This window comes from Eretmochelys imbricata, chromosome 1 (assembly GCF_965152235.1).
Source record: "Eretmochelys imbricata isolate rEreImb1 chromosome 1, rEreImb1.hap1, whole genome shotgun sequence".
In the NCBI taxonomy this organism is placed as follows: domain Eukaryota; kingdom Metazoa; phylum Chordata; order Testudines; family Cheloniidae; genus Eretmochelys; species Eretmochelys imbricata.
In genome coordinates this window covers 269398038-269469924 of record NC_135572.1, presented here as the reverse complement: position 1 = coordinate 269469924, position 71887 = coordinate 269398038, and the positions used below count along the sequence as shown (strand labels likewise).

At 47.1% G+C, this 71887-nt stretch overlaps 1 protein-coding gene across 1 annotated transcript; it reads left to right on the top strand.

The window, feature by feature from the left end:
* The first annotated feature begins 38538 nt into the window (after positions 1-38538).
* Positions 38539-63246, top strand: LOC144259389 (cytochrome P450 2D14-like). Its single transcript, XM_077807603.1, has 9 exons — positions 38539-38751; positions 47753-47924; positions 49409-49561; positions 50333-50493; positions 50619-50792; positions 53261-53402; positions 57835-58022; positions 59301-59442; positions 63068-63246. The coding sequence occupies exons 1-9, from the start codon at positions 38539-38541 to the stop codon at positions 63244-63246; spliced, it is 1524 nt and encodes a 507-aa protein (XP_077663729.1).
* The last annotated feature ends 8641 nt before the right edge of the window (positions 63247-71887 follow it).

Sequence of the window (71887 nt, the reverse complement as noted above, 5' to 3'; positions counted from 1 at the left end):
CCTTCACCAAATTTATGGCACTGAGTACTGTAACCCTTCAGCCAGTTGTGTTGGTAGCAGCAAGGGCCAGTGCCTTCTTTCTAGATGATTTGCTACAATTTGGTACCATTTGCTTAATTTTGGTTCAAGTCCCTGTTGGATCATATTAAAGAAGTTCTGTATTAAAATCACAAATGAGTTTGATTCCCCATAGTTTAAATTCCAGGGTATTACTAATTAAGAGGTCTCTTGGTTTTTGGTACTGTTTCTCTCCCTCTCTGTGTGAAACTTGCAAGCTGCTAATTGTGTTAGTACATTCTAAGACAGAGTCTGTTCTCAAAGCAATTCTTTGTAACAACAACTACTCACACAGAGAGAGACTCAAAGCAATACTCTGTAATAACAGAAATAGCACCCAGAAACTCCCCGCCCTTTTGTTGTATTCATCTTGCTTTGTTAACAATTGTGATTAAAATAGAGATAGAGGATGTATGTGGATGGATGCTTGATGTGGATAATAACTGAATGATCAGGGAGGTGCCAGTCTAAGAATCCAGTGCCCATCAGCTGAAGAAGGCGTCCAGTGGAAATAACCAGAGGACCCCCGGAGGGCAGACTGGAATCCACCCAACAGCCTCAAGGATGGGAGAACCGAAGAACAAGATAACATCTGGCAGCATGGAGCTGTCAGGAATGTGCCATCTGCTGATTGATTCAGCAACAGCATGATGAAGCAATTCCCATAGACTGGCATAGGAATAAATTCCTATAAAAATGTGCTCTAGAAAGTGAGAACTTTGGGGTCTGAGTCTGCAAACCAACTTCCAGGAGCATCAGATGTGCATCTGACAAGGCCCTGCTCCCTCCTCATGTCCAGGCCACTTGGCCAGTGGCTTGGCATGAGCAACTCTAAGGCTGGTAACTATGATAACAACCTTGCAGAACCTGTGTGTATGAATGTGTGTGAATAAATATGAAATTGAATGGAATGTTATAGCTATAACTAACTGCTTACTATGATTCTTTCTGTATTCACAATAAATGTGGCATTTTGCCTTTTCCCCTTTAATAAGATCCTGCTGGTTTTTATTTTATTGGTATAACACTATATAAAGTGTTCCTATATTTCCAGGAAGAGTCCATGAGGAAATTGATAAGGTGATTGGCAGGGACAGGTCACCCGAGATAGAGGACCAAGTGAACTTGCCTTACACCAATGCTGTGAGCTATGAAACTCAGTATTATTGTGATGTTGTTTTTGCTGGAGTGCCTAGCATGACGTACCGGGACACTGAAGTTCAAGGCTTTTTCATCCCTAAGGTACAGCAATTGTGACCCCTGGAATATTAATGCAGCCCAGATGCAGATTGCTAAGGGATATTGTTAGGATACTTACTTAGTAGCGTGCTAGTCTAAAGGACTTGAACCTCACAGTGAGCTGTTTTTCTACCTGTAGATCCAACAGTATAAATTCAACTGAATCTCATTATACAGAATTAATTTGCTTGAAAATTTAGGGAGATCTGGAGTGGGAGGAAATTTTGTCCTGCTAATATCATTGAAGGAAGTGGAAATCTCATTTACATACACAAATGTTAAATTGATAGGCCTTTTCCAATGGAAAGTTGTGCCATTATCTGATTAATAGGGCAAAAGAGAACTGCCTGGCTTTTCTTTCACTATAGATGATAGTAAAAGGAAGCATAAGGTAAAGTTGACAATGGTTTATATTCTCCTGAAATAACCTGTTTGTTTTTGTTTTGGGGACGTTAATGGGAATGTTTAGGGCACCACCATCGTCGCGGTTTGTGCTTTTGCCTTCCCCTGTAGGCTTGGCTGGCTGCAAGGATGAAACGATTTGGAAGAAGCCCCACCAGTTCTACCCGGAGCACTTCCTGGATGCAGATGGGCAGTTTGTGAAGTGGGAGGCCTTCCTGTCTTTCTCTGCAGGTAAATCCAAGGGCAGAGCAGTTGGGTGAGGCTGTCGCTGTGGAAAGGAGTTACAGATGTCTTTATCTTTAAAATGAATAAAGGGCATCAGTTCTCATGCTGCAGGGCACAAGCCAAATATTAACTGCTCATTACGGGGCTTCTTGGAACTTCCTCAGAATTCTCTGGTACTGGTCACAGTCAGGGAGAGGATGCTGGACTAGATGGAGCACAGGTCTGTTCCAGTGAGGCAGTACGTGCATTCCTGTCTTTCTGGAATTAGGTGTTTGCAGTCGTCAGTGATATATGGCAGAGTGGCAAAGTGGGGCAGATCCTTTGATTCAGTTCATTGTTCATGGAGTGGGAGTGCTGCTCCCAGTGACTTAGAATCATAAAAATGCAGGGCTGGAATGGACCTCAAGAAACCAAGTACCCTGACAGGTGTTTGTCCAACTTGTTTTTAAACACTTCCAATGATGGGGACCTGGGGCGCAGGAGTGGGGGTGGGGGCAATGGCCCTGTTTCCCTCCCATTTTTTACCAGACGTAAGGGCAAGCAATGGGGGAGGGGGTGGAGAGGAACAAGAGGGGGCAGGGCCTCAGGGGAATGGGTGGTGCGAGGGCAGGAGCTTGGGGAGAAGGGGCAGCGCAGGGGTGGGGCTCCATGGGGAAGGGGCAGCGTGGGCATGGAGAACCGGTTTTATTTGACCTAAAACAAAATGTTTTGTTTTAATTGTGTGGTTTTTGTTTTTTTTTACTTTTTTTATTAATAAGGTAGAAGTAAAATTCTAAATGAAATTTTGAATTGAAAAAATAAAAACATTTTGACTTTTTCTGATTTTTTTCCTCTTTTCTTTTTCAGCTGAAACAATTTGGCAAATTTGACACAAATTTGCTAGATGTTGCAATTGACCCAATTATGAATTTTTTTGTCAAAAAAAACACCTTCATCCAAAAAATTGAATCCAGCTCTACTGCTATAGTGAAACCAGTATAGTTATACTGGTAAAAACCTCCATGTGGCTACTGTTTAACAGTGATGTTGTAGTTGGTTTTGACAGTATCTGCTGTAATGGAGAAAATATGGAATATCTGTCAGGTAAGAGCAGTTTTTCAGAAGTTCATTGATTCCAAGGCTAGATGGGACCATTGTGATCATCTAATCTGATCTCCTGTATAACACGGGCCATGGAACTTCCCTGCTTGGTAACCTAGTGAGGAGGGCTTTAAACTAGGTTCGCTGGGGGATGGTGACCTAAGCCCAGAGGTAAGTGGGGAAGTGGGATACTGGGAGGAAACACTTAGAGGAGGGTGCAACAGGGGAGGCCTCCTGATTCATACTGAGACAGTAGGGCAGGGGTGGGCAAACTATGGCCCGCAGGCCACATCCAGCCAGCTGTTTTAATTCTGCCCTTGAGCACCCGCTGGGGAGCAGGGTCTGGGGCTTGCCCCTCTCTGGCGCTCCAGCAGGGGAGCAGGATCGGGGCCCACTCCACATGGCTCCCGGAAGCAGCAGCATGGCCCTCTCCGGCTCCTACGCATAGAGGCAGCCAGGGTGCTCTGCTCTGCATGCTGCCCCTGCCCCAAGCGCCGCCCCCACAGCTCCCATTGGCTGGGAACTACAGTCAATGGGAGCTGCTGGGGCAGTGCCTGCAGACGGGGCAGCATGCAGAGCCTCTATATAGGAGCTGGAGAAGGGACATGCCACTACTTCCAGGAGCTTGAGGTAAGCGCCTTCCGGATCCTGCATCCCTGAGCCTCTCCCCTCATTCCAAACCCTGCCCCATCCCTGATCCTCCTTCCTCCCTCCAAACCCAGTATGATTGCTCAGAGCTCCAGTATGAAACTGGAGAAAAGCCTGTTGAGAGTCTTTGAGTTAAGTTTAGAGGCGCGAGAACAATGGTGATGTCGTGGTGGGCGTCTGCTATAGACCACCAGACCAGGAGGAGGAGGTAGACGCGGCTTTCTTTGGACAACTAACAGAAGTTTCCAGATCACAGGCCCTGGTTCTCATGGGGGACTTCAATCACCCTGACATCTGCTGGGAGAGCAATACAGCAGTGCACAGACAATCCAGGAAGTTGTTGGAGAGTGTTGGGGCCAACTTCCTAGTGCAAGTGCAGGAGAGACCAACTAGGGGCCATGCTCCTCTTGACCTGCTGCTCAGAAACAGGGAAGAATTGGTTGGAGTAAAAGTGGGTGGCAACCTGGGTAGCAGTGACCATGAGATGGTCGAGTTCAGGATCCTAGCAAAAGGAAGAAAGGAGAGAAGCAGAATATGGACTCTGGACTTCAGAAAAGCAGAATTTGACTCCCTCAGGGAACTGGGAGGCTAATATGAGGGGGAAAGGAGTCCAGGAGAGCTGGCTGTATTTTAAAGAAGCCTTATTGAGGGCGCAGGAACAAACCTTCCCGATGTGCAGAAAGAATAGCAAATATGGTAGGTGACCACAGTGGCTTAACAGAGAAATCTTCAGTGAGTTTAAACACAAAAAGGAAGCTTACAGGAAGTGGAAACTTGGACAGGTGACTAGGCAGGAGTATAAAAATATTGCTCGAGCATGCAGGGGCGTAATCAGGAAGGCCAAAGCACGGTTGGAGTTGCAGCTAGCAAGGGATGTGAACGGTAACAAGAAGGGTTTCTACAGGTATGTTAGCAACAAGAAGAAGGTTAGGGAACATGCAGGACCCTTACTGAATGGCGGAGGCAATGTAGTGACAGATGATGTGGAAAAAGCTGAAGTACTCAATGCTTTTTTTGCCTCGGTCTTCACAGACAAGGTCAGCTCCCAGACTGCTGCACTGGGCAGCACAGTATGGGGAGGAGGTGAAAAGCCCTCAGTGGTGAAAGAACAGGTTAAGGACTATTTAGAAAGCTGGACATGCACAAATCCGTGGGTCTGGATCTAATGCCTCCGAGGGTGCTGAGGGAGTTGGCTGATGTGATTGCAGAGCCATTGGCCATTATCTTTGAAAACTTGTGGCGATCAGGGGAGGTCCCAGATGAGTGGAAAAGGGCAAATATGGTGGCCATCTTTAAAAAAGGGAAGAAGAAGAAGAATCCAGGGAACTACAGACAGGTCAGCCTCACCTCAGTCCCTGGAAAAATCATGGAGAAGCCCCTCAAGGAATCCATTTTGAAGAACTTGGAGGAGAGGAAGGTGATCAGAAACAGTCAACATGGATTCACCAAGGGGAAGTCATGACTGACCAACCTGATTGCCTTCTATGATGAGATAACTGGCTCTGTGGATATGCGGAAAGTGGTGGACGTGATATATCTTGACTTTAGCAAAGCTTGATAAGGTCTCCCACAGTATTCTTCCCAGCAAGTTAAAAAAGTATAGATTGGATGAATGGACTATAAAGTGGATAGAAAGCTGGCTAGATTGTCAGGCTCAACGGGTAGTGATCAATGGCTCCATGTCCAATGTTGGCAGCCGGTATCAAGTGGAGTGCCCCAGGCGTCGGTCCTGGTGGTAGTTTTGTTCAACATCTTCATTAATAGTCTGGCTGATGGGATGGATTGCAAGTTTGTACATGCCACTAAGATGCGGGGGAGAGGTAGATACGCTGTAGGGTAGGGATAGGGTTCAGAGTGACCTTGACCAGTTGGAGGATTGGGCCAAAAGAAATCTGATTAGGTTCAACAAGTACTAGTGCAGAGTCCTGCACTTAGGATGGAAGAATCCCAGACACTGCTACAGGGCTGGGGACCGACTGGCTAAGCAGCAGTTCTGCAGAAAAGGACCTGGGGATTACAGTGGATGAGAAGCTGGATATGAGTCAACAGTGTGCCCTTGTTGACAAGAAGGCTAATGGCATATTGGGCTCCATTAGTAGGAGTATTGACAGCAGATCGAGGGAAGTGATTATTCCCCTCTATTCAGCACTGGTGAGGCCACATCTGGAGTATTGCATCCAGTTTTGGAGCCCCCACTACAGAAAGGATGTGGACAAATTGGGGATAGTCCAGCAGAGGGCAATGAAAATGATTAGGGGCCTGGGGCACATGGTTTATCAGGAGAGGCTGAGGGAACTGGGATTATTTAGTTTGCAGAAGAGAAGAGTGAGGGGGGATTTGATAGCAGTCTTCAACTACCTGAAGGGGGTTCCAAAGAGGATGGAGCTTGGCTGTTCTCAGTGGTGGCAGATGACAGAACAAGGAGCAAAGGTTTCAAGTTGCAGTGGGGGAGGTCTAGGTTGGATATTAGGAAAAACTATTTCACCAGGAGGGTGGTGAAACACTGGAATGGGTTACCTAGGGAGGTGGAATCTCCATCCTTAGAGGTTTTTAAGGCCCAGCTTGACAAAGCCCTGGCTGGGATGATTTAGTTGGGGTTGGTCCTGCTTTGAGCAGGGGATTGGACTAGATGATCTCCTGAGGTCTCTTCCAACCCTAATCTTCTATGATTCTATGAAATAATTTGTCCATGATGGTCCCCAAAAAAGATATATTTCCAGCAAAAATCCCTAGTGCCTATCACAATCATGCTTTGCTATTTGCACATCCAAGGGACTGCTCTGTGGTGTGCCAGGAACAGGACTGATGCCGCGTACAGGAAATAATGTTTGTTTGGGGACAGAGTTTGCCACCATGACTCTCACTGCGTAACACTTTACTCTGTGCATATTTTCATTGCTATTAATGGTACTGCTGGTTGAGTACTGGGCTACTCAGTGTGGGTGCTCCTGGCAAAAACTGACTCTCACCTATTTAAGAGCTTATGAAGGGGACTCTAGTCTGAGAAATGCACAAAGCCTGAGGGCTCTGGAGAGTCTGGGCAGGGCGCTGAGGAGGTCTTATTGTTATGCACAGCTGGTTGGAACTGAACATGGAATAAAGCAGAGCTCCGGCAAGCTCCTTACACACCCCCACGGGCTGCCTCCCTAAGGCATATCGTAACCCAGTTCTTCTGAATGTCACACCGCAATGCCTGCACTCCGTATGCGAGGAGTCATCTGAGAAGGTGCTCTGGCACTTTCCCAGCAGAATGGCTCCCACACCCTCTCTGTGATGCCACAGCAAGTTCTAGCTGAAGGCGGGGGATGTATATCTGTCCCAGTTCATGCCCTTGACTGCCGTGCCACTTAGACGAATTGCTCCATAACCCATCTCACCACATCCTGCTGGGCAAAGATGAGAGCTAGAGTTAATCAATATTTGAGAGAACAAACGATGACTTTTCCAGTGTGGGTTGCAACATGCACCCTCCCTGTTTTCTCTGGCACCCATTCCTAGGCAGCTGCCCAGAACACTGAATTGCTTGCAGCAGTGGCTAGGATGCTGGCAAGAGCACAAACAGATGAACTAATAGTAGTGTTTTGGTTTTGAAAAACCCCTCCTGCCATTGTTTCATTTGTAGTTATACAGCAGGGAAAGATCTGATCAGGAACACAATAGCTGTGAGGAAAGGCATGTTTACATGAACGATGGAGGCAGGATGAGTGCGTGTGCCCAAGGGGGAAGGCTCAGCGGGAGAAGGACAGAGTGTCCCCCACCCCATAGGTAACGTGGGATGGGAAGAGTGTGGTGGCCCTGGACTGGGCGCAGAGTGGGAGAGGAGACGTGGGGCGGTCACGTGTCCTCCCCTTTCAATTGTACCCCCTCCCCAAAATGACCAGTAGGGCGGAAACATGCAGGAGTAATTCCAATATGGAAACCAGGCAAACTATGCCACAAAAGTGCATATAGACCAATTGCCATTACTTCCTCTCTGGGTAAAATTATGGAGAGAGGGTGAATTAACGACTGGTTGTCAATTTGGAAAACAGTGGCATTACAGATGAGGTGCAGAGTGGTTTTAGGAGAGGAAGATGCAGCATTGATCATATTGCTAACTTAGGCTTTGTTTACACTGGACTTTCGTCGGTAAAACTTTTGTCATTCAGGGGTGTGAAAAAAACCAACACACCCCTTAATGACAAAAGTTTTACAAATGAGAAGCGCTGGTGTGAACAGCACTTTGTCAGTGGGAGAGCTTGCCCGCTGACCAAGCTACCGCCACTCATTGGGAGTTGTTACCAGATTTGCCTGTTACTTTGGGGTATGCTCATTTATTTGGGTTACTCTTCTGCAGGGAGGGAGGTGTTCTGTAATTCTATCAATGTACTGCTTGTGTCACTTGTGTTCTCATACGGAGCTCTACTTCTCCCTGCTACAAGTTCCCTTGCAATGGAGCTATCCTGCAGGACTTACATTCCCCAGGGCTGGGTTCTTCCAGCCCCAGAATCAAATGAGCACACACACACACACAAACACACACACACGCTAACAGAGCACGTCTGAGAGGACTGAGTTCATCACTACTCCCAAGCTGACCCCTTATATGTTCCTGGACACCCTCATATGTCCCAGGTTCAGCATGTCCCTATTCCCACTTCCACGTTACAGTTGTTCTGGTAGTAACCCACTTGACGAGCAAACCCCACAAGATTTTTGGGCGCTGCAGGGATCTTTAGCTTAGGGACAAGGAATGTTGCTGCAGAGCAAAAGGGGAAGCCAAAAAACACCCATGAGGAGGGGGGAGAGAGAGAGAAGCAACCAGCTGAACCATGGAAGTTATTTATTGCCAGGTAATAACCATACAAGGGTAGCCAAACAAACGAAACAGTTATAATATTAAATCTAACGTAAATTTGATTATAAAAGTCAGGTTTAGAAAACTATAACTGATAGTTATACTGATAGTTATAAAACTATACTGATAGCTATAAAACTATAACTGGGTTAGCAGCAAAATCAGAACTTAAATTAGAATTAATACAAACCCAGGCACTACAAATTAAGTGCAGTGCATTTATTACAACATCTATATGCATTCTGCAGATTGCTTCTAGTGAAATGCCAGTTACACTACGAATGAAACTACTGGACCCAACTTTCTGGGACAACGTTAATGGAAACTGCAATGATGAAAGTACCAAATAAATGTATGAGGATTGTTGCCAAATTGATAAGCAAACTGTAGCACATGATGTTAGAACTCCACATGCCATTCAAGTTAAAGTGTGGATGCAGGAGTTGAGGGACAAGGAATAGCTGAACGAAGTCAAAACTTGTAGTCGTGGAAAAATTAGTTAGGGATGGGAAGTTGCATGTCCAATGTGGATTTAGATTTATTTTAAAGACTTACGGGTAAAAAAGACAATAGGTATTAAAAATGAAGGGTACCAATATATAGAAGAAAAGTAGTCAGTTTTGTCAAATATATACAGATGGGTCCAAAAAAGAAAAAACAGGAAAAGTAGGGACAGCATATTGTATATCACAATTGGGAATTAGTTACATCTAAAAGAATATCTGACTATGTAGATGTCATGACAGCCAAACTAGTAGCAATAATGCGAGCATGGAATTGGATCTGGGATGTACTCCCAGCAGCTGCAGTAATTTTTTCAGATTCAATCTCAGGCCTTCTGGCAATAAAAAGGAGTGTCTTGGTACGCAGAAGTGATTTAATCAATGAAATGATATTTCTAATAACAGAGCTAGTGTGGATGGGCGTACATGTAGCATTAGCTTGGATCCCAGAGCATATCAGGATGACAGGGAATGACATGGCGGACAAAGCAGCTAAAACTGCTGTAAGAAATGGAAGGCTTGACATAGAAATTCCCTTGAGTAGCAGAAATTCAAAAGCCCAGCACAGAAAAATGTAAAAGATGAATGGCAAAAATGTGGATGAATGAAAAGAGAGGAAGAAGAATTTTGGAATTGTGCCCTAGAATTGAGGACTACGACATACTTCAGGGCCTGGATAGGACTAATGAAGTGCTTTTGTTTACAGTATTAACCGGCCATAGTGGCTTAAAGAAAAATCTTTTCCAAATAAATAGACACAAAGATGGCCTATGCATACACTGTAAGGTAGAAGAAACAATTGATCACAGTTTATGGGTATGTAAGGGCTTTAGTAAAGAAAGGGAAAAGATTTTTGAGCAATTCAAACGTTTTACGGTAAAAAAAATACTTTATTTGATTTAGTAAAAACATTGGGAAAGTGGAGTATTATTAAAAAGGGGCTATTACATTACCTGAAAGATACAGGGCAGAGTGGGAGGTTAGAAACCTCTAAGAAATGAAGGATTATAGTTGGTGGCTGCTATAAACTATTCAGTCAAGCCTGGTTCACCATAAAAAAGAGAAGAAGAAAAAGAAAGAAAGGGGGTTTCAGAGAGAGAGAGAGTTTGCAGTTGCTCTCTGGGTACAGAGAGGTGGGTCGGAGGAAACCCAGGGGGAACTAAAAGCCCTGGGATCCTGTCCCTAACTGAAGGGGTTTACCCAGAGGAGTTGTGGGGAAGAAAGCCTGTGGAAGGCAGAGCAGGAAGAAGCCCAGTGAAAGAGCAGTAAGGGCTAAGACTGTGTAGACCTTGGCTGCTGAGGACATGGTCCCTGGGCTGGAACCTGGACTAGAAGGTGGGCCTGGTTTCCCCCACCAGCTACTAGGAAAGTGGGTCTGGACCTGGACTTGGACCAGAAGACTGACTGACGCGGCGCATGGACAGTTTGTCCAGTAGGACCCTGACACCCCAGAAGGGGAGGACTAAATGGTGACCTGCCTGAAGGGCCAAGTCATGGACAGGGAGCACCCCGAGTCCTAAAGAGAGTTCACTGTGCGAGCAGCCAATGGGAAGGGCTCCCAGACCAGAAGAGAACTAATCCCCAGATCCAGTCACAAGGAGCCGCCCTTGCAATCAGTATCCCCCATTACAATGCCCCAGTCTTTAACCCTTTGGAAAACAGTACAGCACCCCTGTTTTTGTAAAAATGGGGGGAGGGCAGATATGTTACTTCAACTTCTAACATATTCCAGCTTCTTCAGAAGGCATCTACTATACATGCTGTGCTACTGAATAAACTAACTATTTAGAGACTAACCAATTTATTTGAGCATAAGCTTTCGTGAGCTACAGCTCACTTCATCAGATGCATACTGTGGAAAATACAGAAGATGTTTGTTTTTATACACACAAATCATGAAAAAATGGGTGTTTATCACTACAAAAGTGGTGGGGGGAGAGAAAACCTTTTGTAGTGATAAACACCCATTTCTTCATGATTTGTGTGTATAAAATCAAACATCTTCTGTATTTTCCACAGTATGCATCCGATGAAGTGAGCTGTAGCTCACGAAAGCTTATCCTCAAATAAATTGGTTAGTCTCTAAGGTGGCACAAGTACTCCTTTTCTTTTTGCAAATACAGACTAACACGGCTGTTGCTCTGAAACCTAACTATTTAGAGTTATTGAGGATACACTTAGAATAAAAGAAACTTGGAAACATATTCCACGTACACTAAAATGACTGAGAGGCATTGCTCAGGTCAATCTAGTTAGTCTATTTGGGAGTCTTCCAGACTGTTTGGCCAGAGATGAGTCTCTTTCACGCTCGGAGATCTCACCAGAAGCATTGCTTTCTGCGGACATGGGTCAGTTAGGTATCATTTGACTAAAAGCTTGGGAAATGTTATCTTGGGTCTGAAATAGTTGGTTACTCTTGTTCTGGGTGATTTTGGAGTAATCAGTCTCACTGAAAAGCAGGTTTATTTTCTACTCCCTGATAAGTGGACTTGGATCTTTGACTTCAGGTATTAAAAAGACCCAACAACTTTTGGTGATTTGGAACCATTGACAGCTATCAAGTTGTGCAAGAGCTAGCCTGTGTAACTGTGGGATCTCATTTTTTTGTTACTCAAGGCCTCCCTGAGCTGCAACTATTTATCACAAGCACTTGTATCTTGCTTCATATTACAAAGAAGGTCTCTTAGGGGTGGGGACCACGTCTGTCTCTATAGAACGCCCAACACAATGGGAATCTGAGCTTTGATTGGGGCCTTTTCATGCTACCACAATTAAATGTAACAACTATTTTTATTATTATTACACACTCACTTGTTTTGTACATGGCTGCTGTCACTGAGTCAGGTATGGCAAGCTTTCTGTTTGGCTCAGCCTCCAATCGTATCTTGTTGTTTTTCAGTTGTCCTGTAATCTAATTTCATTGTGTTGGAGTGATGTGCATTGATACAAGTCTGGCAATGGTATACTGAGCAGCTACACTACCAAATATATAATAGCTGATCAGATTTGTGAAAGAATGATGACTTTTATGACAAAAGCATGAATTTAGCCAGAATCTTAGGGCAGGACCCAATAAAGATTTTCAGGTCTGGGGCCATTGCCATCTCATGCAGTGCTGGCTGTGGCAGCCATTTTAAATTCAGAATGCATTTTTTGATCTACTGCTGTTTTTCTGATGCTGACTGTTTATGGTATTAAATCATCCCAGTGGGCTTTTATTTTTGTACTTCTATATTCCCATTATTTTAGGTGATCTAACAACTAAAGCAATGAGTTGTGATGACTTGAGATTGTACAAAAATATTAAGAATTAACATGCTCTAGTAAATTCTTCCTGGTGACACACTATGAAGTATTAATTGCACAGAAAAATAACACAGTAACACAATAAATTTACAGATTTCTATTCAGGAACAGAAAGTTACATTTCACATGCATAACAGGATATTGCTGTGTCTCAAGAAGACTGAATGGGCAACTTACATAAATATGCAGCCAAAAATTAATTCCGAAAAATGTCTTTCACAGTTTTCAACAATGCACTGTGAACCATTTTTTTCAAGGAGAACTGTACTTTGGTCTTGGAGATCTCCCTTGCAGGAGGTTTGCTGAATAAGGGGAGTTTATTTTGCTTGATAGGCTCTGTTAATAGCTTGGCTTTATCTTGCAATCTCTGCCCCAAACATGCTGTAACAAGGAGACAATCACAGAAGGGTTTGCAATGTCTTTGGTGTCTGGTTTAACAAAGTCTACACTCTTTTTGGAGAAGGGGTTGCCCACGTCTCCTATGACCTCAACCAGCACCCTGACATGTCATGCAAAGGAAGCCTGGACACTTTTCACCTGCTCATGGTGTTTTGTGTTAGACCCTTTCTTTGCTGCGGCTCCAAACTCCTTTCAACGTGGCCAACTCTGGTCCTGCTGTCATCCAGTGCTGAAGAGTCTGTGGACTTTGTGATAGACCAAGTGCCGCCATCCCCTTTCAGTTTGGCATTATTTTGCTCATGAGCTTGTTCAAGGATGATTGCAGAGAAAGCGTGCTATGTCTGGCGAACTGTGAAGTTCCCCTTTAGGAATTCTTTAGCTATGTCTGGATGTACTGTGTGAAGGCTTACCATAACTGGGAGGTAAGCAGGCACCTAACAAGTGAAATTAGTATCATCTAATGCAAAGAACCGGGGTCACAGCTTCCCAAGGCATTCCGTGTAGAGGGGGAAGTTTGCCTGGCAGATTGACGGCAGATTGACAGCACATTGGTCTATAAAAGAAGCTTCAGATGAAGTGTGCTATGCCAGATCTGGGACACTGGGTTTTCTAGTTTTTGCTTATCACACAATGTATCATACCCCATTCTGACATACCAGGGTACAATCCAGACTAATGAGCCACTGTGTCACCCCTGCCCTGCAAGCTTTGGGGTCTTACAATGCCTTGCTGAAGTAGCTCCCACTTAGGCCATTCACAAACAGCCTACCAGCATGCAAGCCCCACCCTGATTGTGCAACTGCAGCCTGCCAGCCACACTTGGGTTATGCTCTGGCTCTCACCAGCCTTGGTTATACTGCAGGGTGACCCCAACACCCCCCCCCCCGTCCCTGATTTCCCCCCAGAAATGTGTCTCCTGTACTGCCCAGCCCTCTCCTGGACAGTACTAAATATTTTAAATCCATTATTCCTTAGAGGGACTAATATGCTAGCTTATGATCTTAAATAGTTATTCAGACTCTTGAATTTAAACGCACTGGATTAGATAAAACAATAAAATGAGTTTATTAACGACAAAGACATTTTAAGTGAATATCAGTAACGTGGCATAAAAAGTCAGAAATGGCTACAAGAAAAATAAGGATATGACTTTACTAATACCTAACTTAACAAACTATATCAGATTCAAGCCAAATTTCTCACCATACACTTTCGATAGTCTTATTCACCAAATTCTGTAGGTCAAGACCCCTCCCACAGAGTCCAATGAATGCTTCCTTTATCTTTTCAGGTGTAGTGAATGTGATGGGTGGGGTGGGGTGCATTTGGGTGTTTGTCTCTTCTTTTTACAGTCTCCGTCTGCAAGTGCCCAGCTGGACATGTTTTTCAAGGGAGGGACTAAGACTTTATGTGGAAAGATGTTCCCTGCTGGCTTTTTCTCAACTTTTTGAGCTTTCTTTGTTTCCCTTCCTGCTTGAAGACTCTGTTTGAGGCTTAAATGCAAATTAAGCAGAGCATACATTAATTTGTTTAGGACAGACCTTAGTTTGCCAACCTTAGTTTGGGAAGGGCTGTGAAGTTTGGCAATATGTGTTAATAATATCATATGGGAAAATATTATAATTTACATACATTGTTGCCAGACAGTGTCTGGCAACAGTGTCTCTGATGTAAGAGACTATCCAGTGTGCACCAGCAGTGAGGCTCCCCCACTAAAAGCTAAAATCACTGAGAGCTGTGTTAAGTGGTGGGCCCTGAAGACATCTTGGTGAGCGGCTGGTGGAGAGGGCCAGAGCAGAGTCCTGCAGGGAGGGGTGGCGAGTGACTACCTGAGCAGCAGAGTGAGTAAAGTGCCTCCTTACCCACCCACCCCCACGGTGGGAGGTGAACTCTGAAGAAGCACCTCTGAACTCTGGGTCTCAATGCTACTTCAATCCATGACCCTTTTCCTGGGACTTGCGGGGATCACTCCCTTCCTTTTAAAAGGTTGAAATCCTCATGAATGGTTGTTTGACTTCAAAACCACAGAACAGAATGAATCGTCTTCATTTTCTTTTGAAGTAAAATGTTCCTCAGTTCCACTAGTCATTTTTTCTTATGCATTATCTCACAGCAATCAGTACAGATCTGTTAACAACTTGTTTCCAGATTCCGTTATGGTTAAAGTTTTTCTGGAATTTTATTGATGATAATGCCTGACATATTCAGTCAGCAATGGACTTGTGTTAGTGTTTCTGGGGCATCAGGAGGTATAGTCAGTGGCGATGGTCGTTCCAGATCTCTGAACTGTAAGGATATGTATGGAGCTATAGGCCACATGGTTCAATTTTGATCAGCTGTTTTGCTTTCAGATTTGCAGCGGAAGGGATGATTGTCCCCTCTCAGGAGTTTTTCATTGGCAGGAGGCTAAGGGAGAAGAAACCACAGAGAGTTCTCCTCTCAGAGTTCTTACTAATTGTCCAGATCAGTGGGCGGGGGTTCCTCCCCAGCCTCAAAACAGACTGGGGCTCCAGCTCCACACCAGGCAAATCCTCAGGATCTGCAGGAGGTTAGCTCCAACCACACAGACTCTGTGCCGCTGCATCAGCTCTGTGTCCCCTTGTACCCCTCCACTACATGACAGCATTGTTCCATTGGAGCCATTGTATCAGGGCTTTGGTACCTAGTGACTACCCCTGTAACCACCTGTCCTTAAAGGGGCATCCCCACAGCAGGATATGTATGCATGCCTGAGTGTAAAACAGCTTGGGGGTCTTACTAAGGTCCAGTTGTTAAGGTCAAGTTTTAAGGAGTACGAAGCTCCATTAAGATTGCTTCCTAACATTCACAGTTGGTGTAATATGCTGTTTTTATTTAATAGAGATATCTAGAAAATAAAAATACATGTTGCATCTGTTTCTTGTGCTTTGGTGACTGCAACAGTTGGAGATATCGCTGGGGCAGATCCCTCGTCTTTCTTGATGTGTCTTGCTCATCTAGTTTTTTGTAATTTCTTCTCCACTATTTTTCTCACACAAAAGAAACGTCTTCAGTGTTCTGACACTGCAAGTATAATTGTGGCATCCATATGTAGGCGAGCCTTGTGTACTCCCTTATTTCACTCAAGGTGTGTGTCATACTCTGCTACTAGATTGTTAATGCTGTCCTGGTGCTTCAGTCAACCACTGTGTTTCCCACAGTTTTTAATTAGGCCCAAGGTGTTGGTAGTGATTATCCATGCAGCATGCCATCTGACATTTTGGTATTAAATAAGCCCACAGATTTCCTCATCTTCTTTTGAAGTATTCTACGAATCTGCGTTAGTTTCTATTCAATGAAACTTTTTGAAACTCTGTCTTCTGTTGGGCTGTGTCTTGTCTGAAGCCTTGGAGTCTGAATGTGATTACCAGGGATCCTAGTTTTCCATGACAAAACCTCCTCAAAATTCTCCGATTAAAAACACATAAAAATCTGCACTTTTTTGCATTTAAAATGAAACACTGAACTTTAGTTTCTGTAGCCACAATATAGCTCAGTATCAGTTGAACACAATGTTTTATTTATTATATTTACAATTTTTTAAGCTGAGAGCCTGAGCTCTACCCATTCTACTGATTATCCACATTTTTGATGATCTGATCTGGCCCCAGTCCCAGTCCACAGATCTTCGGGGTTCCAGTGTATATGTTTTTAGTTTTTCACAAAAAGTAAGAACTAAAGATTCTCGGTAAAAACACAAATTCTGCTTTTTTCCATGGCAAATGCATTTCTAGGATCTCTGGTGATTACATATATGTCACTTGCCTTCTTGCTTTAACACACTGATGCAGAGATTTCTGCCCAGGAATGTGTCAGGTTTCCCTTTTTGCAGGACAACAATCTTCTTCACAAAGGAGTGGTTTGCCACATTTGTATTAAGTGTTGTGGTCTGTCTTCTGCCAGGTGGATGATTTATCTTTTCTGGCTTATGTGTCTTTATTGCCCATCAATAGTTTGGACAGGCACCTGCCACTCCTGTGTATCTAAAGTAATTACAGAGTCCCAATCTCTGCATCATCTTGGCACTGAACACAGTAAGAGGACATGAGATTTAGAGAAAAGCGGACTCCACTCCTGCCTTCCTGGGGTTCAGGAGCTGGGGCTCTTTAAATGTATTTCTCATCACAGCTCTCCTACTTGCTCGATCTTTCACACAGAAGGTGGGTTTCACACTAGGCTCTGAAGGTGCCCAGACTACAGCAGTCTGATTCTCCACCAGGATGTTCCACCGCCTAGAGCCTAGCTCTGAAAAGGCCCCACCTCCGTGTTCCAGCATTCTCACTCTGGGAGGATCTAGTTTCACTGAGTGAATTGACAAAGCCTCCCCTGAAGTAATCTGATCCACTGGGCACCAGAGGACTTCTGGACCAGGGGGTTCATTTTAATTTTTAAATTGCTGCCTCCTTCCACAATGAGAGAGAGAGAGAGCGTGCGTCTTTCGATAGCTTAGTTAACACAGTACTGAGCCCTTTCACCGCCCCAGCGGGAAAACTCTAAACAGCCATCTTCTACAGAGCTCACAAATGTGAATGTAAGAGGCAAGGCTCAGGAACAGCTCCAGACACCGAACAGCAAAGTTCCCCTGGAAGACAACATTGGAGAGATCTTGCTTCAGGCAGTCACACTCCTTCTCGGGGCTGCTCCGTGCGTATGGCCTGGCCTGAGCAATCTACGCCCCCAGTATAGCAGCCCCGTTCCTCATGGTGATGGCCCATAATAGGTTTATGTTGAAGTCTTTTTTTTTTTAACATAAGTAACCCCCCCACAAAAACTTTAAGCTAGAGTTAAGTGCAGGTGAGAACAACCCTCACCATTACACACACTGCAAACGTTCACACATAAAGGAATCACAAGCTACGTTTTAATAAACAATTCAGACGCTAAGCGTAGTAACCCACAGTTCACAGGCTTGTACTAATAAAGAAAAAAATTCTCATTAGCCAGCACCCAAATAACCTGAACTTTGTCATTGTAGTTCTGTTAAACTCATGTCTTGTAACTCCCTTTCTTTTAGTAGCGCACATGTAATAAGGTGGCCTGTCCCTTTAAGGGCCAGGAGGCTGTGGGTCAGCCAGCCCTTTCCAATTAGCCCTGCCCTGCTACATCTGCACTGGAAGTGGGATTTAAAGAGAGCTCTTATGGGAGCCCATGGGACTGCAAGTAGTGCTGGGCGTGCCAGCAGGACAGAAGCCTGAGAAGCTTCAGCTGTCAACCACATTGGGAGTGACCTATCTCCAGGCGTGAAAGTAAGTTAAAGGACTTACCAGTACGCCAGAGTCCTGAGCAGGGGGCGGGGCCTCAACTGGAAGAGGTGTGGCCTTTAAATACCCGGGCCCTTTAAATCAAGATTTAAAGACCCGGGGGCTCCGGCCGCAGCTACTTTAGTGGAGCGCCGGGCCCTTTAAATTGCCGATGGAGTCCGGGGGCTCCCAGCTGCTGCCGCTACCCCGGTACTCAGGTGGAAATTTAAAGGGCCTGAGGCTCCGCTGCGGTAGCAGCGGCCAGGAGCCCCTGGCCCTTTAAATCACCGCCGGAGCTCTGCCGCCGCTACCCCAGGACTCTGGCCTCTGCAGGGAGCCCCAGGCCCTTTAAATCGCCAGCCTGGGGAAACCGGTCTGGTCCGGCACGGTATGCCAGACCAGACCAGCTTAGTTTCATCTCTGCCTATCTCTGCCTCCTGTCACTGGTCTCTGAGTCTAGCAAACTATTTCTGCAGAGTCTCCTCTCACCCTGTGGGGTTGGCCTTCAAATGGTTCTGTCCCTCCGTTCTGTGATGGCCTTTGTGTCTCTGCTGGCTCTCTCTGGGTGTTGTTTGCTGGCTCGTTTCCTGTTCCTTTGCATCACTTGTCCCTCTGGCGTAGCCAACTCACATGATGTGGGTGCTACTAAGGGTGACCAGACAGCAAGTATGAAAAATTGGGATGGGGGTGAGGGGTAATAGGAGCCTATATAAGAAAAAGCCCCAAATATTGGGACTGTCCCTATACAATTGGGACATCTGGTCACGCTAGTGCTACTTCACCCCTCATAACTCAGTCCTATAGTCCACTCATTCGGATGTCTCTCTAATGCAGGGGTCAGCAACCTTTGGCATGTGGCCCATCAGGGTAATCCACTGGTGGCCAAGAGACATTTTGTTTATATTGACCAGCCACAGGCACGGCCCCCTGCAGCTCCCAGTGGCCGTGGTTCGCCATTCCCGGTCTATGGGAGCTGGGGGAAGCGGTGCGGGCATCAGGTATGTTTCTGCAGGATAGGAGGTGTCCAGATGCTTTTGAATGGATAATTGTGAAATGGATTTCAAAGCTTGTTTCATTGTCTGCATAAATCTTTCAGCTAATCCACTGGTGGATGGATGATACGGTGCTGCAGTGATGGGGTGTATCCCATCTGCCTTCATAAAATTTTGAAACTCCTGAGAGATGAACTGCAGTCTGTTGTTGCTCACAAGTTGTTCTGGCAGACCGAAACGACTCTCTGCAGTAGTGGATTGCATTATAGAGACTTCTGGCCATTTAGAATGGGCATCTACTACCACCAAGAACATGCTTCCTTCAAGGGGGCCAGCGAAGTCAACGTGACTACATTGCTACGAGTTTTCAGGCCAGTCCCATGGTGTAGGGGTGCCCACTGGGGTGCATTCCTCACACCCTGACATGATATACAAGTTCTTGCCTTCTCTTCAATAGCACTGTCCAATCCAGGCCACCAAAAATAGCTTTGTGCAATTTCCTTCATGTGCACTATTCCACAGTGACCGGAATGTAGCTGTTCTAACATCTGTGATCTCAGTGGTGGTGGGATAATGACACGTCTCCCCAACAACAAACAACCAGATTGGATTGATAACTCCATCCTCCTGGACATGTAGGTAGCAAGGTCAGGTGAGACCAGAGAGGTTTGTCGAGATGTTCCATGCATCACCAGGTCCATAACTTGGGACAATACTGGGTCAACTAGAGTTGCCTTCTTTACCTGAGTAGTGGTGATGGTTTACCTGTTCAAAGTAAAAGATTTCCTTCTGGGCAATATCTTGATTTTTGACTGGCAAAGGTAGCCTTGAGAGACCATCCGCATTGCTGTGCAGAGTGGATTTCTGATATTTGATTTCATATGTGTGCGCGGAAAGCAACAATGCCCAACGTTGCATACGACTAGCAGCTAATGGCGGAATGCCTGTGTGGGGTCCAAAAATTGAAGTCAGGGGTTGGTGGTCTGTGAGAGGAGTAAACTTCCGTCTGAACAGGTACTGATGAAACTTCCGAATTCCAAAAACGATTCCCAATGCCTCACGTTTGATTTGGGCATAGTTAGTTTTTGCTTTGCTTAGAGTGTGTGAAGCAAAAGCAATAGGTCTCTCTTCTCCCAAAGGCATAATGTGTGACACAACTGCTCCCACTCCATAAGGGGATGCATTGCAGGCCAACTGTAGGGGTAAGGATGGATCAAAGTGCGTCAGAACTTCAGAATTTAGCAGTGCATCCTTAGCTTTGTTAAATGCAACATCACAGGCTTCAGTCCACTTCCAGGCCATGTTCTGCTCAAGGAGTTCGTGAAGTGGTTTTAGCTGTGTGGTTAATTGTGAGATGAACTTTCCATAATAGTTCAATAGTCCTAGAAATGAGTGAAGCTGGTTAACATTTTGAGGACGGGGAGCCTCCACAATAGCCTTAACTTTTGCAGGGGCCTTACGAAGACCTGTAGCATATTCAACAGAGGACTGGAAGAATTCACACTTGTCTTTGTGGACTTGTAGGCCATACTCTTCCAGTCTTTGTAGGGTAGCTTCTAAATTCTTTAGGTGATCCTCCTCATTCCTTCCAGTGACCAGGATGTCATCCAGATAGCACTGGACTCCTGGCAAGCCACACAAGATCTGGTCCATAGCCCTCTGGAACAGAGCAGGAGCAAACGTTATTCCAAAGGGTAGGCGACAGTATCGATAAAGCCCCTTATGCATCACAATAGTCAACAGCTCTTGGGACTTTTCATCGACATGCATCTGTAAATACGCTTGACTCGGCTCAATCTTACTGAACTTTTGTCCCCCAGCCAGGCCCGCAAAGGGGTCATCGATGCGGGGAAGCGGGTATTGCTCTGCACACAACACTGGGTTGACAGTGACTTTAAAATCACTGCAAATCTGAAGGGAGCCATCTTTCTTCACTGTTGGAATAATTGGAGTTGCCCATGGGCTATGGGTAACTGGTATTAGGAATCCATTTGTGACCAGTTGCTCCAGGTCCGCTTCAACCTTCGGCCTGATGGCATATGGCACAGTTCTGGCTTTCAGATATTTTGGTTGACTGTCAGGTTTAATGTTCAATGTTACAGTGATTCCCTTCATACTTCCCAGATCCTCTCCAAAAACAGCAGCATGTTTCCTTAGTATAGCAGGCAGACTGGTTTCTTCTTTAGTCATTCAGTGCACTTCTGCCCACTTCAACGGGATCTTCCTAAGCCAAGACCTACCCATTAAGGCTGGGTAATTACCTCTCACCCCAAACAGTGGCAATTTAGCAGTCTATCCATTGAGCTCCACCTTAACATCAATAGTGCCCAACATGGGCACAGCTTCTCCTGTATATGTTTTCAGAACTGTTTTTGTTGCTTTAAGCGGAAGATGCTGTAGCTTTTCTTTAAACACAGTCTCGGGGACCAACAAGATGCCTGCACCAGTATCCATGCGTATAGGTTTGCTGTCCAACAATGGGGTTACCCAGTATTCATGTAAGCCCACTGCCAAAGACAAAACGTGGAGTGGCTCTTCTTCTTCTGATGAGGCGTCTCCTTGGTCATCCTGGGTCTGCTCTAGGATATGCAGATTTCTCTTTTTGGTCGGCCAGACCACAAGCCTCTTTCTTTTGTTTACAGGCACACTCAGTGTGTCCCTTTTTGCCACAGTGTCGACACATCAAGGCCTTACACCAGCATTCTGATGCATGGTGACCTGGCTTACCGCAGCGGTAACATTCCTGACTCCCCACACTTTTGTGGGGAGGTTCTTGTGACACCTTATGCACCCTAGGGGATGCACCGATGGATTGCGCCTCCTTTGTTGCCAGTTCCATAGAGACCGCAATGTCAACAGCCTTCTGTAAGGTAAGCTGAGCCTCTGCCAATAGGTGCTTCCATATAGCTTCACTGTGCAGGCCACACACTAACCTGTCACGTAGGGCATCATTTAGTATCTCCTTAAATTCACAGTGTTTTGCAAGCTTTCGCAAAGTTGCTACAAATTGTACAACCGTTTTGTCTTCTTTCTGGTCTCTTTTGTGGAATCTATATCTTTCAGCAATTACCAATGGTTTTGGAGAAAAATGGGACCCCAGGATTTCCACACTGTAAGATTTAGTCTCTGGCTAAGCAGGGTGTAGTAAGCTGCGTAGCAGGAAGTAGGTGTTAACTCATACAACACTTAAGAATATTGGCACCTTCTTCTCTTCTGTAATGTCATTTGCGATAACAAAAAGCTCAAAACGCTCAGTATATACATGCCATTGCACTATAGTCTCCTCAAAAGGTTCCAGTGGCCCTGTAAGTGTAGCCATGATTTTAGTTTCAGTTTGCACAGTCAATGCAAACAAGCCAGTTCTCACCCCCTTCCAGCAGCAAAAAAGTATCGGTTATTTTTGTACCTTAACTTCTACTTCCTTCTGTTGCGGGGCAGCACAGAAATCCCATCCTTGTCACCACGTTGTTATATCCTTGGGGGCAAGAGTTTTAGGAAGAAATCACTGGAGACACAGTGAGCTGTAAACCCTGAAAGTAGCCATCTATTGCCACACACTGAACTAACCAAAAACCAGCCAAAACTGGCTGGGCTATCCCCTAATAATCTAACTCCATAACTCTAACACAATCTTGTGTTGCCATAGCAACACAAGATTCTATTACCACAACAACCAAATACACAAGTGCCATGGAAATGAGAGGCTCCATGTCCCACTCTGAATCCTGAGTCACCCAACGCTCCTAGGTGCTGGGGGTGCTGCCGCACTCCCTGGCTTGAAGTAGTTTCCTTTACATCCAGGGTTTACAGTTTGGTTCAATGGCTCTAGTCTCAGCTCTCCCACTATACAAATTGTTCCAGTGCCCCTGCCAACCTTCTATGTAGAGCTGAATGAAATTATTTTGACAAATAGTAAATTTTTCAGGGCACTGAAACTATTTACAAATTCAGCTCAAATGTGGCAAAGAGTTTGGGCAATCCCCCCCCCCCCCAAAAAAACAAAAAAAAAAACAAAAAAAAAACCCAAGTGTCAAAATGGTTCATTTTGGGGGGAAAATTGACATGAACCATTTTGAAGATTTTGTTTCAAAGTAACATTCAAAACAAAATGTCATGTCGATAAGACATTTCATTTCAAAAGGGCTGTACCTTGGGCATGAAGAAGCACTGAATGTTGGTGTGCTAGCAGATCCCATGAGGTACTCTAACAGGACTGGTATCACTATATTATAAAATTTCGTGGACCACAGCACTGGTGGAACGGAGGTTTGCCTGCATCACGGGGTGACCTGTCCTTGCCAATCACCTTATCGATTTCCTCATGGACTCTTCCTGGAAATACTGGGACACTTTACCTGGAAAGGAATATAACCAAGTAGATGTAGCAAAGAACTTGGAGCCCAGAATTAAAAGGGGGCTCTCCTGTGTGTCTGCTCCGCAGTCATCTAAAGGCTCATTAGATAAACTCATAGTAAAAGAAATAAGCTCCTATGAAGAGAGCACATCTGCCTGCCTGGACTGGACCCTGGGTACCTCTCACCCTGCAGTCAGTGTATTGTCAATAAGTCACAGGTGCAACCCCTATTGGTGTGAGGGTGCGTGAGATAATAGTTCTGTTCCCATAAAGCACCCTTTCCCCTTCAGGAATCCCTCCCTTGTTCAAACCTCATCTTACAGCAGCCTTTCCCTGGGCCAAGCCATGGTGGGGGAGGGGACTGAATGTGCCCCCCCCTTAGATCTTATGAATGTTACTCCTTCAGTTGGGCAGATGGGGGGGCCTTAAAGCGACAGCGCCTCTCTCACACAGGGGCTGAGTGCAGTGAACCCAGAACCCTGCACAACAGTGGGTTAAACTGCTGCCAGAGCCAGACCAGCTTATCCATATGTACAGCTCATCCCAACGGGCATCCCTGCATCCAATAGCTATTTCGGTAGCTGTTAGAATTTACTAGTAGTGAGGGAACGGCATCTATTCGGAAGGGACCGTATCATAATCCTCCATGTTTTACACTGGCTGGTCTTTCTATCCAAGGACCAGCTCCTGTATATTCAATGTAAATAAATTTCCAATAGTTAAACCCAGCTAAGATTTCTCAAATCATGATTTGTGCTTGAATTTTATTTATTTTATTTCACTTCTTAATAGGTATTTGTGACAAAGCGGGACTGTTCTTAATGTTTCCAGTGAATATTGTGGGGGAGCCTCAGTTTCCCCAGGCAGTTCTTAAGTATCTAGGTGGTGGGATAAGGGTGTATGATTGTTGCAGAGCCCTAGAGGGCAGGTGTATGCAGGGGTCTGGACACAGAGAATGGCCAACACCCTGTTTCCTGGCAACTGATGGCCTGGCCCTTCCCCCCCTGCAAGGTGAGAGCTAAAGGGTTGGAAAACAAAGGAATCAGGTGCCCTCCTGGCCCGGGAAAGGGACAAAGCCCAGAAGAGGAGGGGCTGGAGAGGGAGTCAGTTTGGGGCTGGCTGGGGACATGAAGTGAAGTGCAGACGTGGTTATCTGGCTCACTGCCCCCCAAAATGGACCCAGCTGAGGGGTCCCGTTCTCTGCACCTACAAGCTCTTTTTTAGACCATGTTCCTGTCGTCTAATAAATCTCTGTTTTACTGGCTGGCTGAGAGTCACGTCTGACTGCAAAGTTGGGGTGCAGGACCCTCTGGCTTCCCCAGGACCCCGCCTGGGTGGACTCGCTGTGAGAAGCGCACGGAGGGGCAGAGGATGCTGAATGCTCCGAGGTCAGACCCAGGAAGGTGGAAGTTGTGTGAGCTGTGTGTCCTGAAGACAGTCTGCTCATAGAAAGGAGACTTCCCCAGAGTCCTGACGGGCTTAGTAGGGAGCAGTTCCAGAGCATGGCCCGGGGACTCCGTGAAGGTATTTCAATGGGGATTATCACCGTAATAGCTTAGGGTGGGACTCACAAGGGGCACTTAACTGCCACTTGTGGTGCCTAAGTCCAACACTTAGATTCTGAATAGCCCTGCTCAGCTGCCTTCCAGCCCTGTAGGTGCCGATGTTCCCTTTGCACCTACGTTTCTACCGGCAAAATCCCCTACACACCAACACATCAGAGCAGCTAGGCATGTAACTCACATGTAAGCCCCAGCAGGATTCACAAACTGGGCATTCTCCTACCTATCTTGCCTGTGGGCCCTGGTAGTAGCGTTGTCTGTTCAGTCAGCAAGCCTAGTGGTCAGGGCCTGCTGCTCCAGTTTCTTAGTTCAATGTGTCCTGAATCCCTAGGTTGGCTTCCTTGTTAGTAATCCCCTAGCCCTGCCTGTCTCAGGGCTAGGTGCAGGGAGACCCAGTCCCTCACGTTCCACTGAGTCCTGGACCAGGGCCCTGAAGGTGTGGGATGCCCTACATTTGGCCCCCCTCCTGCTCACCTTTCCCTGAATCCTTCCTAACACATACGATGGCTTAGTTTGGGGATTCGCTGCTGTTTCATTATAGTTCTTCGCTTCAGACCCTGCAGTCTTAGACTGATGCAGCCAATCCTCCGGTGCCCCTGCCCATGGTTCTCCCTCCCCTGAGGTGATGTCTAAAAAGGTCGGGGTGGAGGGGAAGGGAGCGGGGAAGAAAGACTCACAGCCAGACTGTCTTCATAAGGGCTTCTTCCGCAGTGCTCCTCCAGGAAATGGCTTCTCTCCTCCAGGGGCGGCAGGTTAGTATAATTTTTGGTGATGCCCAGAATGGGTCCAAGTCCCGCTGCCCCCTCCCACACCTGCTTAAGGCTCTGGGAGAGAGTTTGGGTGCGGGGGGTGGGGTGGGGTGGGGTGCAGGCTCTGGGGGGGAGTTTGGGTGTGGAAGGAGTGTGGGCCCTCAGAGGGAGGTGCTGGGTGCAGGCTCTGGGTTGGGGCAGAGGATTGGGGTGCAGGAGGGGGTGTGGGGTGCGGGCTCTGCTCTGGGGCAGGGGGTTGGGGTGTGGGAGAGAATGAGGGGTGCGGCGCTTACCTCAGGCGGCTCCCGAAAGCAACCCGCACACCCCTCTGGCAGCAGCTCCTAGGTGGGGGGGAGGGTGAGGGGATCTCTGCGCACTGCTGCTTCCTGGCCAGTGGGAGCTGTGGAGTTGGTACTCGGGGCAGGGGCAGCGCGTGGAGACACCACCATCCTCGGGACCACAGGGACGTGCCGGACGTTTCCAGGAGTGGCGCGGCGTGAGGGCAGGCAGGAAGCCTCCTTAGCCCTGCTGCATTGATGATGGTGACGGCGGCAGCCTGGAGGCCCCAGGCCCTTTTAAATTGTCCAGGGGTGTCAGGCGGGCTTGGAGACACTCCGGGAGAGGTGCGTAGGGGTGGCAGGTGGGGCCTGGGGAGAGACTGGGCTCCGAACATTGGTGGAGCAGGGCCCTGAATATTCCTGGAGCACAGGCACCCCAGGCCCATATAACTCCCCACCCCTGCTCTCCTCCTCTTGCCTGGGCTGCCGTAACTCTCTTTATACGGCTATGTTCTCCAGGAGCATGCACAGCAGTGCCTGAGAGGCAGAGCTTTCCTGTCTCAGTACTGCTCCAACCTCTTCCCTGCCTCGGCCTTAGTGTGGGGTTTGTAAACCCCAGCATAGACCCAATCTGGTAGATGCACTCAGAGGTTGCCATTAGGTTGATGGCACCAGCTCTTTGGCTCCACTCTGTGTAACTGTTGAGTAACTTAACAGTGTATGGATAAGACTGGGGCCTGGATGAGGGGCATCTGTCTGAGACTCAGCCAAGAGAAGACTTAGGGTATGTCTACAATGCGAAGCTGTTGACAAAACTTTTGTCTTTCACGGATACTTAAAAAAGCCCCTCCCCCGTGAAAGACAAAAGTTTTGCTGATGCAAGTGGCAGTGTGACCGCAGCTTTGTTGGCAGGAGTGCTCTATTTTTCTTTCATAATGAAGGCTGAAATCATCACATATCCACCTGACACCAGGGGCTGGGGCTTTAAGGTAAACAATAATTATCATGAGGCTCATGACAGAATCATGAGAGTTGGCAACACTGCTTTCACTTCTGTTTAAAGGCTAGTTACTTTCCAGAAGGCTCTTAAATATAATACTACAGTGATTGAGTTGTAGTTCTCACAAGAGAATATTTAAAACCAAACACCAAGAAAATTCCACATTTTAAAGTTGAGAAAAAAATGGAGACTTCTCAGGTATATGAGGGCCACTGCAGGCAGGAAAGGAAAATAAACAGGCACAGGAGCTCTGGGCAGCTCTTCCTCTTTAAAGGTAGTTGGAGGGTCGAATCTTCTCGTCCTTAATCCATTAAAACTTCTATTGTCGTCAGCGTCTCCACTCACAGATATTAACACCTGCTCAATAACTATACGCTTCCTACTTACATATCTGAACCATCTTATCCAGGGTTACACATTTTATACACATTGGCTCAGGGACTATATTTTCTGCCATATTCTGAACCATAGGTGCTGACTTTTGTTTTTGCAGGTGGGCGCTTTGGAAGAGGTGTGTGTGTTTGGGAGGTGGAGGGGCAGTCTGCCAGTATTGGGGGGGAGACTATTTTCAGCATATTTATACACTTTCATATTCTAGTTTTTGCATGTGTCTAGCATTGGCATCTTTACTATTTTAATAAAAAGAAAAGGAGTACTTGTGGCACCTTAGAGACTAACCAATTTATTTGAGCATGAGCTTTCGTGAGCTACAGCTCACTTCATCAGATGCATACCGTGGAAACTGCAGCAGACTTTATATATACACAGAGAATATGAAACAATACCTCCTCCCACCCCACTGTCCTGCTGGTAATAGCTTATCTAAAGTAATCGTCAGGTTAGGCCATTTCCAGCACAAATCCAGGTTTTCTCACCCTCCACCCCCCCACACAAATTCACTCTCCTGCTGGTGATAGCCCATCCAAAGTGACAACTCTTTACACAATGTGCATGATAATGAAGTTAGGCCATTTCCTGCACAAATCCAGGTTCTCTCACTCCCTCACCCCCCTCCAAAAACCCACCCCCATACACACACAGACTCACTCTCCTGCTGGTAATAGCTCATCCAAACTGACCACTCTCCAAGTTTAAATCCAAGTTAAACCAGAACATCTGGGGGGGGGTAGGAAAAAACAAGAGGAAATAGGCTACCTTGCATAATGACTTAGCCACTCCCAGTCTCTATTTAAGCCTAAATTAATAGTATCCAATTTGCAAATGAATTCCAATTCAGCAGTTTCTCTCTGGAGTCTGGATTTGAAGTTTTTTTGTTTTAAGATAGCGACCTTCATGTCTGTGATTGCGTGACCAGAGAGATTGAAGTGTTCTCCGACTGGTTTATGAATGTTATAATTCTTGACATCTGATTTGTGTCCATTTATTCTTTTACGTAGAGACTGTCCAGTTTGACCAATGTACATGGCAGGGGGCATTGCTGGCACATGATACCCGCCTGCGGAAGTAAAGAAACAGATTGATAGAGCCAGAAGAGTTCCCAGAAGTTACCTACTACAGGACAGGCCTAACAAAGAAAATAACAGAACGCCACTAGCCGTCACCTTCAGCCCCCAACTAAAACCCCTCCAACGCATTATTAAGGATCTACAACCTATCCTAAAGGATGACCCAACACTCTCACAAATCTTGGGAGACAGGCCAGTCCTTGCCTACAGACAGCCCCGCAACCTGAAGCAAATACTCACCAACAACCACATACCACACAACAGAACCACTAACCCAGGAACTTATCCTTGCAACAAAGCCCGTTGCCAATTGTGCCCACATATCTATTCAGGGGACACCATCACAGGGCCTAATAACATCAGCCACACTATCAGAGGCTCGTTCACCTGCACATCCACCAATGTGATTTATGCCATCATGTGCCAGCAATGCCCCTCTGCCATGTACATTGGTCAAACTGGACAGTCTCTACGTAAAAGAATAAATGGACACAAATCAGATGTCAAGAATTATAACATTCATAAACCAGTCGGAGAACACTTCAATCTCTCTGGTCACGCAATCACAGACATGAAGGTTGCTATCTTAAAACAAAAAAACTTCAAATCCAGACTCCAGCGAGAAACTGCTGAATTGGAATTCATTTGCAAATTGGATACTATTAATTTAGGCTTAAATAGAGACTGGGAGTGGCTAAGTCATTATGCAAGGTAGCCTATTTCCTCTTGTTTTTTCCTACCCCCCGCCCCCGATGTTCTGGTTTAACTTGGATTTAAACTTGGAGAGTGGTCAGTTTGGATGAGCTATTACCAGCAGGAGAGTGAGTCTGTGTGTGTATGGGGGTGGGTTTTTGGAGGGGGGTGAGGGAGTGAGAGAACCTGGATTTGTGCAGGAAATGGCCTAACTTCATTATCATGCACATTGTGTAAAGAGTTGTCACTTTGGATGGGCTATCACCAGCAGGAGAGTGAATTTGTGTGGGGGGGTGGAGGGTGAGAAAACCTGGATTTGTGCTGGAAATGGCCTAACCTGACGATTACTTTAGATAAGCTATTACCAGCAGGACAGTGGGGTGGGAGGAGGTATTGTTCCATATTCTCTGTGTATATATAAAGTCTGCTGCAGTTTCCACGGTATGCATCTGATGAAGTGAGCTGTAGCTCACGAAAGCTCATGCTCAAATAAATTGGTTAGTCTCTAAGGTGCCACAAGTACTCCTTTTCTTTTTGTGAATACAGACTAACACGGCTGTTACTCTGAAACCTGTCACTATTTTAATAATGATTACATTGTTATGAACTACATAATTACATTATGATGAATTGCAGTAGATTAAAATCATTGCAATCACCAACAAGCTGTCTTCACTAAGGTCCCAGTTTAAAGACATTATATCTCACTGAAGCTTTCTGGATGAAACTGTCAGCAATCTTATTTACATCTAGTTCCCTGGTATGATCTTGATGCATGTTAAGGACATAGGCGGCGAGTTATATGGGCTCGTGGAGCCCTGGCACCAGGAATATTCAGAGCTGGGGGCCCTGCTCCACCAATATTTGGAGCTGGGTCTCTCCCCCGGCCCTGCCTGGAGCAGGCCCTGGCCCCCACCCCGCTGCCCCAGAGCGCCCCTGCCGCCAGAAGGGAAGCTTTCCTGCACCCACTGCTGTTGTCTATGGTAACCAGAGACGCTGGCAGCAGTTTGAGGCAGGCAGCTGACTGCTGGAGAGGGAAGAGGCACCCACGTGCTTGGCAGCCCTCTTCCCCTCCTCCCCCAGGAGGGGACCTTACTCACCTGAGCAGCTGCTGGGGCTTCGGTGAGTATTTGATCCTGTGATCTGCCCCTCTCCCTCCCACAGCCACCACTCCTGCCCCACACTGGGCAAGGGACAGCCCTATCCCCCACGCCCAGTGAGGCTATGGTCAGGGGCAGCAGCATGGGAGGCCACACATGATGGCATTCCCCCCCCCCCCGGCCCAGTACCCACCATAGAGGATGCGAGGGGGCTTCCTGGACCTGAGTGGGGCCCTAGGAGCATGTGCAGAGTGAGTGTGCTGCGGGGGGGAAGAGGAGGGGTCCCTCACCCGGAGCTCGCTGCTGCTGGCGGTGGGCGGGGGGGGGGGGGGTGGAAAGAGTCCTCTCTGACCCTAGCTGTGGAGCAGCCTGTCTGCACCCCAAACGCCTCGTCCCCGGCCCTGCCCTACCCCAGAGCCTGCGCCGCCAGTACCCCAACCCTGAGTCCCAGCCCTGAGCCCCCTCCTCAGTGTGAACCCCTCATCCCCAACCCCACCCCAGAGCCCTGACCTGAGGGGGAAAACACTCAATTTAAATTTGGCGATCAGTTTGGGGTATGATCGTGTTTAGCACAATACTTGATTATTTTACACCCTTTAAAGTATATAATTGGTTGTATACAGGTGTTATGAAGTGGGCATGTTCTTAATGTTTCCTCTTAATACTGTGTGGGTGCCTCAGTTTCCTCTATGCACTTCTTAAGGATCTAGGTGGTGGGATAAGGGTGTGTGCAGGGCCGGTGCAACCACTAGGCGAACTAGGCGGTCGCCTAGGGCGCCAAGTGGTTGGGGGCGGCCAAAAGCGCACTCTGGGGAGGCGGTGGAGCGGAGGTGAGCTGGGGCAGGGGGGCGCGGGGAGGGCCACCTGCAGCAAGTAACGGGGGGGCAGGGAGGCGCACAGGAGAACCGCTCCCCACCCCAGCTCACCCCTGCTCCTCCTCCTCCCCTGAGCATGCTGCCACGCTCTGCTTCTCTCCCTTCCAGGCTTGCATGCCAAACAGCTGATTGGCGCCATAAGCCTGGGAGGTGGGAGAAGCAGCAGCGTTCTCTGGGAGGAGGTGGAGCAGAGGTGAGCTGGGGCGGGGAGTTGCTGTACGCGGCTCCTCAGGCCGAGGGAGGGGGCGGCGGGGAGCTGCAGCGGGGGGGGCGCCTCAGGGCGAGGGGGGGTGGGGAGCTGCCGCAGGGCTGGGGGAGGGGGCGGGCACAAGGTGGAAGTTTCACCTAGGGCGCGAAACATCCTTGCACCGGCCCTGGGTGTGCAGTTGTTGTAGAGCTCAAGAGGGCCAGTGTGGTGCTGTCTACAGAGAGAATGGCTGACACTCTGTCTCCTGGCAACTGATGGCCTGGGCCCTTCCCCTGCAAGGTGCCAACTGAAAGTGTTGGAGAACAAAGAGATCAGGTGGCCTCCTTCTCCAGAAAAGACACAAAAGTCAGAGGAGGGGATGGAGGCAATGTCAGTTTTGAGCTGGCTGGGGAAACGGGGAGAGGCCCAGAACTTGGGTCTGGGCTCCCCACCCCCCAAGATGGAACTGACTGAGGGGTCCTGTTTTCTGTACCTACAACAAGCTCTGTTTTATACTGTGTTCCTTCTGTTTTACCAGCTGTCTGAGAGTCATGTCTGACAGTGGAGTTGGGGTGCAGGGCCGCCTGGCTTCCCCAGGAGCCCCGCCCGGGTGGACTCGCTGCAGGAGGTGCATAGTGTGGCAGACAGCATCACACTGGCTCTCTAGGGCTCTACAACAATCACACACCCTTATCCCACCACCTAGATCCTTAAGAAATGCATAGGGGAAACTGAGGCACCCACACAGTATTCAGAGAAAACATTAAGAACATTCCCACTTTGTCACAACAGGTACAACAAAATATAATATATGGAAGCAGGTGAGTGCTGCTTCTGACTTTCCACTTTTAATTGACCCTTGAAATCTTGTGGTGCCGGCGCATTGTAGCTTCATGTTATCCCAGCAATAAATTCTTGATTTGTAGGACCACTAACAATCAACAACCCTAACCCTGACCCTATATTTGTTTTAATTTTAGAAAGTATTTGCTTTTGAGGGTTGTTGATCAAAGAGTGCTTGGTTGTTTCCGTATTTAAAAGAGTATTAATAACATTGATATTCTTAGTTAAATACTTTTTTCTTACGATAGTGATATTGTGCAATAAAGGGAAACTGTTAAACACTTACAGTTTCCAGTCCATTTTTACATTATTTAATAAAATATATATTTGCTTACAGGGTGGGTGGGTCGGTGGGGGGACGGGGGGACTAGACCCATTCTGGGCACCACCAAAAATTATACAAACCTGCTGCCCTGGTTAAGGACAGCTACTTTATTCAGTTGTGTCTGTCCCATGGATGACGGGGTTAATTTTTAAGTCTTCTGAAGCTGGAGAATGAGTTCAGGATTATACGGGCACAGTGAGAGGGATTCTTATAAATTTGCAGTACTGTGGAAACATAGTGCTTCCAGAATACTGCAAATGACTCCAAGATCTCTTTCTTGATGGGTAACAGCTAATTTAGGCACCATCATTTGGTATGTATAATTTGGATTATATTTGCCATGTGCATTACTTTGCATTTAATATTGAATTTCATCTGCCATTTTGTTGCCAAGTCACCCAGTTTTGTGGGATCCCTTTGTAACTCTTTGCAGTCTGTTTTGGACTTAACTATCTTGAGTAATTTTGTATCATCTGCAAACTTTGCCACCTCACTGTTTACCCCTTTTTGCAGATCATTTATTAATATGTTGAGCAGCACTGGTCCCCGTACAGACCCCAGGGGGACAATACCATTTACTTCTCTCCATTCTGAAAATGGACCATTTATTCCAACCCTTTGTTTCCTATCATGTAACTTATGTGCCTGGGAATGCTTTCAGGCTCATCTCACCATCCTTAATTTAATTTGATGACAAGCCTTTTTTATAGGAAGTAACCTTCCTCTGTTGCACTACAGAACTCATCACATCCCACACTCAAGCTCTGGCTCCTCGGTGCTCATCACCCACTATTTTTTTTCTATGGGTGCTTGAGCCCCGGAGCACCCATGGAGTCGATGCCTATGTCTATGTTCTGAACAGTGCTGAGCACAGAGATGGTGCCCAGTGAATAATACAAATCCTGATAGTAATCGTTGACTTTATGGACTCTGTGAATGCAATTTCTGTTCTTTGTTCTGGAATTGGCCTGGATACAGAAAACCAGTGGTGAGCTGGAGCCTGTTTGCGCGAACCGGTTGTTAAATTTTGAAGCAGTTTTAGAAACAGTTGTTAACCTGCTTCCCTGCAGGGGACGCTGAGGCTTTGATGGGCTCCAGCCGGGAAGTGATGTAATTCCTCCTCCGGCCGCCGGGGGTGCTGCGCTGCGGGAGCCATGTGGGCTGCTGTCTGGCCCTGGGCACGAGCCCTGTTGCTGCTGCTGCTCCCCTGGCCCTGGGGCTCCCGATGCTGCCTGGTGGGTCCCCGGCTGCTCTGCTGGGCCTGGGCTGCATCCTGCTGCTCTCCCCATGAGTACCCACCACCCTGCCTGCAGCCAGCCCCCTTCTCCAGCCACCCCCTGCCGCACCCCCTGACCTGCCTCCAGCCACCACTGCACCCCCTGCCCGCAGCCAGCCCCCGTCTCCAGCCACCCCCTGCCCTGGTTCCAGCCACCCCCTACCCTGCCTCCAGCCACCCCCTGCTGCACCCCGTGCCCTGACTCCAGGCCCTGCCGCACCACCTGCCCTGCCCGCAGCCAGCCCATGTCTCCAGCCACCCCCGAAACCCCTGCCTGCAGCCACCGCCTACCCTGCCTCCAGCCACCCCTGCCGCACTCCCTGCCCTGCCTCCAGCCACCCCCGCACCTCCTGCCCGCAGCCAGCCCCCGTCTCCAGTCACCCCCTGCCCTGTCTCCAGCCACCCGCGCACCCCGTGCCCACAGCCAGCCCCTGCCGCACACCCTGCCCTGCCCACAGCCAGCCCCTGTCTCCAGCCACCCCCGCACCCCCTGCCCTGCCCACAGCCAGTCCCTGTCTCCAGGCACCCCCGCACACCCTGCCTGCAGCCAGCCCGTCTCCAGCCACCCCTGCACACCCTGCCTACAGCCAGCCCCTGCTGCACGTACCCCCTGCCCTGCCCGCACCAGCCTGTCTCTAGCCACCCCCTGCCCTGCCCGCACCACCCCCACCGCACCCCCTGCCTGCAGTCAGCCCCTACCTCCAGTCAGCCCCTGCCCTGTCTCCAGTCAGCCCCACACCCCCTTGCCTCCAGCCAACCCCGCACCCTCCTGTCTCCAGCCAGCTCCGCACCCCCTGCCCTGCCCGCAGCCAGCCCTGCACCCCCTGCCTCCAGCTAGCCCTGCCCCAAGCCCCTGTCTGCAGCTGGCCCAACGTCCACGGGTATCCTGCAGTTCCCAGGGCAGTAACCCTGCACACCTGCTTCAATGAGGGGGGCAGGGAGCAGCTGGGACCCACACATGTGCACACCCTAGGGTGACCAGACAGCAAGTGTGAAAAATCAGGACAGGGGGTGGGGGGTAATAGGAGCCTATATAAGAAAAAGACCCCAAAATTGGGACTGTCCCTATAAAATCGGGACATCTGGTCACCCTAGCACACCCCCAGGGAGTGGCGGGGACCCACACATGTGAAACGGAGCTCCTTTCTAGTTCAGGCCCATCTTTTTAAAAAAGAACTTTAGGCAGGGTTAACATACATCTGTATTTTCCCGGACAGGTCAGGCTTTTTGGTTCTTAAATCACCGTCCGGGAAAATACGGACGTATGGTAACCCTGTTGGTACAAAAAATACATACTGGGGCACATCCCTTAAATCAGAACTTTTTATAGGGAACAGCTCATCACTGCATAAAACCCTAAGAATCTGAGGCATAAACACATTTGATACTCATATGACACTTTCTTCTTCCTTCCTTTTTCTCAGACTCAGAACAAAAAATGACAAAACAAAAATGGTTTTCAGTTAAAATGTAAAATTGCCCAGCAGCCATTGCTCTATAACCCAGCCTGGGGCAGAACCTGCCACCTCTTGGGAGTTAAGTGATCCCCTCTCATCTGACTCTCATTCTCTCTCTCTCTTTCTTCATCCTTCCTGACCTCTGTGCTGCTTTTCATGCTGTCAACCATGACATCCTTCCCAAGTGCCTGGGACCGTTTCCTGGAGTCTCAGAGAACTGGCTGCCTTGGTTTTGCTCCCATCTATCAGAGTTCTCTTTTTTTGCAGCATGCAGCAGAGTGAAAGAGGCTGGTCTGCTGGATAGGGAGCTACCCCTGAAAGACCTGGGCTCTGCTCCCCCCATGGATTTCTTGTGTGACCTCAGGCCAGTGCGTTAGGGACAGAGTTTCAAAACCTTTTAGGCATCCAAGGATGCAGCTGGGCATCTAGTGGGGCTTACAAAGCACCTAACCTTCCCACTAGGTGCCTAAATAGCTTTGAAAATCTGGCCTTTAGTCTGTGTGTGCCTCAGTACCCCATCTGTACAATGGGGATAAGAGCACTGCTCTACCTCACTGAGTGGCTGTGAGGAGAACTAGGTTAGATATTGTGAGGGGCCACATAAGTACCACATGTAGAGTGGGAACCTCTTTGTACACTGCTATACCTTCCCTGGGTTTTGGCCCCTTCACCTATGCCCCCAAATCTCCCCCTTTTCTGAATGAAACCTTGGCTCAGACGACTTGGTTGTATTTCTTGAGTCCCCTGTGTTCTCTCCAAAAAAACTCTCCCTCCCTCCCCCCACCCCCAACAGAGGGACTCCTGTTTTACAAGCTTGACTGCCAGATCCTTAATTTAATCACCAGCCCTTTTTTATCTTGATCACCCTGCCTCTGTTTGTAAACAAAATATTCACTCCCTGCCCCAGGGGCACCTCTCCTCTGCACTAATGCTGTGCTGTAGTTAAGAGCTCCACCTGGGAGCACACCTCCTGTACGAAACTCAGGGAGAGAGGGAATCCCCTGCGCCCTCCTGAATGGCACCCCTGCCCTTTCTTTCTGATACAGACCTCACACTTAATACTTAAATAGAGAGAGAGGTTGACTGTATAGTGCAGTGATTCAGGCACTTACCTCAGATATGGGAGTCCCAAGTTCAAGGCCCTGGTCTAATGAATATTTAAGTATTTATACAAAATGGAATATCTTCAATGGGAGAGATTAAGAAAAACCCACTCCATGGTACCCCCTCTCCCAGTGATTATGGTACTCGCCTAGGAGACCTAGGTTCAAGTCTCTGGTCCTCTGAGGCAGTGTAGAAATTTGAACCTGGGTCTTCTACATCCTAAGTGAGTGCTGTAACCACTGGGTTATTGGACATAAGAGATCCTCCTCCTCCAGCTGTGTTTTATGTGGGGCCTGACCCAGTAAACATGCTCTAAGGCAGCCTCTGAGTACACCTCCGGGACAGGCCCCACAGGCAAGATAGCCGGGGGAATGCCTAGTTTGTGAATCCTGCTAGGGCTTAAGCATGAGTTGCTTCTCACTTGCAATGCTGGAATGCCTGACTTCATGGGGTCTTTGGGTGGCTGTGAAGATCCCCTACAAGACAGACATATATACAGCAACACACTCTAAAAATCTGATTGGACATTTATTTCTAATACATATCACCAATGGGCCAGAACTGGTGGGGGAAAAAGATGCTACTGAATTGAATGTGTAACATATGTAGTACACAAGTGCCCTAGATATGTGGCTGCAGCCTGCCTGCTTGACACCAGTGGATTGCATGCTCATGGATCTAGCTGGAAGGAAAATCTTATCTTGTGAGTGTCTGTCCTAAATGGACACAAATCAGATGTCAAGAATTATAACGTTCATAAACCAGTCGGAGAACACTTCAATCTCTCTGGTCACGTGATTACAGACATGAAAGTTGCCATATTACAACAAAAAACCTTCAAATCTAGACTCCAGCGAGAGACTGTTGAATTGGAATTCATTTGCAAATTGGATACAATTAACTTAGGCTTGAATAGAGACTGGGAATGGCTAAGTCATTATGCAAGGTAACCTATTTCCCCTTGTTTTTTCCTACCCCGCCCTCCCCCTCCTCAGACGTTCTTGTTAAACCCTGGATTTGTGCTGGAAATGGCCCACCTTGATTATCATACACATTGTAAGGAGAGTGGTCACTTTAGATAAGCTGTTACCAGCAGGAGAGTGGGTTTGTGTGGGGGGGGGGGGGGGGGAGAAAACCTGGATTTGTGCTGGAAATGGCCCAACTTGATTATCATACACATTGTAAGGAGAGTGATCACTTTAGATAAGCTATTACCAGCAGGAGAGTGGGGTGGGGGGAGGTATTTTTTCATGCTTTGTGTGTATAAAAAGATCTTCTACACTTTCCACAGTATGCATCCGATGAAGTGAGCTGTAGCTCACAAAAGCTTATGCTCAAATAAATTGGTTAGTCTCTAAGGTGCCACAAGTACTCCTTTTCTTTTTGCGAATACAGACTAACATGGCTGTTACTCTGAAACCTGTCCTAATTACCACTTGCTTGCTGGATAAACCACTTCATTATGGGTTAATGTCTACACAAGGAATGTAGATCAAGTGGGGATAGCTTCCCAAGCAGCATGATTTCACACCTTATTCTATCACTTTGGGAAGCTATCTCCCATGCGACCTACATCTCTCCATAGGCATTACTTACCATCACTTCTACATTTATGGTTTACTCCCTTGCTTGAAAATGTGGAGAAAAATATGCTCACTGTTCCTATTCTTTACATGTATTCTCGGTGTCACATATATAATGCCTCCAAATTGCTGTGCGCAGAGAGCAGGAAGATGGCAGTGATAGAACCAAGCCAGGGGGCAGAAGAGACATGTGTAGAATTCTTGGTAAGCAGACATGAGATTTTAATCCAAACCACATTGAACAACGTCAGTTCAAAGGTAGGATACCAAAGAGTCAGATGCCACAATGAACGTTACACCAAACCTCACATGCCACCAGTTAGTGAATTATTATACATCATTATTATTATACATTATACAGGGGGATTCTTGTCAAACTCTGTGCACCTCTGCCAATTGGCATCAGGAGGTGCCTCTCTCCCTCATGTTACATACTACAATGCTGGAAATGGAGCTATGCCCTTTTCCTTTTACAGAGGTTGGGCCACCCTTCACGACTACTCCCCTGCAGTTTGTATTGTCTGGGCAGAGGAGGGACTACAGAGCAATTCTGGCCAAGGAGCTCCAAGCTGTGACAGTAGCAAGAGAGGGGCGGGTGTCTCAGAAATAAACCGGGAGGGAGAGAAGGGGAATGGGTGGAGGAAACTGGGGAGACAGAAATAGCAAAGAGTGAGAGAACAGGAGCAGGAAAAAGAGGCGGGGGAGAGGTAAAGACACAGGGAGGAGAGCAAAGAGAGATCATGGAGCTGCTCCTGTGGCTCTGGTCCCAGCTTCGATCCTGCGGGAACAACCTCCCAGCCCTGGGCATAGCCCTCACAGTCTTAGCTCTGCTGTTTGATTTCCTGAAGCGCAGGAAGCGCTGGAGTCGCTACCCACCAGGGCCGAGCTCTCTGCCCTTCCTTGGGACCATGCTGCAGATCGACTTCCACAACCCGCACGTCTCCTTTACCCAGGTCAGTGCCAGAGGGGCTGGAGAGCCCAGCGTGCTGGGGAGCGGGGCTGGTGTGGGCTGGTGGTTCGTTAATGTAGCTGGTGCGGGCTGGATGAGTTATTTTACCGGCCTGGGGCTTTTCCAACACAGTAGCCATCAGTCCCCCTGGGGGAGGAGGGGCTCTAATGCTCTCTGATTACAGTTGAACCTCAAAGATAGGAACACCAGAGTTGTGGACTTACCGGTCAACCGGACACCCTCTGGAACTGGAAGTCCTCAATGAATCAGGCAGGCAGCAGTGCAGACACCCCCCGCCGCCCCCCCCCCCCAAAAAAAGCAAATACCTTACTGCCTGGGGCTCAGGGCTTCAGCCAAGGGGGTTGGGGCTGTAGCTGCAGGGTGGGGGAATCAGGGCTGGGGGGACTCGGGGCTTCTGACCTTTGGGAGCACCGGGGCTCAGGGCTTTACACACGGGAGGGATGGGGCTGCTAGCTCTGTTCCCAGCTTCAGCCCTGGGGGAGGGTGGGGGGGGGGGCGCCAGGGCTCAGGGCTTTAGCTAGCAGCGGAGCACCGGTTTCAGCCCCAGCGCTCTCACTGTAGCTAAAGTCCCAAGCCCTGGTGCCCCCTGCTGAAGCTGGGAACGGAGCCATGGGGAGACCAAGCGCCCCCTGCGGGCTGGGGCAGAAGCCAGGAGCAGAGATACGGGGCTGAAGCCCCTCCCCCCAGGTCTAAAGCCCTGAGCCCTGGTGCTCCTGCTGGGCAGAAGCCCTGAGCGCTCTGCCCGCCCTGGACCTCGACTCGAGGGTCAGAAGCTCCAACTCTCCCTGCCCCCGCCCTGACTCCACCGCCCACCCTGCAGCTGCAACCCCAACCCCAACGCCCCCTGTGGCTGATGTCCCTAACCTCTTCTTCAGAGTTACAGATGGACAATCTCCATTCCCAAGGTGTCCCTAACTGCAAGGTTCTCCTGTATCTGCTTTGGCTTTGCTCTGGCTCTAGAATCCAGAGGGCAACATTCCACTCCCGAGTCCAGGCGAATTCTCTGCAAATGTGATAGCACTGGAGGAGAGTGATACTTACACACACACACTCTCTCTCTCTCTCTCTTTACCTTCTCCCTGTCATTTCAGTTGGAGACGTAGTGTACTGGGCTGTTGCACAATAGCACTGTTAAACAGCTGCTGCATTCCGCCTCCGAGATGGCTGCACTTCAGTGGTCCCTTTATGTACCATCTGTACCCTCTGGGATGAAAAGGGCTAGTGAAAGATTTATTGTATATGAAAATGCATTTGTCTCTGCTCAGATCCATTCATTCGAAAGTTTCTCTGGTTTTGGGATGTGGCTGCATGGACGACAGTCTTCCTTGTAGAAATGATTAAGAATCTCAGCAAAAGTGAACAAAACCGTAATCTCCAGGATATGCTTTTATGTAATCTCCAGGAAACTTTAGCATGTGCTTGTTGGCTGTGTCTGCGCTAACAAGAGCACACACAACCTCTGCAGGGTTAGTTGTTGCAAGTGAATGCTTTGTCCTGTCTGGGAAACTACTGATGCAGCTTGTGACAACTAAATCATATTATATGTTGTGACTGGAGTTGCCAAATGCCAGAGGCCCCTTTTCTAGGCTGGTACCTTTCAACATTCCAGTCAAGAGAAACTGGGTCTGGTTCTTGTTTTCACCATGCAGTAGAAAGAGCTTTTGAGTTTCCAGATCAAATCAGATTATGACAATGCTAGCAACAACACTTCTGACCTGTAGCTGCTTTTAACTCCACATTTTTAGTAACAACATATTATTCCCTTTTCTGTCTCTATTTCCATTTCACACAATTTCGTTTTGCTTTTTTGCATTTCTCACAGAATGGAAACGAAAACAGCTCCTTTTACTTACAGAATCATGGAAATCTAGAAATGGCCTATTCTTATCCACCCCTCTCCCTTCTAGTGGTATGCCCCTGAGGGCTTTATCCAGTTTTAATGACCAGCAATGATGCTTTCATCACTTCTCCTAGGAAACTTCCCCAGTCTGATATGCCTCTCGCTGAGGATTTGTTTCTTGATGTCCAGAGTAAATTTTCCTTTATTTATTTTCCACTGAATGCATCCGATGAAGTGAGCTGTAGCTCACGAAAGCTTATGCTCAAATAAATTTGTTAGTCTCTAAGGTGCCACAAGTACTCCTTTTCTTTTTGCGAATACAGACTAACACGGCTGCTACTCTGAAACCTTTATTTAGGATTTCCCTACACACATCCCCCCCTCCCCCCAGTTTTGTGAACTAGTTACATGCAGTGTTGCCAATTTAGTGATTGTTTGGAAATGTGAATTGAAATTGAAACATTAATACACACTTTAAAAGCATATACAGTGTATAATAAAATACGTGTATCTGAAAAAGTATAATAGATTTGAAAAGTATGAACATAGACTAGCTTCCTTATACAGCTGTTGTTTTTATGACCATGTCGGTGCATTCATTTCGGTGATGTTGGCCAACCTAATAATTTCAAATTATGATTTGTAAGCAAAGTCTAAATAGGCTCTCCCTGACAGCCAGTGATGAGCTGGGGGCTGTGGGGAAAGGCTTCAGTACCAGATTGTTTTTACATTCACACGTAATCTACCGAGGTGTCCAGCAAACAGAGCTGTGTTGCCCAAGTGATAGATTTTGGCTGGGGTTGGGTTACAAATCACTTGAATGCGGGGGTGGAGGTGAGGGGGTTATGAAATGTAGTTATTCTTATTGTAGGAGTAAAGGGCAGTAGAACTGTACTTAGCCTTTGCTGATTGAGGGCATCAAGAGAGAGGGTGGGGACAGGTGTTTTGCTTGATGGTCTGCCTGAGTCACAAGTACTATTTGACCTGCCCCCTCCACTGTTTAAAGACAGAGCTGATTAGGCTCCATAGATAGTCTTTTGTTCTGTAAAATGACCACTGCAGCTGAAATCACTGATGATCAGGTCTAAGTGCTCAGACCTGCTGTGGGACAGTGTTTCTGTGGAAGAGACGGCTCAGTCTGCACTAGCAGCGAGGTGCCCCCACCAAGAGCTCAGCTGAAATCATTGAGAGTCGAGATCAAGAGATCAACTCGCAGAGGTCACAGTGGCAGGTGGCAGCAGAAGGTGACAGTGCAGGGCCATTGGCAACAGAGCGATGGAGTGAACAGTGGCACAACGAATAATAGTGGCCAGAGCGAACAGTGAGCAGCTGGAGGAATGAGCAAGGTGCCTTCTTGCTTCCCACCTGGGAGGTGAACTTATGTGAAAACACCTCTGAACTCTGAGTCTCCACTGACCAAGGACAACACTGGTGAGTGTTAATGAGGCTGTTACACAACACAGTTCATGCGAACAAACGTGGCTGTGGCATCATACTTTCTATGTAGGCAAGAGATACCACACACTACAAAACTGGAGGCCAATGTTAAGTGCATTGTCACTTTTAATCCTGAAGTTGAACACTGGTTCTGAACAAGACCAGCAAATGCTCACTATCTTTCTGCAAGAAACTCAACTGACTGGCTATATGCATGTGGTGCAACACTGAAAGACTCAACAGTTGAAAAAGTGAAGAACTCTCACCGCATTCAGAAAATTTCCATACATGCCTGATGAATGCACCAATGCAAATGGTCATCAAGTATTAAGTCATTGTGTATGTTATCTTGATGTCAAGGGTAGGCCAGTAGATGCATTTCTAGATGTTCAAGTTATAGAAGACACATCGGCTGCATCTGTGACAACCCACATCTTAGAAGAGTTAAATGCTTGTCAATTGGACCCCAAACAGATGGCTGCTTGTGCATTTGATGGAGCTGCAAACTTCTCTGGAAGACATGGTGGAGTACAAGCTTTGCTCAGAGAAAAGTGTAACCCTAATCTCTCCTATGCACACTGCAGAGGCCATCTACTCCAACTAGCACTAGTATGAGCAGCAGAATCTTCAAAAGACATTAAAAAAGCTATAAATTCAATGTCTTCATTATATTCTTTTTTTAGCAAGAGTCTAAAAAGACTGAATATCTTGGAAAATATAGAAGATACACTGGGACTGAAGTTCAAATTAGTCCAACCTGGGAAAACCCTCTGGCTTTCTCATGAGTGATCCTTGGCTGTTGTCTTAAAATTACTCCAGCTGTTATTACTGGCTTTGGAAAGTATCTACCAAGATGGGATGGATCTAAGTAGTGAGGCTAGTGGATTACTTTTGCTACTATGTTCAGAGAAGACTACTGCCATTCTCTCTCTTGTAAGTCTACTGTTGAAACCACTTGGGTCATTAAACAATGCCATCCAGGCATCTGATACAACAGTAGTAGATCTTTGTCCAGCAATAGAAGCTACATTTGGATCAATCAGAGAGCCATCCATTGAAAAAGTACTGGAAGAAGCAAAGACTTCAGTCCAGAAGTTGACTAATGAAGGCATTTATATTGAATCCTTAAGTGAAGAGGACAAGAAGTGTTTGTTAAGACAACTGAAAAAGTACACAGACTTGATTCTTAAAAATCTACAACAACGACTTCTAGATTCTACTCAACCTCTACGTAGCTTTTACAGATCCCTGTCTTATAAAACACCGACAGTTGAGTGGAGTGAGGTACTACCAGCAATGGGGCTGCCATGGGGTCAGGACAGAATAGAGAATTTGAACACAGAGTGGAATATCATACGACAAATGAATGTAGATTTGACTTCAACTTCTTTTTTTATCATCACTAGTGGCTCGACGCGATCTTTGTGTTCCGTTTCCTGGGATGAAAGAAGTAGGAATTCATCTCTTGCTACGCACAGTCACAACAGCTACAGTTGAGCATTCTTTTTCATCATTGAATGGAAGAACCGGACACACAAGAAGCCACCAAAGATGAAAGCATTGCATTCAAGAAGTTCATTAACAGAATTGTGCAAAATTATAACAAGAAACCGTGAAGGATGTAGACATAGTGCTTCATAGAAGGCTTGAGTAGCCAACTTTAATTTGTGTGATGATTTTAAAACATGAGTTAAATCTAATAAAATGATCATGAAACATTTTTCAGTTTTTACTATGGTGCCATACAGCCCACATTCACCCTCACAGTCTCACCCCAGCCTCGGCCGCCTTACCCCTATCTACATCCCCCCCTCCCGGAACCACAGCCCTGCTCCCGGCCCCAGCTCTAGGTGGCGGTGAGGGGCACGGACACGGTAAGGGGGGGCAGAGCTCAGCACCCCCACTCTAAAACTGTTCCAGCACCACTGGCCAGGTCCTGGTCCTTTATCTCCAGGATGCTGCTCCCGGAAATGGCTGGCTGCTGCTGGCATGTCTCTCTGCACGCTGACCCTGCCCCCAGCACCGTCCTCACAGCTCCCATTGGCTGGTAACCAGCCAATGGGAGCTGCGGGGGCGGTGCTTGCGAGTACAGGTAGCATACGGAGACCTGCTGCCCCCTCCCCGCAAGGGGCGCACAGAGACGTGCCAGCAGCAGTTGGCCACAGCTGCTTCCGGGAGTGGCATGGGGCCAGGGCATGCAGGCGGCCTGCCTGAGCCCTTCTGCGCTGCCTGCCGGGAGCCACCTGTTGTAAGCTCCTCTCAGCCAGAGCCTGCACCTCGCACCCGCTCCCACACCCCAACCCCCTGCCCCAGGTCAGAACCCCCTCCTGCACCAAAACTCCCTCCCACGGCCCACACCCCTCACCCTCTCTTGCACCCCAACACTCTGCACTAGCCCAGAACTCCCCTCCTGCACCCAAACTCCGTCCCAGACCCTGCACCCCAACACTCTGTACCAGCCTGGAGCTCCCTCCTGCACCCAAACTCCCTCCCAGATCTCACACCCCTCCTGCACCCCAATCCCCTGCCCCAGCCTGGAGCCCCCTCTTGCACCAAACTCCCTCCCAGACCCTGCACCGCTGCCATTAATATAGTAGAAATGTGCGGCCAGTGACGACTTACCAAAATTCCTGGAGTGGCCCCCTTGTGAAAAGTATTGCCCAACCGTGGCTTAGAGGAAAGCTACTGTAGAAAAGCAGGAACACAATAGATTGGGTTTTTTTGTTTTTCATATACACATAAAACAACTACTTGTGGTTTTTCTGTACCTAAATTCTTGGCCCAGAAGTGCATTTTCTCCCTGTGGAGAATGTGTGGACAATCCTCAAGAAATCCCACAAATCATAGGTGAAAAAAGGTTAAATTTGGGGTATTTGGTAATTGCTTTAAACTGTTCTGCTTTGCACTCTGCAATGCCTGTCTGTCACCAGGGTACAGTGGCCCTGGTCCTCCCTTACATGAGGCACATTTTGTGCTCGTGGAGTCAGAGGCAATGTGTAGGAGGGGCATGGGGGGTTAAGTGCCCCTGCAGCTTGGCCTGCCGGAGGCAAGGAGGGAGAGGGGCTCTGTCCTCTCCTGTGTCTCTCCCCCGGCACGTTCGGCCGCTTTCCCAGGCAGCTGGGCGGGGAGCAGGATGGAGCCACTTCTGCCTCAGAGAGCCTCCCAGTCTGCTCCATGTCCCTACCCTTCCTCTTCCCTCTACCCTGCCCTCCCCGTAGCTCCTCCCCCTCCTCCTCCTCTTCCCTTGAGGTTCTGGAAGCCAGAGCCTGGCGGTGGTAAGAGCCACCCAGGGAACCCGGTCAGGGGGCTGGGGTGCCCAAGAGCAGCCCCCCGCCTGTCCCCTCGCCCCCACCGGGCCATGCCGCCCAGGGCAGGTGGAGGGTCCAGGACTGCCTACAGTGGCCCAGGCTCCCTCGGTGGTTGTCCGGCTCTGGCTTCCACCTTGTCCAGGGGATGGGGCATCGGGGAGAAGAGGAGGAGCAGGGGTGGGGCCACTGAGAGGGGCTAGCAACGGGAAGAGGCTGGTGCTGAAGGCAGAGGCTACGCTTAGTGGTGGGGGAGCTGATGATTTCTGCCTGTGCCATTCCGTGCCTGCCCGAGGCTTGCAGCTGGGGAAGAGGGGGATTGCAGCCCTCTGCCCCCCAAATTACGCCCATGTTAAAAAGTGGGCAGGCCTGGCCCTCCCAATTTTAAAACTGGGGGGCCATGACTCCCTCCCCCCTCCCCCGCGCCATCGTTCCGGCACCCCTGCTCCTGGATCACTATAACAGGCTTACCATGAAGTCACAGACAGTCCCCTTAGACTCTCCAGTCTATCTTGCCACCCAGACAAACTGGACTTAGTGATAAATGGTCACCAAAAATCACCCCACATTCAGGTTGCTCCCAGTCCCAAGAGGCCAGTCAGTTACCCCAGATCAGTTGGTACCCTAGATCTTACACCAAAGACAACACCTGTAGCCAATCCTGTAATAAATGATCTAAAGGTTTGTTAACTAGGAAAAAGAAATTACAAAGTTAATTGCAGGTTCAAGCAAGCAAACATATACTCACAGATGAGTTACCATCTAAATCCTAAGAGTGACCAAGTTGCAGTGATGTGTCTATTCAAAGTGTCTTTCGGGGCAGACCCAGCAGGCAGCCCTGGGGATCTCTAGCCCTGTCAGAGTTTAGACAGCCAAACAGATGGAAAATTTTCCTGTGACTTTGTTTTATTTCCTTCATTCAGCTTCCAAGTCCACAGAACAAGCTTCCTTGCACATCGCATTTCCAGGGTGGGATAGGGCCATTAAGCAGTCCTTTGTATTGCAATGTTCCTTGACCCAGCTGAATTTGATAGTCCTTCTGGATGGGGTGGGGGAGGAGTCCTATGCCTGGTTCACAAGTTCAGAGCTGACATTTCAAAGTTATAAAGCAAAACGTACAGATTTTCTTGTGGCGTGGAACACCGACATTGCAAGTGAGATTAACGCCTGCAGCAACTCACAAGCATTTCATAGTCTAAACCAGGGGTGGCCAACCTGACCCTGAGAAGGAGCCAGAATTTACTAATGTACATTGCCAAAGAGCCACAGTAACACATCAGCAGCCCCCTCATCAGCTCCCCCACCCTGCTCCCAGCGCCTCCCACCCATCGGCAGCCCCACCGATCAGCACCTCCCCCTCCCTCCCCACACCTCCCAATCAGCTGTTTTCTGGTGTGCAGGAGGCTCTGAGTGAGGGGGGAGGCGCGAGGGCAGGACAGGCTCAGGGGAGGGGGCGGGAAGGGGTGGAGCGGGGGCAGGGCCTGTGGCAGTTGAGCAGCGAGCACCCCCCGGCACACTGGAACGATGGCACCTGTAGCTCCAGCTCCAGAGTTGGTGCCTCTAGGAGGAGCCGCGTATTAAGTGCTGAAGAGCCGCAGGTCGGCCACCCCCGGTCTAAACACGAAATACATTCTTGTAAGACTAATACCTATTCTGAGCAAACTAACATACAGGTGACCTGGTCTGGTCTCCAGCTATGAGTTTGTTAGTTCTTAGCTAGTGCCTGCAGCCTGGGCAAGTGCTGGCACCTCGTTTGCCAGCATCACAGGAAACGCCCTTCCCCACCCCCAATCCCTTATGTCAGTAATTTTTATTTTGTGTGTATCTGTAGGCAGCACTGCTGTACCCTCTGTGGTAATATCAGATTTCATAACCGAAGCAAGGCTGGGCCTGGTGAGTACTTGAATGGGATATCGCCTAGGCAAAGCCATGTGCTGCAGGAAGCGTTGTAGGAGGCTGTCTGTGTCAGTGGTTAAACCAGTGCCACACCATGGTTTTAAGGAATAACGTATGCTTGGGTCTGTTATCCTTGAAGACACCAAAAGAGGTCCTGACCTCTTGTAGTCGTTAAAGACCCCATGACACTTTCACAAGATCCCTGGCCAAATTTCAACTTGGTTAGTTACGTTCTGCTGACAAACTCTTCCTGCACCTTCATCTGACAATGGTGGTGTTCTTCACTCCCTGTGTAAGTGGCTGTGTAGTGATGCTGTGAGTTGTTCCACTCCAGAGGCGGCTGCACATCAGTGATTAGCTAACAAGCCCAACAGAGTGCTCTGAGATCCTTCTAAGTTAGAGAGCGTACAGAAATGCAAGATGATATTTTTCAGGCTTGCCTTCCAGCAAATTTAAGTGTCATCTGGCTTCCAACAGTATATTTTTCCTTTTTCTTTTCTTGACAGCTGAGTAAAAAACATGGAGATGTCTTTAGTCTTCAGAACTGCTGGAGTAATCTGATAGTAGTGAATGGATTCAAAGCAGTAAAGGAAGCATTGATCCAGAAATCAGAGGACTTTGCTGACCGACCATACTTTCCTATACATGAACACTTGGGTTATGGAGAGAACTCCGCAGGCAAGTATCTTGGAAACTAACACAGTTCTCTGGTAGTGTTGCCAGAGGACTGGCTTTATCATTTGAGTTCCTGGAGAGGTTGGAGGGGTCTTAAGGAGTGAGCTGCCTCCCTCTCTTGTCCCTCTGTTGACGTTGCTTTTGGTGGAGTCTGCCCCTGACGCTCCCTCTCGCGAGGAGGAAGTCAGGCGAGATGGGACTGGGGACTCTCCTTCCCAACTTCAGCGCTGCAACAACTACTAAGACAGGGCCGTTCTGAAATGCTCAGTGGGATGTACATGCCAATCAATACCGATTGGCTGCCACTGTCAGAACTGGCGGAGTCCTACCCCTCACCATATGTATGCACCTTCCTCGGCTTGTAAAAAAAAATATAACCTCCTTCCAAGGAACCTCCAGGACCCAAGAGTGAAAGTGGGGGAGGGTAGAAAGAAATACAACCTAAAAAGGAGGCTTGTTGGGCTGGAATCCTCTCGGGTTATCCCAGAGCACTTTCATAACAAAGATTAGAGCTGGAAAAATATCTGTAGAGTCACATCTTCTCAACCTCGCCCTGGCCCATACTCTGGCCTTGGGGTGGCCAACCTGTGGCTTCGGAGCCACATGCGGCTCTTCAGAAGTTAATATGTGGCTCCTTGGATAGGCACTGACTCTGGAGCTACAGGTGCCAACTTTCCAATGTGCTGGGGGGTGCTCACTGCTCAACCCCTGGCTCCGCCCCCACTCCACCCCTTCCCGCCCCCTTCCCTGAGCCTGCCATGCTGTCACTTTTCCCCCTTCCCCTCCAGAGCCTCCTGCACGTCACAAAACAGTTGATTGGGAGGTGCGGGGAGGGAGGGGGAGGTACTGATCAGCGGGGCTGCCGGTGGGCGGGAGGCGCGGGGTGAGGTGGGTGGGAGCTGATGTGGGGCTGCTAATGTGTTACTGTGGCTCTTTGGCAATGTACACTGGTAAATTCTGGCTCCTTCTCAAGCTCAGGTTGGCCACCCTTGCTCTGGCCAATGCAGGGATGCTCCCTATAGTATGCCCTCCAGTGCTTTGTCCAATCCAATTTTAAATGACTTGTGATGGGGCACCCATTAATTCCTTTGAGAGACTATTGAGTAGTTTAGTAGCTCTAATCATTGGGAAATGTTTTTTGACATCCAACCTGAGGCTCACACCCTCAGAGTATAGCATGGCTTAGCTCCATTAATTGTATCCGATTATATGAGCTGCGGATCTGGCCCTGAATTTCATCCCATTACTCCTAGCTATACCTTGGCCCTCCATGAATAATCCCTCTCCTTCTGCACTACCACCTACACCTATGAAGGCTGCAATAATAGCTCCCATTAGTTGCCATTTGGCCAAGCTATACTTGGTTCCTTTTACCCTTCCTCAGAAGCCAGTCCCTCCAGGTCAGCTCTATTTTGTTGCTGTCCAGCGAATTTTACATGGTGTGCTCCCAGAGCTTATTACATCTCTTGTTTATTAATACTTTCCAGGTGTGGTGCTTGCAAGATATGGTAATGCGTGGAAGGAGCAAAGGAGATTTGCACTCTCCACCTTAAGGAACTTTGGGATGGGAAAGAAATCCCTGGAGCAGCGTGTGACCGAGGAAGCTGGATTTCTATGCTCTGCAATCAGTTCTGAAAAAGGTTTGCAGCATCAAGGGAGATGGGGCAGGGGATCAATATGACTTCCACAGATAAGGAAATGAAAGGATAATATGACTGATTATGAAGGAAGGAATAATAACACAGTATCTCACATTTCTACATAATCCCTGATAGCCAGAAGGATACTAAAGTGCTTTGGAGACCAGACACATAGTGATCATTCATCCAGCACTATCATGAAGCCACCTGTGGGGTCGAACCTGACAGCTGTTTTAACATGACAGTTTGTGATGGGAAGTAAAACAAAACCAAAACCCTGACACCTCCAATTGAATGTGCAAGAGGAATTTTAGGTTGGTAGAATGTAATTACCTCAACTGGAATCTGGTGAAGGCGTCAACACTAAGACGCTTCCAAAACATGCCATGACGTCTTTAAGAAAGTCACTTTTATGCCTAAACTTAAAAACATCTGTAGCAGCACAGTAACATCTTTCTGTAAACAGGCGGCCCGGGTTCAGTCCCGAGGCAAAGAGATGAGTATTAATGACTGAGTCCGCAGCACAAACCTGCAATTCTTAAGTTTTCCATGGTGGTCTCTCTTCCAAGTATTGAGCAGGCCCAACCCTGTTAGTATGTGAGACATCTTTAACTTCCCCAGCTTACATGAGCATGGACTTTCAAGTGGTTTGTTCTGTAAGCAGTCTTGAAATGTTAGCGGTTCTTGCTCAGTATGTTCCATGCAGTGAGGGGCAGGCTGCAATGATGCTGTGCCTCCTAATGTCTTTGGTTGGTCTTGTATGTTTTTCAGGCCGTCCTTTTGATCCACATTTTCTTATAAACAAAGCAGTTAGCAACGTGATCTGCTCCCTTATCTATGGTCAGCGCTTTGACTATGACAATAAGAAATTTCAGAGGATGCTGCAATTGTTTGAACAGGCCTTGGACGAAGAAGCTGGATTCCTGCCCCAGGTAACTCAGCACATATGATTTGGTTGGTAAGAAACTGCCATTTTATTGATCAGTTAGATTGTATTTTAGTGATTCTTTTCTGAGAGCCATAGGGTGTGGTTTTCTCTCTCACTCTGTTATCTTAGCTCCTTATTGTAGTACCGTGGCTGCTGCGCATCCCTGGAGTGCAACAGAGCATCTTCCGATCCCAAAAGGATGTCTTGGAGTTCACAGATGACCTTGTGAAGGAGCACAGGGCGACCTGGAATCCTACCCAAAAGAGAGACTTCACTGATGCTTTTCTGCAAGAGATAGAGAAGGTAGGAGGAGAGGGGCAGGTGTAGATCTCTTTGGCTCTGTGAATACATTAGTGATGGGAAAACTCCATGTTAGCTTCCCTTGTCCCTTGTTGTAAAGTTTACAAGTAAAATCCTATTGCGAATAGAACTGCTATGAACAGATCGCTGTTCTGTTTCTTCTGGTTTTCACTTATCTGGTGAGCCTAATGACTTCATGCTCAGAAATCAGCTGAATAGGCTGATACTTGGAACTTTGTACTTATACAGCCAGGCACTTACAGCCTAAGGCAGTGCCCCATGAAGTCAAAGGTGAGACTCACATTGACTCTAGTGGGTGTGGTACCTGAGTCCTTAGCTCACTTGGCTGTGGAAAAGCCCTGAGATAAGCCAACCATGTACAGTTTAGAGACACTTTTTAATCATTTTGGCAAAGGTCACAGTAAAGACTTCCTTCATCCTTCAAAGTCACAGCTTCATTCAAAGGCAGGCTGCTGGGAATTCCTGAATGGAAAAATGTTCCAGAACAAAAACCAAATCTGTTTTTATATTTTTCTAGAACAGCTGGTTGCAAAATTGAAACATGAAACAATGAAACATGGAAATATTTCACTTTTGACAAAATTTCATTTAGAAAAAATCATAATGAAATATTTTTATAGGGCTGAAACATTCTGTTTTGAGGTTGTCAGAACAGCACATTTCAATTTTTCATTTAGAAATTACTTAATTGCTTTTTTTATTTTATAGTATTTTTTAAATTTTGATTAACCTGAAATCCTTTTTGAAAAACTTTCATTTTGTGGGAAATTTCAAAATGTCAACTTCTTGTTCTGAGTCGTAAACAAAGCTAATTACATTTTAATTGGCTCTTAAATAGCATATTAGTTATTGCCCATGTTAAGTCTAAGTCCAAATTTACAGAATTGCTCTGAGAAAATCGAGATAAGAAACGCTTAGAAAACAGACACATAAAATCCACAGCATTACAAAAGATAGCCAGACTACTTCCTGCTGTGATCCTGTCATATCTCGTATGCTAAGCACGGTGGCCCTGAAGAGTACTTGGTGGGGAGACCTGTCTTGTAGAAAATGAGACTGTTGGTTCAGTAGGTAGCACTGAGGTCCTGTTCTCATAGAAGCTACCAGGGCAGGAATAGGGCCTGTCAGATTGTTATTCCCAGGTACATATATGAACTTTTGGAATCCTGATGTTAATTTGTTGGCTAGCATGTTGGCTGCACCCTGCTCGCTACAACATGGAATTTCTGACCTGATCAAGTGAGAGTGATCACACTAACCTCTTGAGGTTGCAAAGGCACAAATCTCTAAGACTGACTGGAGACCCTCCTTTAACTCTGGTGGCAAGAGACTGTGGGCAGAGTTTCCAGCATGTATGCTGAGTGTACTGAGCAGCATCAGCCAGTGGGAGTCTGCCATGCCTGGGTACTCCTCCTCCATCTTCATAAACTCTTTCAGGTGCCTTTGGCAATGGTGCTGGAACTGGGGGTGCTCCCGCACCCCCTGGCTTGAAGCAGTAATAACACAGACCAAATACATGGTTTCCATCATCAGCACCCCCACTATAAAAATTGTTCCGGCACCCCTGGACTTTGGTGGGTCAGAAAATGCTGCTGAAATGTCCACCAGCGTCTCACGGAAACTCTGCCCAATTCCTGACCCAGGCGTGACAGCGCAAGCAAGAAAAGTTCTTGAAAAGGGGCCTCTTCCATGTTGCTCGGCAGGCAGTGTTGGCAGGCTGGTCTTGCTTCCTGTAATGTGCAGGGTGAGCATGAAGCTTCCCCACAGTCAAAGGCTAGAGTGGCCGCACTCTGGGGGGGTGCTAGGGAGTCTGGGATATGGTTGGTTTGACTCAGGTCTGTCTGCTACTGTGTGGATGCCAGAGCCCCAGGTTCACGCCTGGGCTCGAAAATTCTTAACGTAGGGTTGATAATCAGCATAGACTTCTGCAGGGGTAGTCAATTTTTTGTCAGGGTCCACATTTCTTGGTCAAGGTATAGGCAAGGTCCAGACTACAGGGAAAATAATAAAAAAATAACAACAATAATGATAAGAAGTAAATAAAAAGATTTCAAGGTCTGTTCAAAAGCATCTACCAGTCCAGATTTGGCCTGCCGTCCACCTATTGACTACCCTGGTGTAGATGCTCAAGCCCATGGTTCTCTAACCCAGGGTCAGCTGAGTCAAGTGCCACTAACCCTGGGCTTATATTGCAGTGTAGACATACCCTGTGTTTTTGGAGCAGAAGGTCCTGAGCATAAGTCCATGATGTGTGGAATAAATGATTACCTTGAAATGTATGCGACCAAGGAGCCATTACAGCGTTTGTTGTCATATGCATGTGTTTTGCTGCACTCTGCAAACAATTCAACCTTTCAGTCTGAGAATATGAATTACCACTATCTACAATTCTGCTCCTCTCTCCCCAACAAAAATCTTAGGTCAAATCTTGCTCTCTTTTGTTCCCTTAGGCTAAAGAGCATGTGGGGAGCAGTTTCAATGACAACAACCTTCGTATGGTAACAGTTGACTTGTTTACCGGTGGCACTGAGACCACTTCCACCACCCTGCGCTGGGCATTGCTGTTCATGCTTCTCCACCCTGACATCCAGTGTAAGCAAGGGGACTGTTGGAGATGTGACTGGTTCTCCCAACCCTGCATCTTCCACAGAAAGAAAAGGAGTACTTGTGGCACCTTAGAGACTAACCAATTTATTTGAGCATAAGCTTTCGTGAGCTACAGCTCACTTAATCGGATGCATACTGTGGAAAGTATAGAAGATCTTTTTATACACACAAAGCACGAAAAAATGGGCGTTTACGACTACAAAAGGTTTTCTCTCCCCCCACCCCACTCTCCTGCTGGTAATAGCTTATCTAAAGTGATCACTTTCCTTACAATGTGTATGATAATCAAGTTGGGCCATTTCCAGCACAAATCCAGGTTTTCTCACCCCCCCCCGCCCCTCCCCACAAATCCACTCTCCTGCTGGTAATAGCTTATCTAAAGTGATCACTCTCCTTACAATATGTATGATAAGCAAGGTGGGCCATTTCCAGCACAAATCCAGGGTTTAACAAGAACGTCTTGGGGGGGGGGGTAGGAAAAAACAAGGGGAAATAGGTTACCTTGCATAATGACTTAGCCACTCCCAGTCTCTATTCAAGCCTAAGTTAATTGTATCCAATTTGCAAATGAATTCCAATTCAACAGTCTCTCGCTGGAGTCTGGTTTTGAAGTTTTTTTGTTGTAATATCGCAACTTTCATGTCTATAATCGTGTGACCAGAGAGATTGAAGTGTTCCCCGACTGGTTTATGAATGTTATAATTCTTGACATCTGATTTGTGTCCATTTATTCTTTTACGTAGAGACTGTCCAGTTTGACCAATGTACATGGCAGAGGGACATTGCTGGCACATGATGGCATAAATCACATTGGTGGATGTGCAGGTGAACGAGCCTCTGATAGTGTGGCTGATGTTATTAGGCCCTGTGATGGTGTCCCCTGAATAGATATGTAGGCACAGTTGGCAACGGGCTTTGTTGCAAGGATAGGTTCCTGGGTTAGTGGTTCTGTTGTGTGCTATGTGGTTGCTGGTGAGTATTTGCTTCAGGTTGGGGGGCTGTCTGTAGGCAAGGACTGGCCTGTCTCCCAAAATTTGTGAGAGTGTGGGGTCATCCTTCAGGATAGATTGTAGATCCTTAATAATGCGTTGGAGGGGTTTTAGTTGGGGGCTGAAGGTGACGGCTAGTGGCGTTCTGTTATTTTCTTTGTTAGGCCTGTCCTGTAGTAGGTGACTTCTGGGAACTCTTCTGGCTCTATCAATCTGTTTCTTCACTTCCACAGGTGGGTATTGTAGTTGTAAGAATGCTTGATAGAGATCTTGTAGGTGTTTGTCTCTGTCTGAGGGGTTGGAGCAAATGCGGTTGTATCGCAGAGCTTGGCTGTAGACAATGGATCGTGTGCTGTGGTCAGGGTGAAAGCTGGAGGCATGTAGGTAGGAATAGCGGCCAGTAGGTTTCCGGTATAGGGTGGTGTTTATGTGACCATTGTTTATTAGCACTGTAGTGTCCAGGAAGTGGATCTCTTGTGTGGACTGGACCAGGTTGAGGTTGATGGTGGGATGGAAATTGTTAAAATCATGGTGGAATTCCTCAAGGGCTTCTTTTCCATGGGTCCAGATGATGAAGATGTCATCAATATAGCGCAAGTAGAGTAGGGGCATTAGGGGACGAGAGCTGAGGAAGTGTTGTTCTAAGTCAGCCATAAAAATGTTGGCATACTGTGGGGCCATGCGGGTACCCATAGCAGTGCCACTGATTTGAAGGTATACATTGTCCCCAAATGTAAAATAGTTATGGGTAAGGACAAAGTCACAAAGTTCAGCCACCAGGTTAGCCGTGACATTATTGGGGATAGTGTTCTTGATGGCTTGTAGTCCATCTTTGTGTGGAATGTTGGTGTAGAGGGCTTCTACATCCATAGTGGCCAGGATGGTGTTATCAGGAAGATCACTGATGGAATGTAGTTTCCTCAGGAAGTCAGTGGTGTCTCGAAGGTAGCTGGGAGTGCTGGTAGCGTAGGGCTTGAGGAGAGAGTCTACATAGCCAGACAATCCTGCTGTCAGGGTGCCAATGCCTGAGATGATGGGGCGCCCAGGATTTCCAGGTTTATGGATCTTGGGTAGTAGATAGAATATCCCAGGTCGGGGTTCCAGGGGTGTGTCTGTGCGGATTTGATCTTGTGCTTTTTCAGGGAGTTTCTTGAGCAAATGCTGTAGTTTCTTTTGGTAAATCTCAGTGGGATCAGAGGGAAATGGCTTGTAGAAAGTGGTGTTGGAGAGTTGCCGAGCAGCCTCTTGTTCATATTCCGACCTATTCATGATGACAACAGCACCTCCTTTGTCAGCCTTTTTGATTATGATGTCAGAGTTGTTTCTGAGGCTGAGGATGGCATTGTGTTCTGCATGGCTGAGGTTGTGGGGCAAGTGATGCTGCTTTTCCACAATTTCAGCCAGTGCACGTCGGCGGAAGCACTCTATGTAGAAGTCCAGTCTGCTGTCTCGACCTTCAGGAGGAGTCCACCTAGAATCCTTCTTTTTGTAGTGTTGGTAGGGAGGTCTCTGTGGATTAGTATGTTGTTCAGAGGTGTGTTGGAAATATTCCTTGAGTCGGAGACGTCGAAAATAGGATTCTAGGTCACCACTGAACTGTATCATGTTCGTGGGGGTGGAGGGGCAGAAGGAGAGGCCCCGAGATAGGACAGCTGCTTCTGCTGGGCTAAGAGTATAGTTGGATAGGTTAACAATATTGCTGGGTGGGTTGAGGGAACCATTGCTGTGGCCCCTTGTGGCATGTAGTAGTTTAGAAAGTTTAGTGTCCTTTTTCTTTTGTAGAGAAGCAAAGTGTGTGTTGTAAATGGCTTGTCTAGTTTTAGTAAAGTCCAGCCACGAGGAAGTTTGTGTGGAAGGTTGTTTTTTTATGAGAGTATCCACCTTTGAGGGCTCATTCTTTATCTTTCCCTGTTTGCTGTAGAGGATGTTGATCAGGTGGTTCCGCAGTTTCTTTGAGAGCGTGTGGCACAAGTTCAGCATCTGCTGTCACCTTTGTGTTCTGGGGGTATGAAGCTGCCGTAGCAGCAGTCACAGCAGTGATTGGGGGAATAATTCCAGTGGAGCACTCTCTGAGGGGGAGAGCAAAGACCTGTGGGAAGGGAGAAAGGAGAGAGAAAGCCTCTGTTCAAGATTTCAGTGTCAGAGGGAGCACTCACCACTTTTCTTCATGACAAGTGCACTTTGAGACCCTTGTAGCTACTTGGTAACTCTTCCTTCTCTTAGGGTCTCTGCAGGGATAAATGCTAACCTGCTTGAATGTGCTAATGCCAGAGGCACAAGTCCATAGGCACTGACTCCATGGGTGCTCCACGCTTGGAGCACCCACGGGGAAAAAGATTGTGGGTGCTCAGCACCCACTGGCAGCCCCGCCAATCAGCTCTTCCCCAATTCCCCCTGCCCATCATGGATCAGCTGTTTAGTGGCATGCAGGAGGTGCTGGGGGGAGGCAGGGGGAAGAACGAGGGCAGGGCGCACTCAGGTGGAGGGGGTGGAGCAGGGGTAGGAAGAGGCAGGGCAGAGCGGGGGCAAGAAGAGGCACGGCAGGGGTGAGGCCTTGAGGGAAGGGGTGGAGTGGGGGCGGGGACTGGGGCAGAGTGGGGCTCAAGCACCCTCGAGGAAATTAGAAAGTTGGCACCTATGCACAAGTGGGTCAAATACAGTATGGGTAATGTGGGATGTCTCTAACAAAGAGCCTATTAACCCACAGAACGGAGGATGACTATGTAAATTGGCCTGAGTAACCAAAGATGAGTGTGCTCTCCTTCAGCTCCTAATTCCGCATTCCTCTTTCCCGCTGTCTGCAGAGCTCACTTTGGCCCTTGCCCCCAACCAAGGCCAATACCCTCCTATAGATATCTCTAGGTAAACTCTGCCTTCCTAGCACTCTTGCTTCCAGAGGCTTTCACCAATCTCCCTGTTCAACAAACACACAAGACCTGATTGCAAGGTCAGGAATCAGTAGCTGGGAAGCAGGGCAGTGCATGTCTGGGGTATCAAACAGGCTTTCTGATTGTGGGGGTGAGAGAAATCAGTAGTTCATCCAGACAAGGCCCATGCCCTCTCCCCACTGCAGGATGTCCTTCCTGACCCCTGAACAAGTGCCCCTGACACCAGCCACCTCCCACACACTTAGAGCACTCACTTGTAAACTGCTCAATAATTGATAGGAAGCTGGTTAACAAACTCACAGAATATTAACCCACATTAAGTATACTTATTATACTTCTATATTATAATAGCTCCCATAGGCTCCAATCAAGATTGGTTCCTTGTTGTTCTCAGCGCTGTACAAATAAAGATAAACAGACAATCCCTGCCCCAGAGAGTTTACAGCCTAAGAGTAAATCCGTAGGCTCCTCACTTTTACGGTGTTGATGTACATCATTAAATAGGTTACATCCTCCTCAATGTAAAGGGTCTTTTTCCAGGTAAAGTCCATGAGGAAATTGATAAGGTGATTGGCAGGGACAGGTCACCCCAGATGGAGGACCAAGCGAACATGCCTTATACCAGTGCTGTGATCCATGAAACTCAACGTTATGGGGATATCGCTCCTGTTGGCATGCCTCACATGACATACCGGGACACCGAGCTCCAAGGCTTCTTCATTCCAAAGGTATCTATGGCCAGGCAGGGGATGCAGACCTCCTCTCCCCTTGCAGACTTATGTCCTGCAGCTGCAGACATTCCATATGTGAATCTCCCCAAGGTTCCATGCAGAGGGGGGTGGAGCACCAGGCCCTGAATCACACAACCATTGGCGAGTTATCAAATGTGCAGTTTTAAAAGGCCTTGGGCTTCAGAGACAGCCTTGTTTATGTGGTTAGCTCCATCTTGAACAGGTCTTTGGATATCTGAAAAAACAACGAATTGAGCTAAGACACTACTAAGGATTTCAATCCTTACAGGGGAGACTGTAATTTTGTCTTGGGCACCTTCTAACATTCAGTACATCTGCTTGAAGGTGGAGAAAGGTAATGCTGACTGACTGTATAGAAACTACCTGCTAGGTCAGCAGTTCAAATCCAGAACAGTAGCAACTAACACACTATTATCTGAAGGGTGTTCAGAGGCCACTGTGCATCTCAGTCCAGTTCCAAATGGACAAGAGACAATGATGGGCAATTACTGCCTTCTTTGGTGAGAGTCTCATTGGAGAGACCAAAGCCACACAATACTCAATTCCACTTTCGCCCCTAGAGGAAGCTCCTCTAGCTCAGGCCTGAGGCATGTGAGAGGGGAAAGATCTCGCTTTTTCTGTGAAGACAATGAGAATTGCGGTTTGGAGTCTCTCAGTCAGCACACTCTTACCAGAGCTAAAATTAACTCGAGAAAATATTTGAAGCAACTGGGGAGTAGAAGCAATTTTCATCACATGAACCTCATTAGACCATGAAAACACCCCTTGCATACGCTTACGCTATGTGTACACGATGCATCTTTTAGTGACACCTGTGCCGCTAAAAGGTGTGGTGGGTAGCCGCTCTTAGTTGGCAGGAAGAGCTCTCCCACTGACAAAGCGCTGTTCACACCGGCACTTTTTGTCAGTAAAACTTTTGTCGTTCATGGTGTGTGTGTTTTTCTTCACACCTCTGAATGACAAAAGTTTAACCGATAAAAGTCTAGTGTAGACAAAGTCTTAGTCTAGCTAGCATGCAATGGAGAAGGGCGACAGGCTTCAGAGCACACGCTGTGCCCTGGCTGGGGCCTTGAAAACGTCCCACTCCACTGTGCTATAAGATTATACAATGAGGTACCTGAGCTGGGTTCTGTGCCTTCCTCTGAGGCATCCTACAATGGCCACTGCTTGAGATGGGATATTGAATGCAGAGGGACTGGCCTGTTCTGGTGTGACAATTCTTATGTACCCTGTTCCTTCTCTGGGGTGGATCAGGGGACGACAGTCATCACTAACTTGTCCTCGGTGCTGAAGGATGAAACGGTTTGGGAGAAGCCGCACCAGTTCTACCCGGAGCACTTCCTGGATGCAGATGGGCAGTTTGTGAAGCGAGAGGCCTTCCTGCCTTTCTCTGCAGGTAAATCCAAGGGGAGGAGCAGCTGGCAGAGGCCGTCCCTGTGGAAATGAGATACAGTGCATGAGATGTGACCCACTATAGTTATGGGAAAATGAGTCTCCTCTAAAGCAAGATGTCCCTCTCATCATGAGAGCAGCTTCCTCAAGGGGAAGATCAGTGCAGTCTGTGCTGAGCTGGGCCTGTTCTACAGTACCCTGGTGGAACCAGTATATGTAATCTCTGCAAAATAGCTCCCTCTCTCTATTTCTCCAGTGCAGAAACTCTGGCCTTGAAATGCTGTACTTCGGGTCAGGCCTTGAGAGACTGAGCATCTTGTCCCAGAGTCCTATGTAAACCACTCGGCCAAAGGGAAGCAGTCCTATATTCTACATTCTGCTGTAAACTGGGCAAGCCCTCACCTTAATTAATTCGTTGCTCGCCTTCTACCGCTGTAGTTATTTAAATAGAAAATAAATTGTTACAAATCAATTAAGGTTGCTTATGTAACAAAGCCACCTACCTAATCCTACAAGAGTGCAGAACTGCCAGGTTAAGGAGGTCCTCCGTCCCTTAAGCCTATACATCCATCCGCCACATTAGGCTCTGTTCTTCATGAGCATGCTGCATCTCCCCAGAGAAATTACTTCATACTTCAGTACATCTGCTTGAAGATGGAGTCCCAGGAACTGGTTTAGAAGCAATGTGCACACACACAGGTGAGGTGTGTGTTATTGGGAAAGGGATGAGGTCATAGTTAAGGATTTCTGTTAAAGCATGATCAAAATTGTGTGCCACATACTTCTTTATCTGTTGCAAGGCACCCTGATCAAAGGAAGGTGTTAGTTACTGGAGGCTCTGTGACCACTGCAATGGGGTACATGGATCAGTCGGGGATAAAGGGGAGATGGATGTTTCCAGTTTCCTGTATGCTTCCAACTCACCAGAGAGATGGGAAGAGGGAAATACTGATTCTCGGATACACGCCAAAGGAGGCCACCTGTGGCTGGTGGAGGGGCTGTAGGGTCTGTCCTAACCCCTCTGGTCACCACATCAACAGCAGTGGGAAGCCTGAACCAGTGGGCCACTGCCTCTGCCAGGCTTGTACGAGTGCAGCCCAGGAGTCCCAGCAGTGTGAACCATGAGGGCTTCGACAGGAGGGTCTATGCACTGAGCAGGATTATAGCTTTTCCACAGAACCTTTCCCAGTGACTGGTTGGTGCTCTCTAGGTTTGTTTCAATGCAGCCAACCGTTTCAGTGGCAGAGAGGGGTAAAGGTCCCATCAAAGAAAAAAATGTGTCACAAACTTAGTTAGGCAGCTTCTAACGCATTTCCAGGATACTCTGCAGTACTGGGGGGTTCTCTGTGTGTCTGGGTACTAAGCTGAGCTAGGTATTGGCTCAGCGGGTACATCTACACTTCAGACTGGGGGTGTATGTTCCAGGTTGGGGACACATACCCACGCTAACTCGGTGATAGCATGTAGGAGCGTAGCCACTGCAGCGTGCGCAATGGGAGGGGCTGGCTGCCCTGAGGATGATCCCGTCCAAGATGGTAGGTACCTACTCAGGTGGCTAGCCCCTCCCACTGCTTGCATCCCCATGGCTACACTTCTCTTTTTAGCACACTAGCTAGCTCAGAGTTAGCAGAGGCATGTCACCTCGAGCTGGAGCTTACACCTTCCAGCTCAAAGCATGGACGTAACCTTGGTTAAAAGCCAAGTTAGTTTTTGTTTTATGGTTTTATTTTAGTCCATAAACAGGTAATTGCGCAGCCACCCTCCATTTGTGCCAAACTGCAGTGCAATCAGCGTCTCCCCTGCACCCTTTGTCAGTGCCTGCCTGTCACTCTCTCTGGAGCAGTGGTTCCCTGTGGGGCAATCCTTTGTGTGCAGAGGACGTCATTTTGCTCTGCACAGCATGACCTCGCATGCACCATATGCACCAGGTGGAGGACACTGTTTCGTAGAGCAAGATGGCATCCTCCACATGCGTTACCTTACACTTACAGTATGTCTGAGATTGTGCTGTGCAGAAGACACCATTTGGCTCCTCCATGTTGTCTGGGGTTCCATCAGGAAATACTTCACTAAAATGGGGTCACGCTGGCAAAAAATTTGGGACCCGCTGGTCTATAGCCTCACATAATTCAAGGATGGACTTTTTGTTAGCAGCACAAAGCACAACACCTCTACCTTTCCTATTTGCTCAATAGCCACACTCGATAATAGTGTTGCCGCTTTCCATCTTGAACAGCTGGTCAAATTTCAGGGCCCTGGGGACATTCCAGTTGGAAGTAGAAATTGAAGGAGTCAGGTATTTTCTTTGATGCAGTCTTGTTTATAAGAAACATACAAAGTCCTGCCCCTCTGAATTCAGGAGGAACCAATAACAAAAGGAGCAGTTTCTTAGCTTATGGCCCCAAGCCTCTTTTGCCAACAGACCCAAAACCTTTTTTCCAGAGTCACACTGCACTCACAGGCTTGTCCTTCTTGCTTTTGTCTCTGCCTCTCTCTCTGTTTTTGTCTGTTCTCAGTTTTCATGTGTTCTCTCACACACTCACAACTCCCTTCCCCCTGCCTCCTCCAACCCGATCACAATAGCAAGTGGACCTCCCTACCCACCAGATGCTAGTTTCTGGAAAGATTCTATTAGGCCTTGTTTTAGGTGTGGGTTACAACTATCTTAAGTGAAGGGTGTGTTCACACAGCAGTTTGAATGATGTTTTGAGTCAACACATAACACAGTTTTACCCAGCTCATATCATGGTCTGACCCATAACTTCAGTTATCAACTCATAGACTTCAAAGTTTCATTTTACTATCTTCAGAGAGAACAGTCCAAAGAGGAAGATGGGGGTGTTGTCATAAAGGTTCCTAATGACCAAGAGAAGGATTTTGCAGTGGCTACGGGAGTAGATATGGCACCAGTGAAGTCTTTCGGGCTGGCGGTGAGGTGATCCTGTTTGTACGAGTACTGCAAAGGCTTGCTGCAGTGTTTTAGACTGAGATGGGTCATTGGTGAAGATGTACCACTTTGGTTTTCTGGACTCAAGGCAAATACATGATCCCCAGATCGCACTTGAACCAGAATCTCCTGCCTGGTGGCATGGGCATGTTATTCCACCTCAGATTTCTCTATCTAAAGGCATTTATTTGCCCATTTTGATTCTAGAAGTTAAGAATTCCACAAAGAGCATATGGGACAGATCTTCAACTGTAAATTACCACAGATCCTTTTACATCAATGGAGTTGTGCCAATTTAACCAGCTGAGGATTTAGCCCTGTGTATTAAAGTGTCTGACCCTTTTGAGTCAGGCTAACTAGACAGTAATTCCCCTCTCCAAATCAACTGACAGAGTCTTTTGTTTTATGATTTCCACTGAAGCTTCTGGTACTGGCCACAATCAGAGACAGGGAATCAGATTAAACAGAACATTGGTTGGTCTAGAGAAGTATTTCCTAGTTGTTCCTGTTCACACAGGGTCCGGGAATAGGGAGACTCACTATCTGCTGCATATGGAGGCAGATTCTCTGTTCACTCCAACCTGTGGGTGCGCAGTAAGGGTCTTACTCCTTCAGTGACTAGTCATTTACATGTGGTGTTCTATCCTCCTCCTCCCCTCTTTTCTCACTCCCACGCTTGCAGGTCGCCGTGTTTGCCTGGGGGAACAACTGGCCAGGATGGAGCTTTTCCTCTTCTTCACCAGCCTCCTGCAGCACTTCACCATCCGTCTTCCTGAGGGCCAGGCCAGGCCTCGAGAGGATGGACACTTTGCCACGACACTCGCCCCCCACCCCTACCAGATCCAGGCTGTCCCAAGATAACAGGAGCACCTTTTCAGATTGGGGAGGAGGGCAACTTTAACCATGATTCCAGGGGACACTTAGGCACCTGAAAACTCTAGGGTTTTCTGCAGATTATAATTTAGAAATTAGCTGATAGGAACACTGTCTCTAATTCCTGTATTAAAATAAAGAGAATTAAATAAATATTAGGCCTACTCAGCTGTAACATTAACATGTTCTCACATCTTGTATCAAGTCCCTGGAGGGACACTGGTTAGATTTAACATTTTAATGTATATTCTTACTAACTCTTGAAGGCAACAATTGAAATAATTGTAGAAAAATCTAGATTACTTTCTATCACTTTTTGCAGTTCGCCAAGCTTGGAGTAGATCATTTAACTTTGGAAACATCCTACTAGGGCAAGGCCCCATGAGTTTATACTGCACCTGCCTGGGCCTGTATGGGTGTTACCTCACTCCAAATAATAGACTAGAAACTGATCTTAAACAGGAGTGAAATTGACACTTTCAAGTCACTTTCACAATATTGCCAACCCTAAATGTTCAAAAATTATGAATCAGGCTGACCAAAAATCATGAGATTACGTAAAAGTAATAGATTTGGTGCTCTTTTTATTGCCTTCTGCTTTTTGAGCCTTTACTGTTGACCTGAATTTGATGGGTTAGTTGGCAGGATTGCACTTTAATCCCACTTCCTTAAGAGTTTGCAGGAGCTCATCCAGCTTTGCCAAATATTCTTCCTTGTTGCGAGTTGCTAAGCAAAGGTCATCTACATACTGGAATAAAACAGTCGGTTTAGAAAATCGTGTTAAGCCCCGCCGCATTTGAGCATGGAACAATGCCCAGCTATTTTTATATTCCTGTGGTAATTGGGTCCAGGAATATTGGACCCCTGGAAGCTAAATGCAAACCTGTATTGTGACTCCCGGGCCACTGGTAAAGTCTAAAAGCTGTAACTGATATCTAGCACAGAGAACAACTGAGCCTCCCGGTCAAAGGACTGTGTGAGGTCTGGCATCTTTGCCACAGTAGGGGCACAAGTAGGGGTGACCTGATTTAACCATCTGTAATCGATGGTGAAGAGCCAAGAGCCATCTGGTTTCTTAACGGGCCAAATCAGGGAGTTGGCTGTAGAAGTGCATCTATGCAGGACTCCCTGTACCAGCAACTACTTGATAGCCTTGGCTATGTAAGGGGTGGCCTGTTCTGGATAGGAATATTGTTTTTGGGTGGGCACATCTCCCCCGTCCACAACAATAGTGACTGCCATACACCCGCAGTCATGTTCGTGTTTAGCAAAGGCATCTGCATGTTTGCGAAGTATGGCCTGTAACTCTGGATAGAGTGTGTGTTTGGCTATTAATGTGTCCAGGTGGTATTCATCTGGGTCTGGTCCCTCTGCTGGGATAACTATACCACACTCCAGCATGACCACTAGTGGGCAACCCAACTCTTGTCCTGCAGTAAGACAAAATGACTGATTAGCCAAATCAATAACACATTCCTGCCTACCTAGGAAATCAGACCCCAACAGATTACCTTTTGGGTATGGCAATGTGAGCAACGTGAAGACATGGGTCTTGTGCTGGTGACCAATTTGTACTTCGATAGATTTAGATAGCATGGCCATAACTTGGTAGTTTACAAACGTTGATAGTATCTTTGTTTTCCCAGATGCCAAACCAGAGGATCTAGGATCCTTCACATGGATGATACTGATTGCTGCTCTGGTATCTACAATAAAATTTAGGTGGCAGCCCCCTACCACTATAGGTTCCGTGGGTCTTCCACTTGTGTCTCTTCCCAGAGAGGTTGTGATGCTCCTCAGGCCAGCTGACATCAGGCGGAGTAATCTATGGGAAAGATAGGTGGTTAGCCTTCAGGCTCTTCCACCTCCAACTCCTCAGGGATAGCCGACCCTGCATGAGAATAATTGGGAGGCAGGGCTGAGTCCACAGAGGCCACTGGTTGGTTTAAAGGATTTGGATGTTGATCTCCCAACACCAACTCGTTTAGGCATGTCCAGAGTTTTCGGATATCCGGCGGTGGGTCTCCAGGGTTTGCTGCACTTGAACATTGACACCACTGAGAGGTCCTCCTACGGATGAGGTGGTGGTGATCTAGAACCCTGAGGATGAGAAGAGTTTTGTGCAGCACCTGCAAGAAAAGGAAGATGATCTTGAGGCCCCTCTCCCCCCTCAGGGCCCGAATGCATACCCCTATAGATTGTTCTGTGAATTGAAATTATTGGCCCAGCGCTGAGATCGAGGGGACATAGGACTAGTCCGGTTCTGCCCTTGAGGTGTCCGGCTAGGACCCTCAATCCTCACTATGGGAGTACTCTGTGGCTTTTGCAGAGTTGCAACTGGGGCTCCACGTCGACCTGCCTTAGGGTTTCCCTGGGTATGGGCCCTGGCTAGAAAAACCAGGGCCTTATCCAGGGAGGTCCCAACATGGATATGCATGTTAACTCTTTCCTATAGGTAGGGAAGAGAATTATTAACCAACAAGCTAACATACTGTGGTTCCTCTGTGTCCTCTTTCATGTGACTGTGCCAGGCTGCACTTAACTGTAGATGAAATTGGTGGGGAGACTCATTTGGCTTTTGTCTCAAGTTAGACAGGATAGCCACTCCAGGATGCGGATTACAGTTAAGCACGACCATTGTCTCTGAAAAAGACTTTTCACCCTTCCTATACTCTGGGGGCAAAGTGCTCCATAAGGCTCAATTTACTGTGAACTGTAAGATTTTAACCCAATCATAGAATCATAGAATATCAGGGTTGGAAGGGACCTCAGGAGATCACCTAGTCCAACCCCCTGCTCAAAGCAGGACCAATCCCCAACTAAATCATCCCAGGCAGGGCTTTGTCAAGCCTGACTTTAAAAACCTCTAAGGAAGGGGATTCCACCACCTCCTTAGGGAACCCATTCCAGTGCTTCACCACCCTACTAGTGAAAAAGGTTTTCATAATATCCAACTTAAACCTCCCCCACTGCAACTTGAGACTATTACTCCTTGTTCTGTCATCTGCTACCACTGAGAACAGTCCAGATCCATCCTCTTTGGAACCCCCTTTCAGGTAGTTAAAAGCAGTTATCAAATCCCCCCTCATTCTTCTCTTCTGCAGACTAAATAACCCCATTTCCCTCAGCCTCTCCTCATAAGTCATGTGCTCCAGCCCCCTAATAATTTTTGTTGCCCTCCGCTGGACGCTTTCCTATTTTTCCACATCCTTCTTGTAGTGTGGGGCCCAAAACCGGACACAGTACTCCAGATGAGGCCTCACCAATGCCAATCATCACTTGGCAAACCAAATAATTGTGCTGTTTCCTGAACATGCCGTGCCTGTACTGCAACCGAAGAATCCTCCATCATTCCTATTCGTTTAGCTACCAAATCCAGAGTTTTAATATCTGTAACCACTGCTATGGGATGGTCAGGAGTTACGTCTGGAGAGTTTGGGCGGCTCCCACTGGAATCAGTATCTGAAGTGTCTTTCCCCCAAACCTGGAGGCCTTCTCCCTACCCTAGCCAGTACTTCCTTCATCAGAACTAGCAGATATTTCTCTTGAGTGGAACCTGAGAAATATATGGTTAGTGTAGTGTTCTGGATAACTCCTAATGGAGGGTACTCTCCTACCGTACTGTCACATTCCTTATGCCAGTGAAAGGTACGGATGGAAGTTCCACTGGCATACGCAGTGATATTAACACATACCACGGTGATGATTGTATCACACGCATTAGATACCTGAACCACTTCTGATACAGCACACTCCATTTCCCTGGCAATTTGAACCTCCAAAGGCATTTCTCCTGCTCTGCTAAGAGCTCAGTCTTTTCCTGAGAATCTCCTTCTCTCTCTCCCTCTGCAACATCCACTTGCTTTTCTAGGATGACAGTGTCTGGTTCACTTAACTCCTTCTCTAGGACTATGGCCAGAGGACTTCCCTTTTCTGCTGGCATACTGGCTCCCATTACTTCACTATCAACTTCCTCTTTTAACTCACCAGGCTGTTCCTCTGCATTAGCGGCTTCAGAAGCCATCTCCACACTAGCTAGCTCTCTCGCTCTCCTTCTTGTTACTGGTCCCACGGGCTGATCGATTTCTGTTGGTTCCACTAACCCAATAGGGATAGGAACCACTGCTGGCTCATCTCCTGTCTCTCCTTGCTCCTTGGCCATAATCCGTGGGGGGTCCTCCTTACCTACAATCTCTGTCTGGACCCAGCAGCTTATGGTTTTAGGCACTCCTATGGTCTCTCCCATACAGGTCGACGCCATACACCTTTCCTTATTCTTTCTGAGTGAATCACAACTGCCTTCTAACTTTCTGATCTGATCCAACAACCGACCATGGTCTAGTTTATAAACTTCCAGTGATTTTAAACTGGCAGCTGCTCATTTCTGCCGCCCATACACTTCCTCACGCAACTCATGGGAATGATGCTGACTTCATTCTAACTTCCTTTCCATCTCTTTTCCTTTACAGAAAAGAGAGAACCACTCTTCAGAGGCAGTGTATCACTGCTCCTTTAACTCCTGAATTTCCTTATCCTTCTTCTCTACAACTTTCTGTGCCTTCCTGAGCCGCTTCACTTTCACATTTAACTTCCATCCTGAAAGATCACATGCTGTCAAACACTCCATTGCAATTCCTTTCATTTCTCTATCTTTTCTTTTCTTTCTCTCAGTTTCAATTTCAAACACCCGACTCACGAGACTCCATGGGTTACTATGATCGGAGAGAACTTCCCTATCTTTCAATTGTTCCAATCCTCCTCCATGTTCCCTAATGTATCTTCTGACATAAATTTCTAAGGCTATATCGGAGACAGCCTCTACAGGCTCTGCTGCCTTTCTTTCACTCATTTTTGTTTTTACACTGAATAGACTTACTTAACCTTTAAAATAACAAGGAGGAAAACGTAACACTATAACTTAACTCTAAATCTTAAATCTAAATTAAGAGAGCTAAAGGCACATTATGAAACTAATAATAGTAATAATAAAAAATATACCCCAGACCGGTCCAACAATACTTCAAACAAGACCCAAAATGACAGGATGGGGGTAGGATCCCTCTCTTCCCTCAATGGCCAACATATATTAGCAGATCAAGAGATAAAACCCCTGGCAGGACTTACTGAAGAGAGAGGCACATATTGTTCAGAGACAGCTCAAGGGAGCAATCCAGGGGAGCTGAGGGGACTACAAAGGGGGTAACTGGAACCATACAAGTTCTGAGCTAACACGACCCTTAAAATATTAATCAGCTCCACCGCTACCATGAGTGTGGGTCATTGAGCCCAAAGCAATTGCCTAATCAATACTTAAAAAAAAATAGGTAGATAGAAAGATAGTTTATGGAATATAGGAGAACAAAAAAAAGAAAGAGCTAAAGACTAAAAGAGCACTAAGAGCGCTAATAGAGCTTAAAGAGCTAACGCCTAAAAAGAGCTCCAGGCTCTTCCGTACAAGGTATTTTATAGGATCCTGATGCTATGTAATTCAGGCCCAACCTACTATACCCAAATCTTATTTCCATATCCTAAGAAATTTATGGGTACCCTTATTTTATAGGTTAGTGGATTATGACACTTACTCTCTTTATATTAATAAGGATTATCTTCCTCCAAAAACTGCGAACCTAGGCTCTCTTGGCGACGTCCAGGTTGTGGTATACTCTGCGGTTGCCAACCGGTTGCAGATGCCCGATAAACCCATTCAGTGTTGTGTGTAGTTCCTCCCTTTGGTTCCCCAAAGTTCAGAGACCATTCCTATCTGTGCCAAAGGTTACCAGCTTTTATGCTGATTTACTCTTACTGATTATACTTTTAGCTATTGAGCGGATCTTACTGGATACAGGCCGGTAGGCTTCTTGCATTTCAGCAAAACTATGTATAATTATTAGGAAACACATCATATGCCTCAACTCATCCTAAATTCATAGGAAGTAATACTGATAAAACATAAGAATAAAATGGATTAATTCAGAACAAGAAACATTATTTGATACAGCTGTCTGGATTAGTAGGATATAATAGCTAGCAAAATAATCCTATGGGCTACATTACAGTGCACTGGGATCACATTTTGAAGCTTTCTTCACAGCCACAAGGGCTAGAAATTTTATTTTTCTTCAAGAATGAAAGCTGAAATCATCACATATCCACTTGACTCCAGGGGCTGGGTCTTTCTTTAAGGAAAGCAATAATTATCATGAGACTCATGACAAAATCACAACACTACTTTCACTTCTGTTTAAAGGCTAATTACTTTCCAGAAGGCTCTTAAATGTCCAATCGGATTTTTAGAGTGTGTTGCTGTATATATGTTTGTCTTGTAGGGGGTCTTCACAGCCACCCAAAGACCCTAGATTCAAGTCTGTGGTCTTCTGAGGCGGTGTAGAAATTTGAACCTGGGTCTTCTACATCCTAAGTGAGTGCTGTAACCACCGGGTTATTGGACATAAGAGATCCTCCTCCTCCAGCTGTGTTATAGGCTCTTATTACCCCCCACCCCCTGTCCCGATTTTTCACACTTGCTGTTGGGTCACCCTAATGATTCCCAACATTCTGTTCGCTTTTTTGACCGCTGCACATTGAGTGGATGTTTTCAGAGAACTGTTCACAATGACTCTAAGATCTCTTTCTTGAGTGGTAACAGCTAATTTAGACCCCATCATTTGATATGTACCAGTTGGGATTATGTTTTCCAATGTACATTACTTTGCGTTTATCAACATTGAATTTCATCTGCCAGGGTCAATTTGCCCAGTCACCCAGTTTTGAGAGATCCTTTCGCAGCTCTTCACTGTCTGCCTGGGACTTAACTATCTTGAGCAGTTTTGTATCATCTGCAAATTTTGCCACCTCACTGTTTACCCCCTTTTCCATATCATTTATGAATATGTTGAATAGGACTGATCCCAGTACAGACCCCAGGGGGACACCACTATTGACCTCTCTCCATTCTGAAAACTGACCATTTATTCCTACCCTTTGTTTCCTATCTTTTAACCAGTTAATAATCCATGAGAGAACTTTCCCTGTTATCCCATGACTGCTTACTTTGCTTAAGAGTCTTTGGTGAGGGAACTTGTCAAAAGCTTTCTGAAAATCTAAGCACACTGTATCCACTGGATCTCCCTTGTTTACATGCTTGTTGACCCCCGCAACAAATTCTAATAGATTATCGAGGCATGATTTCCCTTTAACAAAAGCTGTGTTGATTCTTCCCCAACAAATTATGTTCATCTATGTGTCTGACAATTTTGTTCTTTACTATAGTTTCAACCAGTTTGCCTGGTACTGAAGTCAGGCTTACCAGCTTGTAATTGACAGTGTCACATCTGGAACCCTTTTTAAAAATTGGCATCACATTAGCTACCTTCCAGTCATTTGGTACAGAGGCTGATTTTAATGGTGGGTTAACAGTTAGTAGTCCCAAAATTTCACATTTGAGTTCCTTCAGAACTCTTGGGTGAATTCCATCTGGTCCTGGTGACTTATTACTGTTTAGTTTATCAATTTGTTCCAAAACTTCCTCTAATGACACCTCAATCTGGGACAGTTCCTCAGATTTGTCATCTAAAAATAGTGGCTCAGGTTTGGGAATCTCCCTCACATCCTCAACTGTGAAGACTGATGCAAAGAATTCATTTAGTTTCTCCGCAATGGCCTCATCGTCCTTAATAGACAAATCTGTTATTCCCATAGCAGCTAATGGAGTGGTCTTCCTATAGAGCCACATACCTGTCTACTTCCTCATGCAGCCTTATATGCCCACTGAACTCTCTCTCTCTCTCTCTCTCTCTCTCCTGTTCACACCAGTGAAATGTTCAAAGCAGACGTAACCTCTTCCCCCGCAGCATATGTGAGCAAAATGACCATGTCCCTCAACATGTATATAGCCAGTGAAATCTATACAGCAATGGAACATTTTATAAGAACTTATTTTACAGCCAGATTTGCAGAAAAATTCTAAAAACTTTAGACACGTTACAATAACCACAATCCACAGTGGACAGGACATCTGCTCACATGTGACAGGTTTCAGAGTAGTAGCCATGTTAGTCTGTATTCGCAAAAAGAAAAGGAGTACTTGTGGCATCTTAGAGACTAACACATTTATTTGAGCATAAGCTTTCGTGAGCTACAGCTCACTTCATCGGATGCATTCAGTGGAAAATACAGTGGGGACATTTATATACATAGAGAACATGAAACGATGGGTGTTACCATACACACTGTAACCAGAGTGATCACTGAAGGTGAGCTATTACCAGCAGGAGAGCGGGGGGAAGGGGGCGGGGAGGGAACCTTTTGTAGTGATAATTAAGGTGGGCCATTTCCAGCAGTTGACAAGAACGTCTGAGGAACGGTGGGGGTGGAGGTAGGGAGAAACTTGGGGAAATAGTTTTACTTTGTGAAATGACCCATCCACTCCCAGTCTCTATTCAAGCCTAAGTTAATTGTATCCAGTTTGCAAATGAATTCCAATTCAGCAGTTTCTTGTTGGAGTCTGTTTTTGAAGTTTTTTTGTTGAAGTATTGCCACTTTTAGGTCTGTAATCGAGTGACCAGAGAGATTGAAGTGTTCTCCAACTGGTTTTTGAATGTTATAATTCTTGACGTCTGATTTGTGTCCA

Excerpts from the sequence above, each read along its gene's own strand:
- LOC144259389 (XM_077807603.1), top strand. The coding sequence starts at position 38,539 with ATGGAGCTGCTCCTGTGGCTCTGGTCCCAGCTTCGATCCTGCGGGAAC. Across the intron at positions 38,752-47,752 it reads CGCACGTCTCCTTTACCCAG|CTGAGTAAAAAACATGGAGA; the intron begins GTCAGTGCCAGA and ends TTTTCTTGACAG. Across the intron at positions 59,443-63,067 it reads CTTCCTGCCTTTCTCTGCAG|GTCGCCGTGTTTGCCTGGGG; the intron begins GTAAATCCAAGG and ends CCACGCTTGCAG.